Source organism: Leguminivora glycinivorella, chromosome 7 (genome assembly GCF_023078275.1).
Source record: "Leguminivora glycinivorella isolate SPB_JAAS2020 chromosome 7, LegGlyc_1.1, whole genome shotgun sequence".
NCBI lineage: Eukaryota > Metazoa > Arthropoda > Insecta > Lepidoptera > Tortricidae > Leguminivora > Leguminivora glycinivorella.
The window spans coordinates 23,161,369-23,221,119 of record NC_062977.1 but is presented as its reverse complement, the minus strand read 5'-3'; the positions used below and the strand labels follow the sequence as shown (position 1 = coordinate 23,221,119).

At 38.3% G+C, this 59,751-nt stretch overlaps 2 protein-coding genes and 1 long non-coding RNA gene across 4 annotated transcripts; all 3 read left to right on the top strand.

Moving 5' to 3' along the window:
• Positions 1-4,927: 4,927 nt before the first annotated feature.
• On the top strand, positions 4,928-7,144 carry LOC125227735. Its single transcript, XM_048132043.1, has 3 exons — positions 4,928-5,113; positions 5,501-5,747; positions 5,928-7,144. Exons 1-3 carry the CDS (start codon positions 5,065-5,067, stop codon positions 7,024-7,026), a joined length of 1,395 nt encoding a protein of 464 aa, XP_047988000.1. The 5' UTR covers positions 4,928-5,064; the 3' UTR covers positions 7,027-7,144.
• A 3,347-nt stretch (positions 7,145-10,491) lies between these two features.
• Positions 10,492-58,399, top strand: LOC125227734 (beta-1,3-glucosyltransferase). 2 transcript variants are annotated; one of them, XM_048132042.1, is made up of 11 exons: positions 10,492-10,569; positions 25,791-25,838; positions 49,019-49,128; positions 49,745-49,936; positions 50,711-50,859; positions 51,249-51,438; positions 54,893-55,028; positions 55,441-55,594; positions 56,243-56,352; positions 57,377-57,543; positions 58,159-58,399. In XM_048132042.1, the coding sequence occupies exons 1-11, from the start codon at positions 10,560-10,562 to the stop codon at positions 58,312-58,314; spliced, it is 1,422 nt and encodes a 473-aa protein (XP_047987999.1). In that variant the 5' UTR covers positions 10,492-10,559; the 3' UTR covers positions 58,315-58,399. The 2 variants fall into 2 exon arrangements, with proteins under 2 accessions (XP_047987999.1, XP_047987998.1); XM_048132041.1 differs by lacking the exon at positions 10,492-10,569 and adding an exon at positions 25,104-25,150.
• On the top strand, positions 34,492-34,933 carry LOC125227736. The gene is made up of 2 exons (XR_007177216.1): positions 34,492-34,572; positions 34,772-34,933. It is a non-coding gene; the product is annotated as an uncharacterized LOC125227736 (long non-coding RNA).
• Positions 58,400-59,751: the final 1,352 nt, after the last annotated feature.

The window sequence follows — 59,751 nt, the reverse complement described above, 5'->3', positions numbered from 1 at the left end:
TGAGCCATAAAACCGAATGTCTGCATTGGGACCACAGTGGCTAGAATTAGCGTAGATTTATCCTGGTACTACCTCCCTGTGTAGAAACGGACTCCCCGTCATATTTTCAGGTAATCAGCAAGTAATTTCACTACCTTTGTTTATATAAACACATATTTTGCCGGTCACAATATTTACATTTACAATCCTTTAATGTCATATGTCAAAGACAGACGTTCGGAAATCGACTGTTTTTTATGCGTGTTTATCGATCACATCGATTTTTCATTTATGTTTTAAGAACCAATAATTACAGAAAGCAATTATTTGTGTATTAATTTTGTTAATGTTTAACATATTTATTAATTTATAATAAGCATTTGAAAATAAAATGTTGTAAGTACTAACAAACCTCGTAAACTTGAGCTCTACAAACTTCGTAAACTTGTACTTATCAAACTTCGTAAACTTGCACCAATTGTCAACCTCACTTTGTCGAACAACAAATAAACATTCTTTACCAATATTTCTACATATAATTGGTATGAAGGGAAATCACAATAAAATAAGTATACAATTCGTACATTCATGCTTAACCTCCTAAGGCCCAAGGTCCTTCCTATAGTAATAATTAAGTTGGTCATTCAGGCCCAGCTTCTTCAACGACTATATAGTCATTGCGTACCCACGGTCCTACCAGTAGGACTTATTATAAAAGCCGACATTTTGATTTCAAATTTCGCGCCAATCTAAACTGACGTATCCGATTTTCTAGAGGGGTGTTTCAGGTTGAATGTGAACACACTCATAAGCTTGAAAAATAAAAACAAAGTGTCAAACTGACAGGTTACAGACGGCGACATGGGTATTCCGTGAAGGAGAGGTTAGTAAATCCAATTTTATTCATGTAATTTTGAGTACTTTCTTACTAATTTGTAAATAATCTTCTTTTTTATTAGTTATTTTACGAAGTAAAGTAATAATTTCATTGATTTTGCTTATATTTTACAAAATACGGGATGAAAAATATTAAGTCCTATGAGTAGTACCTCGGTTTTATACAACTATAATGTAATAATAATGTTTGTGGTGGTTGCAAAAACTGACACATATTGCTTTTATTGTTGTAGGATTAAATGACAAAGAAACATAATTCGCTCTTAGGGAATCAGAAATAGAAACTGAAGATGAAAAAACAGACTTTTGCCACATAAAACTTATAGAAACAAATTTTGTTCAAACCAGATCCCGGTATGCTTCCTCTAGTTCCTATGTCGATATTTCTCTGTCAGAACTAATTCCAAAGCCTATCCACGGCAGGACCCGATATTTCACCTTGCAGCTTCTGCAGAAGGACGTCGTGGAGCGCCTACAAGAGGATGATCTCACGCTCGCAGTGGAATAACATTCGTCGAAGAAGAGCGTAAAATCTTAATTTTTAAGTGATTTAAAAGTGATTGGTGCATTGTATTATTTTAATAAGACTATTATTTTATCTCATTCTTTCTATAAAACTAAAAAATAAACAAATCTTAAGTGAGTTTTTTCATTTCGTAATATAAATAACGTTTCTTTATAAGCCCATGGACCTTCCTGTAGGACTTTTTTTAATTAAAATCAAATTATCCTAAAAGGCATCGTAAACTGATAATAAATATGCCCCAAAGCTGTTGGTGGCATACAAGTACAATAACATTTAAAAAATGTATTCCTAATGTTTGGGCCTGAACGAGTATAAAACAATAGTACTACTGGTAGGACCGTGGTTCGCAATGACTAGTAGCCGAATTTCGCCTTGGGCCTTAGGAGGTTAAATAAAAGAGCAATATATCTTTATTATAACACACATAACGTAAATGCTATGCTGCCAGTTTCTGTGTCCATCACGTGGCTATCACTTCTACTCGACGCTGTATGACATTAATAGTTTCAAATCAGCTTCTTCTAGTACCTGTTAAACCTATTTTTCATTAAATTGATGAATGTAGAACACAAATAAATAATTTTAAATGATATGAATCACACATCCCATGAACTGACGTCTTTATGCAATTTCTCAGATACTCAAATTGTACTTTTGACTCTACTTCTGTGATTTTAGCAGCGTCTCCCCAGCCACTACCAAATATCCCAGCATCTCCACCAATTTTGTTCCAAACTCTGGGGAATAAGTTTGGAACAAAAAGAATTAAAACAATTGCCTGAATTCATCTCCAAAGGTTTATCACTATAACTGCTATCATTATAACTCAATCTGTACAAACGTCAGTCAAGCAAAGGAATGATTCATACCTTTGGTTAGCAGTGGCTACACTGCATGTATGGAATGACTGTTAGAGCCTTTCTCTAACCGCTGTCCTCGTTGCTTCCACACTGGTCAGCATGACTGGCATCTCAAGATCTGTATTAAAAAGGGGTAACTATGACTTACAAAGTCACTAAATTATCTCTATATAATATCACACATTTAGTTCTATGCAAGTATTATTACAAGGTTAATTTCATGTTATATTCTTTCCATTATAGGTTCTCAAATCTCACTGAAATCATTAATTCCAAGTTGCTTATTAAAGTTATCACAGTTCCAACTATTTCATCATCATCATCATTATCATTATCATGACCATTATCATTATCATGACCATTATCATTATCATGACCATTATCATTATCATGACCATTATCATTATCATGACCATCATCATGTTAGTTCCCTTTGAACTACATAAATGTAGTACTTAAATACATATGTAAAGTATCTCAAAGATACTTTCCAGTCACCATCATGGTGCATCAATATTCATACCAAAGTACTACACAAATAATGCAGTAAATCAGTAAACAAAGTCAATTTCTAACAACATTTGTCTTTCATTATAGTTGCTATTATCTCAACTAATGTATTGAGATATATCAACTTAATTCAGCATATTCAGGATACAAAATTCCATATATAATAGTCAAACTCAATATGAAAGCTTTGTAACCATTCTCTCACAAAGTACACTTCTCAAATATAGAGAATAAATGCAGATGGTATATCACATATACAACATCAGATCAGATCAGTATAATATCATCATAAAAACATTGCAAGTATCAACACCACTCATAAACACAACTATGGCAAGTACATTAACACCACACATAGCTCAACACATTACAGATTATTAGATATATTTCATAAACAACAGAACACCTCTGTAGTACACACATTATCAAAGCCACTTATAGGTACATCATAGATGTTTCATAAGCCACAGAACCTCTCTGTGGTAACCACATTATCAAAGCCACTTTTAGGTAAATCATAGGTGTTTCATAAACCACATTATCATATCAGTAATTACTTTCATAAACATGAATTTAACCAACACATGAAAAACCCATAGGGAAATCAGGTAGTTCTTTCATCTGGCACATTACCAAATCCATCTTTATCAAATCATACATTTTCTTAGACACAATATACAAACTTAAAGCTATACATTTACATGGTATGTCACAACGCTCCACACTAGTGGCCAACGCCTGACAAATATCATTATTAGACCCAAAATGTGTATGAAGGTTCGTCAACCCTCTCAGAGTAGCGCTAGTCTGTACACATGCCCGAGGGCCCTTACAGTGATCACCATCTTGGGGGTCCTCCCAGAGGATGCGTGAACCCATGGCCTTCAGGTGTCAGCGGCCAGGTCTCACAAACTCACTGGCGTTTACCAAGGCCTGGGGCGCGACTCCAACCCCAGCCAAACTCATAACTTTCCTCATATTAAATAGATAGCACAATTACTAAGGCTGGACCGCACCCCCAGCCCCCGGTGGCGGTCATACCAGCATCAGGGCTACCCGATGCCTGGTCCCAAACTCGTTGGGGCCGCGCTGACTTACAGCCACGTTGGCTCTTTCCCGCATTCAACATGCGCCATTTTGTGATGCAATCATGTTAACTACATGATCTTTATATGCATAAACGTGTAACAACTCCCTGCCACACTCATTTCAATATATCATCCATAACGGAAACATCATCATTATCATAAAGCTTGTAATAATGTATAGCAATAATCGTCCATCATGAGAAGTTAAAGTTATAAGTGAAATGAACAAGAAAGTTTGGGAGAACCACTCCTCTTTTAACCTAGAGATATAAAACACCACTTAGCTTTCTTTGGTGACTCAGCTCCCCTTGATGAGCACTGATTCGAATATTAATTTACATAATTAAATTCAACACGCCATAAAGTGACAAACAGGTTTTTACTGGTTTGAATGGAGGTTGTTTCGTTCAGTTGGTAGTGTTGCCAGGTAACTCGCGAAACGTCGCGACAACTTAAGCCTGTGATAATACATATATCTTAAGACGCTCTACAAAACGAGTATATAATTTCAAACATATAATTGATAAATAATAACAAAACAAGATTTCAAAGTTACCTCAGTTTTTTTACGAGACGGATTTCATACCCAATTTTAATACGCTTTTAATATGTAAAATCTCAATGCAAAAGTGTAATTTTATTACCTTTTCTGATGTATATCCATGTATATGTTTGTAAAAAAAGTGTTTTTCTCAAGAGTAGTGCTTTTTTCTGTATTTTTTAGTCTGTTTTATACAAGAATCCGGATTATTTTTCCTTGGCTTAGGTTAAAATGAGGATTTGCTAATTACTTACATATCGACAGCAAATGTTTGTCAGTGTAATTAAAAGCCTATTTTATACACATTATAGCGTCAAACTTTTTATATACAACTTTCATACAAGAATAAGAAACAATCATTAAATTTGTATCTCCCGCCAATATCTCGCTGATCACCGTTCAGACCAACTTCAGACCCTCTGGCACTTGAGCATTTTCGCGCAAAATGGCGCCGCCACCTGACAGCTATTTGACGTATCCGTGCTGCCACCCGAAGGGTTATCCTATCATCAATCATGTCTGACAATCTGACATATGCGAGTCTGATTTTGGGTATGAGATTGTTGTTAATTTTGTCGAAATTTAGGGAAAAATCTAAATAAGACAGCAGAATTATTTATTTATTAAAATTCTCTGAATAGTTTGTCTAAAACTCTCTTAAGAATGCCAGAGACAAATGCAGAGAGTCGAGCCGGCGGCAGCGCTAATACAGGTTAGACTTCATAACTTAATAACATCTTGGAATGTAACTGATCTGTAAGATTAATTAATTGAGATACGGTTGTACTCACGTTATTATATCGCTATTGCTGCGACATGTTTCGGGCCAATCGGAGGCCCCTCTTCAGGCGTATAGGAGTTCACGCGACGGCTAGACTCCGCAAAGCCTCCGATTGGCCCGAAACATGTCGCAGCAATAGCGATATAATAACGTGAGTACAACCGTATCTCAATTAATTATTTGAATATGTCTCACGGAAGTTTAACGTGTATGATCTGTAAGAACTAAAAAATTGCAGTAGGGACTGCTTTGCGTTTGTTTTTGGAATTAATTTAAGTTTTCCCACGATGTACAGAATACCGCTTCTATCATTTACAGAAAAAGATGAACACGAGTCCGACTCTGAACCCGGCGGGTTCGCACTAAGCGTAGACTTAAGTGCCTACATGGGTTCCCAAGCTCGATGCCGCGTGTGGGTGCGCCGGCGAGCTCGTAAAGTGCGCTGGCTAGCGAGTCGGGTGCGGAAAGTGGCTAAGCTCAGAGGGCCATTGTTGCTGCTGGCAGGGGATCATTTGCTGCCGCCGAGCGAGCCAATTAAGGTGCTACGGCCTGACGACACAGTGCGGTTAGTATGTGCTAAATCCGATAACTTTAAAATTGTTTACTTAAAAGAAGTTAAGCATTAAGCATAACAACTAGCTTGTTAGGCTTGAAATAAAATAAAATCTTATCTGGAAGTATACACTAAGTAGCCAGCAACATATGGCCTTAATTAGATTATTACTCATTATATATTTTTTGTCAGGGTCACGCAAGTGGAACATGAATGGCAGCATGCATTCAGTATTGAAGACTCTGATGATGATGCATTAATGCCAATGCAACCTGTGACAATCATACAAAACAGAATAACACAAACCCACACCAAGCATAATGGCTATAATGAAACAAAACAAATAAAAGAAGCGACAAACATTTATGAAGAAGCTGCAGTTGTGCCTGACCCCTCACCAGTGCAACAGCTGTTAGTACAGAAGAAACCCACAACCCAACCGTTCAACAAGCAGGACAGCCTCAAGAAAACTACAAACCTAAGGGAAACCACAACAACAATTGAACAATCTTTAGCTGTGTCTCGTAAACGGAAGTTTACTGTAGGTGACACACTTTTCTTGCTAAAACGGGCCGAAGAAAGCAAAACACAAGCTCTACCAGAAATAGAACCAAAGCAAACAACTCCGTCACCTAAACCTATTGAAAATAATTTAGAATTTGGCCAAATGTCACAACCAAATTTTAACTCCGATGCATTAGATCAAGTCAAGCGAAGAGCGCTAGCATTATTAGAACAAGTGACAGATGATAAAGATACAGATGTTACTGATGCGCCGAAGAAGAAACGACGTCGCGTGCGCCGACGTCGACCTAAGCCTTCTCGAGAAGAATTCATTCAAGAACTTGATGAATCAGGAGCACAAAAGGCATCACAACTTAACGCAAAGCATGCAAACCTCACTAAGGAACAGGATATACAAAATGGATTGAAGCCATCTCTAAATAATCATGTGGATCTGACAAAAGAGCAAGATGATTATGAAGCTAAAGTTAAAATGATTAAAACCATTTCTATAAGCCCTGAAAAAAGTCAGGATTTGTCAAAGGATAATGATAGTGAATCTGATGATTCTGATTTAAATGAACCTGAAAAACAAACCGATTTAACCGCTCAGCCATTACATTCTGTTCAGGCTGTGGCGACTCCAACCATGTTGGTTACCCAATCTTCTCCAGCATGGGTAGTGGATTATGTAGATATGCCCCCGGAGAGTCAAATACCTGTGTTGGTCAGAGATGCAATGCCAAGACCACCGAGGGTAGTTCGCGCGCTTGGGAACACGCTGTGATAGTATAGGTTTAAGAGTTTATTTAAGTCTTAATGCAAATTATAAGTTTTCAATCAGTGTTATACTTAAGTGATGTGTCTATGTCTATGCCTAGTAAAGTAATGATTCATGAAAATTATTACTCTTTTATTTATTTTTTTACCTATAGCATTATTTCCAGTTGCATAAAAGAATAGGAATCTGGAATTGTATAGCTATATGTTGTTAAACACGTAAACTTTCTTGTGTTTGTATACATGTTAGTATATGTTAGGTAGTGTTGTACTAATTATCTCATCCTGACGATCTAGGATTGAAACTTGAAATTGCTGAACAAGACCTGACGTAAACATCCTGATTTGATTGTCTATTATAGTAGTAAAGATTCATCTTAGGTATCTTGTTGGGAGCCTTAGTACTAAGTTTATCATTTATCTATACAATTATGAACTCAATAGGAGACAACAAAATGAAAGGACTATTTATTAATTCATTAACTTTATTAAAGGCAAACTACACACAGTAGAAGTTAACACTAAAAATAAATAAGCACTGTAAAAAACACAACCTTCTTTGCTGACGGTACTCTTATTGCACAGATTTTATACCGCCACCACCATCCCATAGGTCTTACAGCTTAGCGACAAAGAGTACTTTGCTCAGATGCTAGAGAGCCCGCTGGGCGGGTTCTTGCTTATCATACAAGCGGGCGGTTATAAATAACGACCAATTTCTGACTTAGTGCGCCATTTTTTTTGTCTGGAGTACAAAAAAAAAAAAACTTAATTTCTACTCTTTTTTTTATGCCAGGCTGTAACCTGAGCTACAGTCACACGCGGCAGAAAGATTTTCTTACTTTTCCAGATCAATTTCGAGAAAAGAATCTAGTATGAGACATGTAATAGAGATTCATGTTACTTGAGAAATTAAGTATGTAGTAAAACTACACAAATGAGATGGTAACTTTGATTGGATGGTGGTAGCTCTGCACTCTGCAGATTTGTTATTATGATTGATTGATTTTTATTATTATGGTATCTGCCTGATGGAAAACAGTCATCACCACCCATGGACATAAGCTACAATGACAAAATTAAAATACCGTCAACAAAAACTTATAAATAAAAGAAATTACAAACTATTACTAAAATGTGTATATTTTATGTAGGTATGTAAATAATCAAATATAAATAATACCTCCCATAATTCATTACCAACTTGAAATATTATGCATTTCATTATATATGTTATACATTTCATAATATTCTGTTCTCAATCAAATCAAATTGATTGATTTAGAATGAACTTATCCAGTCGAAAATCATATTTCAATGGTTGAGCTGAGCTGAGATCTAATAATAAAAAGATTTTGTTCTATCTGTATCGTACTTGTAAAATATCTTGGTAACACTAGACTTTTTACTGGTGTTAAACCAAAAACCACTGCCAACTAAACCTGGGTATGTAGCCAAATGCACAAACGCTTACTATATTGTTATCATAGCTAGCTAACTATCTATCATTTTTCCATATTGGAACGACAGAGCCAGACTGCATTTGTCTGGCCACTAGTGTCAATGTTGTTATTTCGGCTAGTATCTGTTGTATTTCAAGTGGTATGGTCTTATTATTCACTTTTCACTGTTTTCAAATTTGAGCAGTCTGTATATGAACATGCATTTTTATGTGCCAAACGAGTCCACTTAAAACATGTGAATATGTCAGTAACGGTAAGCATATAAAACCTATTTAATCAGGGCTTTAAAAATTATTCTATTCCATATATATCAAGATTTGTAACTATAAGCTTCTATACAAAGGTCATGTTTTAACCTTTATACCAACCAGCGATCTGTAACCTCTTTAATAATTATATGTATCGGTTTCTTGATTACTTCTGACGAGTTGTGTCTTCGGATAACCACCATATGGTCCATAATCAATGGGTTGGCTTTGCACAGCCTGTATCTTTGGTTGTACTGATTGATATCTCTATAAAGATCGAAGAATCTCATATTGCGTTTGTTCTTGCGGAGATAATCATGTGTGATGGCCTGCCATTCTCTGCTTACTCTTTCAGCTCGTACTAAATCAGGAAACGGTATTTTCTCAAGAATTGCTCGGCAGCAAATGTCGATTCTGAGCACATCAAAAATTGTAGTAGTGCTTTCTTCTGAACCAGGATCTTCTATTGCTTCCATTTCACAATCTGGATGCTCCATTGACAATGTCAGTGCTTTATTGTTATTTATATGGTAATCTGGAATAAAATGCATTTACTTTATTTCTGGTAATTTATTATAAAAAATCTAACAGATTTTTTAGAATTATGTCATTTTTGTTTTACAATTTATATTTATGAAGTTTGTCCATTTTCAGTGCAATGTGTCGTACTTAGTTTATATAAGCGACAGGCAGAATGTGAAAATGTTATTTCAGATAGAAAATTAAATGGGTTAAATACATTATATTGCGCCTTGTTAAATTGTCATATAAAATCATATATGTACTGTACCTGATCCAAACACCTTAGATCTCAACTAAACCTAGTTATTACCTTCTTACGTGTGATCAATGATGCTATATGTTAAGACAAATGAAATAACACTAAAAACTGATATTAACTAAAGTTAAAAATAAAACATACCCAAACGTAATTCTTTTTTTATTTCAAATGAGTTTCCAGATTATTTTCAAAGTAGTTTTAATGAAAACCAACAGCTGTTTGCAGGCAGCAATTACCCGTTTAAGATTACAATAATGTTTCTGTAAAATTCGTATTGGTTTCGTTTGTGTAGTTTTTCTTTTTGGTTTGTGGCATTTATGCCATTTGTGGTATGGTATCGACTGACCTGACGGAAGCTGTCAATGTGACATTGACGATTGACTGTTTGTCTCTGGTTTGTCTGTTTCGTGTCTGTTTCCCTTTTCTAATCGATACTCGGAGGAGAATCGATACAATTTGATATCAAGAAAATCGATTAAAGTAAATAAAAAAAAGCAACAAGATAAAAATGGAGAATAGAAAAGTTATCCTATATAAAAGCTTTTTTGTGCCTTTAAGTAGTAACAAGCTGGGTGTATTATTATAGTATATCATTAAGATAAAATAAACCAATACTTTAAAATTTACTCGTTTTGGAACATACCTTAGTATTTTTTCAGAGACGTTTTAACGGCACTAGTCTACTGAATTCAAGCTTGTGTCGTAAGATCAACATTCAGCACTAAATATATTACCCAAACGGCGAATTAAAATGCCCTCATTTTCATTTCATTCTATACAACAATAAAATGAAACAATTTGTATGATGCAGAAATAGAATACTATAGAAATGATGATACTTGTTTTTGAAAACACGAGACCGCCAACCAACCGCCAACACTGTAGCATTTATACTGCATAAAAATGTCTTAAGTGATATGTCAGTCAATAGTGTCACTGTTTTGTTACAAAAATTACTTCAAAACAAAGTTTTCAGCACTGTTTGATTTGCGTGTGTTAATTAATTCTAAATAATTTGATAGTTTTTCAAAGGCTAATTAAAGTCACAATGAAGACTGGTAAGTATTCTCAATAATTATATTACTCTTTATTGTATTTACAGTTACTCAGTCCAACCTTCTTTTGTGAGATTTTTGAAAAGGTTATTTGTAGCGTTAAACCCACAATAAAATTATGATTAAGATACTCTGCGTGTGACTGTAACCGCTTGCTATTCACACCTTTTGTATTAATTATTAACTTCCAATAAGGAATTTATAAAAAAAAACTGACTACTATAAAAGCAGCTTTTGTTTTGAGCAGTGGTATATTATATATATATCACGTTCGGATTGTGACTGCTCCCAAGTCCCAGCAGAAAGATACGCGACGACTGCAGGGTCGAGAGAGCAAGAAACAAAATGAACAAGTTACTCGGGCACAATTCATGTTCTGTGTTTAGTGAATTTAATAGTGCAAATTTTCATGAGCGGCCTCTTAGGCCCATTGATGATTCAGTTTGCCAAACGACACCTTTTCAGTTTTCAGTAGTCAATATGAAGATGATAAGTGACATGATCAAATAAATAATAGGCCATTGGAGCATTCCATGAAAAACTTTATCAATGTCGCGAATTTTCTCCGAATTGGCTGGGGTAAAAGGGTCTTTTTCTGAGGTAATCTCTCTTCTCCCTCGTTCCCTCAATGCTGAGGATCGCGATCACAAGTAGCGTGTCTCCATTGAACACGGTCATAAGCCATGTGGACTGCACGATATAGGCTGCCGATTCTGTGGTAATGTGATGCATGAAACAGGATGTGTCTGTATGGGACAGCCCATGGAATGGCGTCCGGCGAATTACCATTGGTGTCCGGCCAACAAGATGTCAGTGGTTGTGCTTTAAAGAATTATTTAATATCATACCTAGTTTAACAGCTATGTTTTCCAAAAACATTCAATCGTTCCAAGAAAGTGGATTATATCACAGAATATAAATAATAGTGCAATTACAGAAGGCTCACTCCTTTGATGTTCTCAAAATGCCTCCACTCTAAATTCTTACCTCCATTATTAACAAACGGACAGCATGCGAGCAGCCAACATTGAATTCTATTGCGTCGCGCGTTAGAAGCGTTAGAAGTTCAAGCTGTTTTCAACAAATTTAAAAAATGTAAGCAAAAAAGTTTATTGTTGTGCAGAAAATTAGAATTTTGCACCTGTTTTTAGTGACAGGCTATTGATTCGCAGGCCATATGTTCACAACTGTCCATCTTTATTTCCCAAGAAAATAATGACTATTTCACTAGAAAAACACTTCAATATTTCCAATTAATTAAACCAATAAAAAGATGATTCAACCAATTCCACTTAAGAGCCAATGTGATGCATACTCGATAGTTGCTCCAAGACTGCCAAGAGCTTATTTGAAGTGTCCAGCAGTTGTCAGTCATTCTGGCTATGTGGCCTGCCCATCGCCATTTTAGTTTTTGTGCATAAGGGAGAGCATCGGTAACTTTTGTTTTTTGGCGTATGATAGTACTGCGTATTTTATGTATTACTAGCTTTTTCCCGCGGTTTCGCTCGCGTTAAATACGAAAATTGCGGAATGCTTCATACAAACTTCAATCCCCCCTTTTAGGGAAGTGAGACAAAATGTAGCCTATGTCACTCTTCATCCTTTGAACTATCTCCACTAAAAATATCACATCCATTCGTTGCTCCGTTTTGTCGTGAAAGACGGACAAACAAACAGACACACACACTTTCCCATTTATAATATTAGTATGGATTTAGTACATCATACATTAACCAACTTTAAAATCCAATCAAGGAATGGAACCGTTTAACCCTCTTGCACGTAAACTATAAAAATGGCTGCGTTAAGACGTGTTTAACGGTCAGCTCCGTCTTGACGTGTTTAAACGTCTTCTCCGAGAGTTGATTGAATAGGGTTTGCGGTTACTATTAAAGGGGTGAAACTACGTTTGGAGTGAAATAGGCTTCTTAGAAGTTTTTAAAAGGGTTCAGTCTTTTTATCACCAAATTTAAACTGTCATGAGTCACAGGTACAGTAAAGCCTCCGCCACACATGAGCGTTTTGAGAGCGTGGCGTGATCGGGGCGCCATGAGAGCGTACCGCCAGCGCCGCGCTCCGCTCTCAAAACGCTAATGTGTGGCGGAAGCTTAAGGGGCTGCCACCCAATTGCAGTTTGTATGGGAAACGCATGCTAATTGCAGTCCGTCTTTAGCGACCTTGGGAGTTAAGGGGCTCCCCAAACCCATCGACGCAGAATCGGCTATCGCCGACCAAAATTCGCTCGATAAGTCGATAGTATGAACATCCGCACGCATGCGTTCAGCGACGACGCTTAGACGACGCGTAAGCGTCTTTATCTTTATACTAACGAGCGACTCCAACTCCGCGTCGATATAGGTTTGGGGAAACCCAACTGTTAAGGGGTCGCTTGACGCGCGTCTTTCCTCTCTCTTTCCTATACAACTTGTACTGAGGAGACGTTTTTTTAAATTACATTCGGGCGGCGCGGCGCGGGCGTCCATTCCGCGTCTTACGACTTGCGTCCCTTCTGTGTATTTTACCCCTAAGGGACCGGCCACATCTAAGAGACGCATGTCCTGAGGTGCGGAACGGACGTCCGCGCCACGCCGCCTGAATGTAATTCAAAAAACGTCTCCTCAGTACATTTTGTATAGGAAGGACGTAAGACGCACCCCAGGCGGCGTGGCGGCGGCGTGGCGCGGACGTCCGTTCCGCACCTCAGGACATGCGTCTCTTAGATGTGGCCGGTCCCTAAGGTCGACTGGTCTGGCCTAGTATTCTAGTGATGAAGGCAGTGGTAAAAGCATTTATTTTTGTATAGAACACGAATACCTATCTATTTCTTCATAACGGTTGTTTTCTATGTATTTAAGACGTCTATCTTTCTCGACCGCAGTCTCTTTAAAGTAAATATAACGTTTAATGAAAGCCTTACTAGCCAATCAGTGCAATATGCACGTAGCGGTCGTCTCGATTACTAAGGCTGTGGCCCGATTCGCAGCGAGTAGCGACGTCACCTGATGCTTTACGAACGAAATATGTACTATAACAACAACATAAAATCACGCCTGTTTCCCATATAGGGGTAGGCAGAGCACATGAAACTGCTAAAGTTACAGTGCCACTCTTGGCAAATAAGGGATTGGAAGAAAACGAAACTGTGACATTGCAGTGACAGGTTGCCAGCCTCTCGCCTACGCCACAATTTACCCCATATCCCACAGTCGTCTTCTACGACACCCACGGGAAGAAAGGGGGTGGTGAAATTCTTAACCCGTCACCACACGGGATCATGTGTGATCACGGGATCGGGGATATGTACTATCTACATGAAAAAGAGGTGGTTGCCGTTCAAGGCACAGTGAGTTGCAAAAATGCATGGCGAATTTATCAATGAATTCATTCAAATCATTCATCATTTCTCCATGCAATTTTGCAGCTCAATGTTCATAGCCTTAGCGAATGCACGCTTACGAAATTAACGTTTCAAAGCTAGCTATCTCTATTGCTCTTTCGGATTGGTGCCTGTCAAAACAATCACTGACATATTGAATTTTATGCCTTCATACTTGAAAAGTCAGAAAATGTTGTTTTCGAATAGGATTACTTGATGCACAGATAATAAATCTATAGATTAACATGACTGTGTTGTTTTCGCCTGATTAAAAGTATACTTCAAAATATCATATATTTATATTTAAAATGTCATAATAAAGTATGGCAATATTTAGTAGCCTATAGTCATACTCGTATATTTTTCTGGCTAGGCTTTAATAATGTAAAAACGACCTGAACCTGTACCTTACAGCAAACACAGGTGTTTTTTTTATAATTGGTATTATTTTCTAGATATTACGATGTGCTCGCTGTAGACAGGGCTGCAGCCTTACTCACTTTATTGGCACTGCGAAATTAACTTGTCTCGGTTTTTTATGGTACTGGCTGGAATAGGGTTTCTGTTTTCACAAACACAATATTGGTTGTGGCTCGTGATATATTTAAATATCTAATGAGTATATGCAGTTTACTTTGCATTATTTAATTAAAATGTATGTTTTCTTGTAAAAGTTCTAAAACAATTGTAAAACGAATCTCTGACTTTTGAAAAGCCGAATTTTGATGAAAAACATAAGATTTAGACCGCTTTTGAGAAAGTTAAAAATGTAAATATCTTAAGATACGATATCTGTTACGTCCAGAACAGTGACATTTGGTACAGTGGAACTGCTAATGATGGTCAGAACGGAACTCCTCAAATCTGAACGGCACACTTATAGTGACTTTGGTATTTTTATAAGAACAGCATGCACTTACGTCCAGAACAGTGACATTTGGTGCAGTGGAACTGCTGATGAAGAGTGAGCCGCCCCTGGTTAGAGTTCCGTTCTGATAATCATTCTCATCTGTAAGTACTTCAGAATCATTCAAATTTCAAAATTGGTTCAGAAATGACGGAGATATCGAATAACAAACATTAAAAAATATACAGACGAATTGATAACATAATCCAACATTTGAAAGTATTTATCACCAGAACCCCAAAGGAAGGCGGTTTTTTTTTTCTTAAAAATTATCTTATGCGCACTGCCAAAGAGTGAAATTCCTTGCCAGCGTCTATATTTCCGATCTTATATAACCCGACACCCTTTAAATCTAGGCTGAGTGAATAGGCATCTTCGGGGCGAGCTTACTCCATCGTAGGCCACGACTTTGCCTTTGGTGGTGACCAAGAGTAAGCCCATTTACAATTTAAAAAAAGTTAGCTTTGTGTTCTTCGTCGTTCACGTACCTGTATAGATGTAAATGAATACGACTGTACCCAGACGGCCATACTTCAGAAATAGTGAATTGAAGTGAATTCTGATGGAACTTTATGAATACAATGCTAGGTTAGGTTGTTTAATCCTGTTGATGGCTTCGGCGATGAGCGCGAATAAAATCGGGCTGCCATAGAACATTCGAAAAACGCAGCAATATTTCTTTATTGTGCGTTATTTCTTTCGTAAATAAAATAGGCACAGTTTTACCTACAATCTGCCCCTCCCCCATCCAAGATAGATATAGCGAAAAATAAACATGAAACAAGTATCAAAAAAAGTACTAGTAGATTCTAAAAAAATATTTTCTCGTAAAAATACCTACCTAGTCTAGTGTACCGCAAATTTCTTATCTTGCATTTACCTAGTATTCTTAATGCAAAACTAAAAGAAAAGCACGGAAACAAGACTTTTACTATAAAGCAAGCAGAAAACTCTACTTTAAAACCGGGTGTAAGAGGCAGCGGCATAAAAACTCTAAAGACGTATTCTTCGCCACAGATCGTAAAATATTTCATTTGAGAGCTGACTTTTGTACGAATACGAACTTTTCGGAATATTACTTTTTAGGGTTCCGTAGTCAACTAGGAACCCTTATAGTTTCGCCATGTCTGTCTGTCCGACCGTCCGTCCGTCCGTCCGTCCGTCCGTCCGTCCGTCCGTCCGTCCGTCCGTCCGCGGATAATCTCAGTAACCATTAGCACTAGAAAGCTGAAATTTGGTACCAATATGTATGTCAATCATGCCAACAAAGTGCAAAAATAAAAAATAGAAAAAAATGTTTTATTAGGGTACCCCCCCTACATGTAAAGTGGGGGCTGATATTTTTTTTCATTCCAACCCCAACGTGTGATATATTGTTGGATAGGTATTTGAAAATGAATAAGGGTTTACTAAGATCGTTTTTCGATAATACTAATATTTTCGGAAATAATCGCTCCTAAAGGAAAAAAAAGTGCGTCCCCCCCCCTCTAACTTTTGAACCATATGTTTAAAAAATATGAAAAAAATCACAAAAGTAGAACTTTATAAAGACTTTCTAGGAAAATTGTTTTGAACTTGATAGGTTCAGTAGTTCTGAGAAAAATACGGAAAACTACGGAACCCTACACTGAGCGTGGACCGACACGCTCTTGGCCGGTTTTTTAAATATGAATAAATACAACGCGTAAAAACGAGGTTTTTCGCATTGCTACGAGTAGGTACATAATTATCTACCTATAGTCCTACACGGTTTGTAAATTAAGAAGTATGACGGATTATTACACAAAAAAAAAAATAGAAGCTTCCATGTCTATATTGCCTTTATATTTTTAAACTAAGATGTTAGCATAAAAAAATCTCAATATTTTTTCTGTAAGGCAATAAAAAAAGCTTGGTTTCGGTACGTTCCTTAAATAGCAATATTTAGCCGATTACCCGTATTTTCATAAATCTGAAAAGGCCTTTAATACCATGAAACAAAATGCCTGACGACCATAGAAATATTCGGAATTAATCTTATCAAAGGACGGAAACCTTATTTTTGAACGCACCCGGCGGAATGTTTTCAGGGGTGTTATTATTATTACAAATGCGTGCGCGGAGCGAATCGAACGGCTACGAGAAATAGGAGAACTAGTACCTAAGGGCCCTCTCTGTTTTTTTGAACTTTGACGTTTCTTTATATTGAAGAGTAATAAGGCGCAGTGGATTATCAAGGAATATATTTGATTCACAAAACCAGATGAATGACGGTTGATTGTACAGACATTACAATAACAACGGTTTCATAGCAACCTACCAACACTTCCTCTCAAGCAACCATCCATCATCATGTGAACATCCACAGTATCATCAAGAACTCAAGTCTAAACCTAAACCAGTCACACACCTTTCAAACTTAACACGGGGCAATGGCTTGGTTAAGACATCAGCCAAGTTATCTTCAGTAGGAATGTACTCCAACTGAATCAACCCCTCATTGACGCAGTGACGCACGTAGTGGGGAATCTAATATCCACATGTTTAGTGCGTCGGTGAAAAACGGGATTGTTCGCCAACGCCATAGCGCTCTGGTTGTCTACAAACAACTTGACTTTCTCAGAGCTCCCTCTATTGATTACGTGACTCACTAACCTCTGGAGGTATACAGCTTCCTTGGATGCTTCAGATAATGCGACAAATTCCGATTCCTTTGAGGAAACCGAGACGCAAGTCTGCTTCCTGCATTCCCAAGCTATCAGATTCGGGCCAACTTGAAACACGTATCCCGAATAAGACTTTCTGTCCCTGATGTCGCCTCCCCAGTCAGCATCAACGTAACCTGTAATGAAATTATCGTTACGTTCACCTTTTGACTTCCTAAATATAAGGCCTAAGTGACACGTTCCCTTTAGGTAACGTAGAACCCGCTTAGCCGCCTTCATATGTATTGATCGGCAACATGAATTGTATTGAGCTAAAAAGCTCACGGCCGCCGAGATATCGGGCCTTGTGTTGCATGCCAGGTAATTCAATGCACCAACCAACGACTGGTATCGTAATTGTTCTTGGCGATCCAAGTCCTCACCACCCCCATCTGCCAAAACCTTATGCAGATCCAGTTCCATCGGAGTCTTCACTGGTTTGCATTGATCCATACCATGATCCTTTAGAACGGTCTCGACAAACTTCCTCTGATGTAGGAACAACGTACCTTCTTTTCCTCGTTCTAAACTCATGCCCAAACACTGCCGAGCTTCCTCTAAATCCTTCACTTTGAAGTGATTGCGCAACCCGCTCAACAATTCAATCTTACTATTAATATTCTTAAAGAATATTATAAAATCGTCCACATAAAGACAAATATAAATATCGTCTTTAAAATATAAGCAACAATCGTACTCAGAACGTTTAAATGACATTGACAGCAAAACATCATTGACTTTTTCGTTCCACGACCGACTTGCTTGTTTAAGGCCATATATTGCCTTCTGCAATAAACAAACTCTATGTTTCTGACCTTCGCTGTCAAAACCTTCCGGTAATCGCATAAAAACTTTTTCATGTAAATCACCATTCAGAAATGCAGTATTTACATCGAAATGATGCACCTGTAAATTATTTTCAGCAGCCAACGCCAGCAATAACCTTAGAGTTGATCTTCTTACGACGGGAGAAAACGTTTCAAAATAATCCACACCGTATGACTGCGTAAAACCTTTAGCGACAAGTCTGGCTTTATATGTCAGGTTTCCATCGGCGTCGTACTTGTACTTGTAGACCCACTTGTTTCCCACTACCTTGGCTCCTGGCGGTTTCTCAACAACCTTCCAAACGTCGTGTTCCTTCATGGACTCCAACTCACGTTCCATTGCCGCTTGCCACTCATGACTGTCAGGTCTTTGTAATGCTTCCTTGTATGATCGGGGCTCTTCCTCTATATTGTAGGTACTATTATAGCAATATAGCCCGCTCTGTGCCTTATGTAATCTATTCCGTAAAGGATACCTAGGTTCTGTCTCAATCTGCACAGCTGCACCTGGCTCTTCGTTACGATCTTCAATGACCGATTCTTGTCTAGAAGCTTCATTGAGTGTCTCGGGCTCAGTTGTACGAGTTGTTTCCGCGCAAGCTTCAACGGGTACATCTCCTGTGTCCGTGCTCTCTACCGCATCTTCATAAGAATCCTCAGTCATTGACGTATTCGGAACCATCTGACCGATTTCCCATACAACGACATTGTCTTCGTATTGAACAGTCCTCTGAGACGACGTCAACTCTTTATTTGAACCAGTATCTGACACCTTTAAATCAGATGAACCTTCAATAAATGTCACGTCTCGACCTGTTACTATCTGTCTAGGATTGCTAGGATCCGCAAAGCGATACCCCTTAGTATCTTCGCAATAACCGACGAAAATATATTGCTTTGCCTTAGCGTCCCATTTCTTTCTCTTCTCCTTTGGAATGTGCACATAAGCCGTTGATCCGAATACTCTCAAATGATCCAACTTCTGTACCTTCCCTGTCCACAGTTCTTCCGGAATCTTCCCATTATTGGCACTATGAGGTAGTCTGTTCTTGACGTATACCGCTGTGTTGCAAGCTTCCGCCCAAAACTTCTGATTCAAACCTTTATCCATGAGCATAGTCCGTGCCATCTCCGTAACCGAACGCTGGGACCTTTCCGCAACTCCGTTCTGTTCAGCTGTGTAGGGAACTGTTAACTGGTGCCGTATTCCCTTACTGGAAAGAAATGCATTAAATTCTTTATTTACAAACTCCGTGCCATTGTCCGTTCTCAGTCGCTTGACTGTCAACCCGGTCTCATTCTCCACATGTGTCACAAAATCCTTGAAGCAACTTAAAGCCTGTGACTTTTCCTTAAGAAAATATGCAAACATTTTCCTAGTAAAATCATCCACAATGATAAACATGTAATGAGCACCCCCATAAGAACGTTCCGACATTGGTCCGCACAAATCAGCATGTACTAAGCCGAGTTTGTCATCTGCTCGTCCTGCTTCACCCTTTGGAAAAGGTAATCTATGTGCCTTACCTCTTATACAAGCGACACAAGGTTCCATTGCGTCTTTACCTCCAAGCTCGATCTGTGGAAGCTTCCGTAAATCGCTCAGATTCACGTGCCCAAGCCTCCGATGCCAAAGCGCCAACGAGTCCTCAACTTGAACTGTAGCCAAAGCCCCTTCTACAACAGGAAAACAATCATCCAACCTATAGATACCTGAGACTTCACTAGCAGTCAACACAAGTTTACTCGTAACTTTGCCAATCGACTGGTGAAACATCTTACAACCATCAGAATCAAATAACACCTTCCACCCATTCTTTACCAACTTCGATATCGATAAAAGATTTACTTTCAAGTCGGGTACATAGTAACACTCTTTTATAGGCAACAAAACTCCTTTTAAACTTACCATAATGTCACCCTTACCCTCACTTGACATTTTGTCATCATTCGCACATGTCACAACATTCTTATCAGTTATCATAAAGTCTCTAAACCAATGCTTCTGAAAACTCATGTGGTTCGATGCTCCGCTGTCCAGATAAAACGCCGCGGGGCTGAAGGAATCGTGTACCGATAGTGAACAGTGTAATGCAACTTTCTTCGACTTTGAAGAAACCGTTGATACGCCTTCGCCATCCATTTCCTTTACCAGCTTCGGGCAATCTGACTTCTTGTGACCTTTCTGGCCACACCTGAAGCACCTGAGCTTTGATACTGAATGCTGACCTTGTTTCTTTGCTACTAATGCCGAATTCGCACCCGAGGAAACTTTCGAAGAATTTTGGCCGGAATCCTCTTGTAACAGCTTCTGACGAACATTTTCAGAGGTAAGCTTCATACCTGAGTGTTCTAATGCCATTCGCAATGGTCTATATTCATCAGGTAGACCTCTCAATAGTACTACGGCTATCAAATCGTCGTCAAAGCTCTGATTAATCTCTTTCAGCTTCTGAGCGTGGCTCATCACGGATGCAACATACTCATGCATAGACTTGTGATTTTCTAGCTTTTCATCCAAGAGATTATTCATTAAAGATATCCGCCGGTTAATACCTTTATCTTCAAATAAAGCTGTCAACGCATCCCATACCTCCTTAGCGTTAGAAAGATTTTGCACATACGGATACAGATGCGGCTCCAGGTGAAGACATATCAACGTAAAAGCCTCCTGATCCTTCTCTATTTCATCAGTATCATCTTTCTTCGGTAGCGTTGACGTATACTTGAAACATTTCTCGCGAACTAGTAGCATTTTTATTGCGAATTTCCATGACGTAAAATCTTCTAATCCGTTCAATTTGGTAACAGAAAATTTTGTAAACTGGGACATGACCTATTGAAGAGTAATAAGGCGCAGTGGATTATCAAGGAATATATTTGATTCACAAAACCAGATGAATGACGGTTGATTGTACAGACATTACAATAACAACGGTTTCATAGCAACCTACCAACACTTTAACACAGGGTCGATGCCGCGTTTTTGCAGCGCCGAGCCGACGCGACGAGGTGGCGTTTTTCGAACGCTGACGTCACAATAACAACCGCGCGTATAACAATCGACGTCGCGTTCGCGCTTTGACTAATCGGTAGTTGTAGCGTGATCTGTCCCTCGCCAGGCCTACGTCACTCGCTCGCGGTCGCGCGTTAAGTACCTACCTACACACTAGCCGTTCATTCGAATGAACAAGTGGCCTAGGGGCGTCACTAGGGTTTCTGATTTCTCGACCTATTAGAAGCCCAAAGTCTCGAGTCTTCTCGAGTCTCGAGTCTTTTTTTATAAATGGTACAATTTTGATAAAATAATAAACAACAATATGATTAGTAGTTTTTATTGCACCACACTATTATAAAAAATGCGTAAGAGCAATAAAAATCTTCTTTGAAATAAACATAAATCAAATTTTAACAAGAAAACTACAATTATAGTCTTGAAAATAATACCTAATCCTTTAACTTCCCCGCCTGTGCACGGGTTAAGTAAATTAAAATGTCATGTATTAAATCATAATGTCATTGAAATTAAACGTTTAAAATAACTTCTTCTTCTTCCTCGTTTCCTCATTGCCGAGGATCGCGACCACAAGTAACGTGTCTCCATTGAACTGATTGAACGCGGTCATAAGCCATGTGGACTGCACAGTATACGCTGTCGCCACACGATTTCTTCACACAGTCAGACCATCTCTTACGAGCCCCACCTCAAGAATGTTTACCATTAATTCGCCATATTATGCATTGGTGCTCTCATAATGTGTCCGAAAAATCTGAGGGTCGCTCTTGGCATATTTTGGAGAACCGTGTGGTGATATTCAGTTCTTGCAAAATAGAGATGTTTGTTAGTTCTTCTAACTTTTCAATTTATACTCGTAGCAGTCTTCGCCAGCACCACATCTCAATAGCGTCAATCTTAGCCACATCAAAACTTTTCAGGGTCCAAGTTTCGGCACCATACATAAATATCGAGATTATCGAGAAGACAAGAGATCGAAATAATCGCACTTTATTTTGACGTCGGATTCCTCTGTTCTTCCAAATCTTGTCGAAGTTAGCCTTAGCACTCTTCGCAGGTTATCAATGACCCAAGATACATAAACGCGCTGACTTTTCCGTAATGACGAATTGCTTTTAAATAACACGAGGCTGTCAAAACTTGCCAAAGTCGCTGCCAGCTTACGTTGGAATGAGAGGTTAGATCGCTTTATCTCGTTATAATTTATGGCCGTCGTATGACACCGTCCCCACCGCCTCGCGATGAGACCGGGCAGAAGGTAAAAAGTTGCATTTCACTTCAGGTCGTACTTTACATTCGGGACTCGAGACGTCTCGAGTACCTGTCATTTTTTTCTCGTCTCGAATGAAGCCGAAATTCTCGAGAAGTCTCGAGTTCGAGACTCTCGAGCAGAAACCCTAGGCGTCACGAGCCCGTCTGTGTAGTCGCGTGGCACATACCCACTATTCTTCTGAGTTTTACGTAGTAACTTATTAATATTAGTTAAATAAAGCGTAGGCATTTGTCGCTTTGCGGGCAAGTGAAGGATCTGTTACGTTAGTAACTTATTAATAGTCTGTGCCCTCGCAGTGACGACGTTTCGAGTTTCGACGTTCGACAGTCGCCACTGGTGTCGCAGAGGCGCCGCGCGACGCTTTTGACACTTGGTTTCCTAGGAAGGAGATGCTTTATACGGCACCGCTTACCTATTTAATAAGATACCATAACTTAAGACGTTAAGTACGAAGTATGGAGAGGGCCGCGTACTAGTTACGGAGTATTGAAATGGTCACTATATGACGGCACCGCTTCCCTAGGAAAGCAGAACTTCAAACTGGTACCAAAACGTGCGACTCACAAAGCATTCAGAATACCAAGCGAGGGAACGTTCTGAATAGAACAAGAGTTTTGAATAGCCAATCTTGGTGATTGATTTTCGTTACAGTAAATTAGGCTTTTGTGGAGGTGCTTTTAGCTACAACAATGTGTACTAATTATTAATGTTACTTTGGACTTACAAATGTAACGGTCAAAAGACTTAGAAAATCGTGCCGATGGAGGTCTGTTTACATATTAAGATAAAAGGGATTGATGTAAAGCTCGCCTCTCTTCACAGACGTATGTACTTATATTTAGTTCCCATTTTGATTTGACGTCCGGTCTGGCCTAGAGCGTAGTGACCAGGTTCGAATGCCGATAAAGGCATTTGTGTGATGAACACAGATATTTGTTCCTGATTCATGGATGTTTTCTATGTACTCGTATATATGTATGTATTTATCTATATAAGTATGGATATCGTCGCCCATAGTACAAGCTTTGCTTAGTTTGTGGCTGGGTTGATCTGTGTAAGGTGTCCCCCAATATTTATTATTCATTTTACTGTTTACATTTGGATTTATCCATTGTGCAATATTTATTTAAGTGACTGGTACATAATAAGAGGTATTAAAAAACAAGAGTTTTGTTTTATGAAACGGATCGAAAAGTGAATTTCATAATTTAAGATAAGATAGTGCTTATTAAAAATCAATCTAGCTTAGTCTCAGGTCCTGGGAAAGGCAATTTTTTTGAGATTTTATGCGTTTTTCTCTCGCTCCACTAAACGCAAAATTCGGTATTGTATGGTAACATCTAAAAACACGATATTGTAACAAAATTGTACTCCGAGCGAAACTCGGTCGCGGGTCACCCGCATACTAAGTCTAATATAAATAAGATATTGTTTTTAGGCCAATTTATAAATGATTTTATAAATTTATAAATAAACCTATTAGATAGATAGATAGTGGCATATCTACTTATACACAAGTAAAGAATATAAAACTCCCGTGAGACTCATACATATTTAAAAATATTTTAAGCGGGTTACTCACGTATTAAGTCGATATAGCGTTCGACATGTTAAATAAAAAAAATAAAAAATAAATTGTGAAATATTTTTAAATAAGTAAAGAATAGTGAACTGCTCTCGCATTTTTTTGTACTATAAACATCCAATAGAGAAATTGCAAAACCATTGTTCCCGAATTCGAACAATCCAAATCAAAGCATACTTCGTCATTCGTTCGCTTTGTCATATTTCTCGTTACGATGTTCAAAGCTATGGAGTTCATGCAAATAGGCTTTAGAAAAAATCTTTTCGGAGTGCTGGCTGTTTGTGGAATTCTGTGATTTGTTTTTTTTTTGCCTTTGAGCAGTGTCGATGCAGATGATTCGGGAATATTTAAGAGCTAGGTAAAATGTTAGGTCAACTCTTTGGAAAACTTACGGAATACGGAACAATAATTATTTTAATTTATGTATAGTATATACGTGTTTTCGTGTTTAGTTCGACATACCTGTCTGCCTGAAAACAATAGTCCTGAAAATAAATGAATGTTATTATTAGGTACACATTATTTACATAGTTAAGTTTTTTTAATGTTTTCACCGCTTGAGATTGTATTAAAATACTTGACCTACTTTTACTTTACATACATAAGGCAAGTATTTTTTGTCGTATGATGGATATCTTAATTTATTCACTATCATAGCACCTTTTGCTTGAACCCGTCTTACAAGTAGATATAATTATCTTTTAAGTCATTTAAGAACAATTTAATCGCGTGCACATCTCTTATCATAAACGCTTGTATATGGTTTGACGCCGGCTCTCCGCCTATGAAAACTTTTCAGCCAATCACGTTCGTCAAGTCGTCAGGCTACTTGGAAAATTCACCAGTACCCGATAGACTCCCGAGGGGGCTGCACGCTCGCTCCGCATAAGTTTTCCCGCCAAAATGTTCGCGAGAGGTAGCCGTGTTCTAATTCAAAATTTTACTTTTTAGGGTTCCGTAGTCAACTAGGAACCCTTATAGTTTCGACATGTCTGTCCGTCCGTCCGTCCGTCCATCCGCGGATAATCTCAGTAACCGTTAGCACTAGAAAACTAAAATTTGGTACCAATATGTTTATCAATGACGTCAACAAAGTGCAAAAATAAAAAATGTTTTATTAGGGTACCCCCCGACATGTAAAGTGGGGGGTGATATTTTTTCATTCCAACCCCAACGTGTGATATATTGTTGGATAGGTATTTAAAATTAATAAGGGTTTACTAAGATAATTTTTTGGTAATATTAATATTTTCGGAAATAATCGCTCCTAAAGGAAAAAAAGTGCGTCCCCCCCCCCTCTAACTTTTGAACCATATGTTTAAAAAATTTGAAAAAATCACAAAAGTAGAACTTTATAAAGACTTTCTAGGAATTTTTTTTTAAACTTGATAGGTTCAGTAGTTTTTGAGAAAAATACGGAAAACTACGGAACCCTACACTGAGCGTGGCCCGACACGCTCTTGGCCGGTTTTTAATTTAGTTTTTTTAGAGAGCGAAGAGTAAACAGTAGTAAAGTAAAATTAATGTGTTTTTCAACAGTTTTTCTTTTGTTTCAGTGTTGTTGGTGCTAATATTTGCGTTGGTTAGCTGCGTCCAGAGTTTTGGTAAGTGATTTTTATTTTCCACCTACGTTATTATACTTATTATGTTTTAAGTGAATACATAAAAAAAAGTATCAAGTTATTTAGTAAATACAAGTTAAATTATGTTTTATTCCACGTTTTGGACCAGTATAATAAAATACTAGTTGTCACAACTTATTTAAAAAAAGATATGAATTTTACACAGGGTCAAAAAAAAACGGCTGAAGTACTTTTTCGATACTAATTTTATAGCAGTATGGAAAACAAATATTACATTTCTTTTGTACTTTTTTTCGTTCAAACGTACGTCTCTGTAAAATCAATATGATTAAACTTCAAAGTGCCTCACATAAGTTAATCAAATCCATGATTTCCATCAGACTTGGCTTCTAGCAATAAATGTAGCATCAAAGAGATCAGCGGAGCAAAGACTCGAAGTAATCGAGTGGAAAAACGATCAGAGTTGTCACCCGTGACGTAGGTACATATACAGCGTGTGGATTCCATACGGGCGAATAATGTATAATGTAATGTCTAATCTCTCTCTCTCTTCCAAGCTATTAATCCCACATGGTGGTGGGGTCAGCTTTCCTTGTCATCCGCTTCCACTTCGCCCTATCCTTGACGTCGTCTTCGGACACTCTGCACTCAGCCATATCTTTTAGCACTACGTCCCTCCATCTTGTCTTGTCTTGTCGGGGGATGGAGAATCGTAGTGCTAACGAATTTTATAGTATAATCATTTTGTTAATAACCTAACCACAAAATTAAAATTTTAAAAACACCCCCGACCGCGACATAGTAGACCGATTTTCATGAAACATGGCTAAGAACACTCCCGACTAACTCAGCTTTCAGACAAAAAAAACGAAATCTAAATCGGTTCATCCGTCCGGGAGCTACGATGCCACAAACAGACACACACACAGACAGACAGACACGTCAAACTTATAACACCCCGTCGTTTTGCCGTCGGGGGTTAAAAAGCGTTTTTAAGTAAGAGCAAATTAAGAGTAATTATTTTTTTAATCTGACCAAGCAGCAATGTATGTACGCCGTCCAACTTTATTTGACATGACATAAACGCCATGCCGTATAGTGACGTTTAGTAGGAACGCTAATTGATGTGGAATGGAAGTAATACATTGCGTGCTGAATTATTATGTATGAAAAAAAAAATCTCATCTATTAAAAATAAAAACCATGTAGTTAGGCCCCTTAGGTCCGATACTAATCGTTATTAAGATATTCGCCCGTATGGAACACACACGCTGTATACAGTATGTAAGCCTTATACGGACAAAAAATGTGAATGTAAATTGAAATTAAACAAGACCTACAAAAATATCGAATGTTACGGACGGAGGCAATTTGTATTGATCTAATTAGCCTCCTGGCAAATACTAATAGTTTTTTTTTAATTAGTTTCTTGGCCACAGACTAAAGGCAAAGACGTGGCCTATGATGGAGTGAGCTCGCCCAGAAGATAGTCACCCTAGATTTGAAGGTTGCTGGGTTATATGACTTCGGAAATATAGCCGCCGGCAAGGAATCCACTCCTTGGCAGGTATTAAAAAAAATAAGCTTTCTGTTTTAATTAAAATGGTGCTTAAACCGTCTAATTAACAAAAAAACTTTAACCTACTTTCAATCAACACGGTCACACTAATATTTCTAATTGCTAAACAGAACCCGTGATTTAGGCTAAAGTGGCCCGCCCTGAAACCGCCTGGCCACATAAACGTGGCCTCCATTTTCCCCTGGACTTTAACATTAACACATATAAATCCGTAAAAGACAAATACAGTCTAAGATAAGAACACTCCCGACTAACTCAGCTTTCAGACAAAAAAAACTAAATCAAAATCGGTTCATCCGTTCGGGAGCTACGATGCCACAGACAGACACACACACAGACAGACAGACAAACAGACAGACAGACAGACAGACAGACAGACAGACAGACAGACAGACGGACAGACAGACAGACACGTCAAACTTATAACACCCCTTCGTTTTTGCGTCGGGTGTTAAAAAAGACAAGCACCTTGGAACCATAAGGAAGCATTAATTCTAGTTCAGATGGAGATATTCTAGCCACGCATTTAGTTAACTTTCGGATAGATGGCGCCATTATTAATATTTGTCAATTATAACTTATGTCAAGTAAAGAATATGGGTCAAAACTGAGATTCAAACGTTTTAATCCTGTATCGAAAGATGGCATTGGTAGTCTATAAATATAATATAAATATAAAATATAAATATTGGGGACACCTTACACAGATCAACTTAGCCCCAAACTAAGCAAAGCTTGTACTATGGGTGCTAAGCGACGATATACATACTTAAATAGAGAAATACATACTTATATACATAGAAAACATCCATGACTCAGGAACAAATATCTATGCTCATCACACAAACAAATGCCCTTACCGGGATTCGAACCCAGGACCGCGGCTTAGCAGGCAGGGTCACTACCGACTGAGCCAGACCGGTCGTCAGATTATGCATTAAGACTACACATTTTAGTTTTACAGTCATCCATACTAATATTATAAATGGGAAAGTGTGTGTGTCTGTTTGTTTGTCCGTCTTTCACGGCAAAACGGAGCCACAAATTGACGTGATTTTTTTAGTGGAGATAGTTGAAGGGATGGAGTGTGACATAGGCTGCTTTTTGTCTCTTTCTAACGCGATCGAAGCCATTTGTTTGATTGTGTTACAAAATACAGCATAAAACGAACACATTCGCCTTTTTTATTCCAAATAAACCGAATTTAAATTTAACCTAATTAACCCCCGACGCAAAAACGACGGGGTGTTAATATAAGTTTGACGTGTCTGTCTGTCTGTCTGTAGATTTAGTTTTTTTTGTCTGAAAGCTGAGTTAGTCGGGAGTGTTCTTAGCCATGTTTCATGAAAATCGGTCTACTATGTCGCGGTCGGGGGTTTTTTCAAAATTTTAATTTTGTAAGTTTATTTTAATTCAGAGATTTTGTATGAATAAGGAAAAAAATAAAAAATCGTATCCTCTGAACCATGGCTCCTAGGACCAAGGTTCAAAGGAGGAAAAGGAAGTAAAATTAAAACAACACCACAATCCCCTCAAAAAGTAAAAATTGATTTTCTTTACTTCTAAGGAAGGAAAATGGCAACTTTTTTGTAAAGGAAGCGTTCGTCCTTTTTCCTGTCAAAATTAATAATGCTGCGAGGTGTCTGTTCATTATTTATGTACTTAATTATACGTCAGTAATGTCTCAGTATCGTGGACTGAATTATAATGAGTATTGAATCGAGTTATAAATGTCCCGTCTGTTAGTTTGTGCGTAATTGTGTTTGGAAGTTGCAAATTTATTCTAGTCAGTCAATGACTCAATAGTTAATGGAGTTATACAGAAATTACAAATTAGTCTGACCGAAATTCGAAACTTTCAGACCTTTTGGTCGAAAGTTTTGGACTTTGGCTGGAACATGGTGTTTATGCTGAAATCTGTCAAATCTATCTCTTAAACAGAAAATCTAACACTATTAGAAACCCCCGACGCAAAAACGAAGGGGTGTTATAAGTTTGACGTGTCTGTCTGTGTGTTTGTCTGCCTGTCTGTCTGTCTGTTTGTCTGTCTGTCTGTGGCATCGTAGCTCCGGAACGGATGAACCGATTTAGATTTAGTTTTTTTTTGTCTGAAAGCTGAGTTAGTCGGGAGTGTTCTTAGCCATGTTTCATGAAAATCGGTCTACTATGTCGCGCTCGGGGTTTTTTTTTATTTTGTGGTTAGGTTATCGATTGAGTCTAACCTACTTTGCACGTCTTACTGGTCTACACTGAGTGGTGAGAAATTTAAAAAAAAACTTATGTAGGTTGAGCGTATCTGTGCTAAATATTTTTTCTCCACACTGGTAGTCCAAATTGCAATACTTAGGCCAAAACTTTAACACTGTAAGAAAAGCGTAGAAAGACCTGACAGGGTAGATAGAGCACGTGAAATTTCTCATCTTTCAGTGCCGTTGTATTAAATTACTATAAAGAACCCCGTTTCCGTTGCCACTATTGTCCCAAAGCTGTAAGAACCTCTTTTTGACACATGACAGCGTCCACAATACGAAAACTCGCGCAACCTAATGAAATTTTAAATAAAATTCTGTAATAATATTTAAAAAAATCAAGTACTTAAAAACAATATTTCGCTTACTTTTTTTTTTTTTTTTTTTTTTTAGTATGAATAGGTAGACGTTTGACCACGATCACACCTGACTTTAAACATAATCTAACACATGTTACATTTTTGCGGATCTTCGTTAGTGAGTATTTTACGATAGTAATAACACGCAGGATTTACTTATTATGTCATTTATCATTCATTTTTATTTTTAAACTAGTGCTGTGGCAGTCTGTCATTTCGATTCAAATCACATTTCAGTAAGCTGATAGAAATCGTATATTTGTTTAAGCGCCTCGCCTCCTTGTACATACATAGGGCCTAATTGATTCAACCAATTCGAAATTAATCGTTAGATTTGGCAAACGATACGTCTTAGCCATATCGCAACATACTTCAAAACAAATGTGTCAAAAATGTGAACTTACAAATCCGGGACAATAAGCGTATTTCAGACGATACGATACAGCTAAGATAAGCGTAAGCTGAAGAAGACCCGGGTTCGATTCCCGGCTCGGCCACCAGTGGGCCTTGCCGTTTTTTCTTTCGTGTATGATATCTATTTCAATTTATGATACGATACAGGTCAATTGTCCATACAAACGCTCTCGACTATTTCCTCCCTGGTTTTTGAAGATAGAGCAATGATTTTTTCAACACAGATTATTATTATTTTTATCTGTGTCGAACCGTTTTGATTTTTTTGTTATTTTTATTTGAAAAGACGCTAGAGCTAATCAAAAATTTCTAATAACGGCCTTTTTCAATATGGCTCAAAAAAAGGTGTGATACTCAAAATCGGTAACAATTAGCCAAAAAATCTAAACGGCCCGACACAGATTATTTCATTGTCATTCAGATTCTCAAATTTCGTTCCGTTTAAATAAGTTTTGAAGGAGGAAACAATCGAGAGCGGAACCTCGATTTTAAAGATTTTTTTCGCAATATACTGAGTTGTTCTTAATGGACAGTTTTTTTTTCGATAAATCTAGTTAATAACACTAGTATACCTATATTTAACTGAAATTCCCAAATTGAAAGGGGGACTCCTTTCCAATTTAGCATTTTCGCTCCCGTAGCGTCTTAATCATAAAAAAAAAATCATATAAATACAACAAAGACAAGCAATTGCGAACGCACGTGCATTTTCTCCCACGTCCACGGAAACTTTAAGCAAACTTGAGGAGTTTGTAAAATATCGTGTCTTAAACAGGTACAAAAACACTGTATTTCAACCTTATGTCTTCCGTAACAGTGTTCATTATTGCCACTATAATTTGGCCTTAAGTATAGTAGCCGTTAAATATATCGAAGCAGCTGAGGTTCTCAAATATATCTGCAGGTGAACTTCAACGTCTTTACAATAGAGGTTTTGCATAGATATTTATGGACATCTTGGCCGTTCGGATATATCCGACGGTGACTAGAATGCGATGAGCTGCCTTGTATCTTCACAATAAGGTTCAAAATTGTTAGTTAATAGTTCGGTGCGGATACAAGTACGCAACGTGTGTCGAGAAAAGGGTTCTGCATTTTTTATTCTTTTATTTTATGTGTTGATTTCGTGTTTATCTTTCATTTGACTGCTTCCATTTCTATGCTTCAACGGTTTTTACGATAAATCCTTCATCTTTTTTTTATTTTCTTAGCGTTTTTATTTGTTGCCTATTCTGATTTTAATAAAAGGTTAACAATGTGATCAGGATTTGTTATGAATATGGAATATGATATGTCAATCCCCTAAAATTACGTTTTTTGATGAAAAAGATACACTTTACTATACTATACTGACCGATCCAAGTAAGCTTCCTAATTTCTTTTGAATTTGATTAGCATCATGTTAAGAGCGCACACGGTTGCCTCTATATCACAGCTGAGGGCATTATACTCTTTGTAATCGAGGTAAAATATCTCTTAACACACCTTAGCATAAAATTTTAATGATTCAGTCGAAGTAGGCAGACGATGAACTCTTCCCAAATTTTACAAAAGCTAAATACCTTAGAGCTAGGCCACCAATCAAGCACAGTACTTCATTGGTGTCTTTGTGTCTTATTACGAGACCAAGTCTTCAAAATTGTCCTATCAACTCTCTCAGCGACGCCATTAGCAGCCGGGGGTCTCAAGTCACGCTCCCCAACTTTGAACACGTTATAATATACCGACCAGATATTAGAATTGTCTACTACCGAACCCTAAAACTTTTAAGTCTCTGCATAATTTAGCGTGTGCGCAAGTTGTCAGTTTTCTTTAAACCGGTCAAGTCTGAACTTCGATTTCTAGGAACTATTATGAATGTAGAGGTCTAGTTATTTTGGTTGATTCAACTCGAAGGGAAGATGGTGAGGATCGGAGATCTTAGGAGTTTTGTTACATAGTTTATTAAGTGGACAGGATCGGGAGTTTATAACAAGTGCCGTACCCAGACTGATAAAGTTGTCCTTATTTATCGGAAGGATAGGGGGAATTAAAAAAAAAAGTTTTCCACATCGTATCATGTGTTTTTATGGAGTTAGAAATTGTTACTTAGTCGTATTTCTCGAGTACATTTTTAGAAGATCATGTTCCCGGAACATGATAGGATTGATAGGTACTTTAACGTTCTAGGCGGATTCTCTGTTCGTACTCTTCTCTAAGGAATAGTCGAGCGTTAAATAGATGAAATGAAATTGTTAGATTATAATCCTGATCCTCATAATAATAAATAAATAAATATTGAATATTATATATAGAACATTCTTACACAGATTGACTGAGTCCCACTTTAAGCTCAAGAAGGCTTGTGTTGCAGGTACTCAGACAACGATATATATATAATATACAAATTCGTCAAATATCTGTGCTCATCACACAAATGCCCTTACCGGAATTCGAACCCGTCCTGACCCGTCCCGCCCGTCACTACGCGCTAGGCCAAACCGGCCAGCATAGGCATAACGAATTCGTAGTTACAATCTAAATCTGTAGCTAACATTATCATTTATTTATTACACTTTATACTTAAGTATGGACACTGAGAGAAAATACTACCAGTTTTCATGTTCGTTCAACAAGTTTTTTGGTTAAAATAGCGCCTACGTGCTCTTTGGTTCAAACAACAAGCTACTTGTCATTTGAATCGGCAATATATTAAAAAAAAAAAACAACAAGTCGATTTTATAAAAACAACCTGACACATATTGTTTTAAACATACGTTTGGCTGATTCGAACGGATAAACCGCAACAAGTCGAACTTCTTAAATTCACAATGCATAGAATTAAGAGCTCTATATGACCTAGTGTTTCCAAGTACGTCCAAGTTCTCTGAATCCTTAATAGCTCTAAGTTTAATCCGTGTCGACCCACGTCTAAGACAATAAGTTTATTACACGGTTCAGACAATATGGACTAGCGATCAGTAGGGTTGCCACGTCTTAGATTCCCGTGACATATCATTTTTCTTGACAATTAATTGTTTACCATATATGAATTGCTTAATACGCTTCAACATATCTGATAACAACATACAATATAACCCAGCGACCTTCAAATTAAGGGTGAACAGGCATCTTCTGGGCTAGCTCACTCCATAGTCCACGTTTTTGCCTTTGGCTAGTCTGTGGTCAAGAGTAAGCATAGTAAAAAAAAAGACTTTAAAATTCAAATAAAATTAAAACTGTTACTAAAACCAAAGACTAACTCCGTATATAATTCATTTAATACAGCACATGACAATAAAACAAAAAAGGAGTACACATTAAAAATAAACTAAACCTAACGTAACCTAGACAAGTAGATTAGTAGACAGCGTATAGACAGATAAAGACTATAAAACAACGTATCTCGGAACCATCAAGCGAAATGTACGGTCTCCTAGATGGCGCTACATCTTTCCACCACCTATGAAATCGGAAATATTCGTGGTTTACATTATGACTTATGATTTGCGGTCTAAAACGTATGTTAGTAATAGTGACAACCCTGAGTATGAATATTTGATCGCGTATTGAAAGAAGGGTTATTCGGGTAATAGTGGGCTATTCTCCATAATTACAGGGTTATTGTTACCGCTCTAACAAGCGTTTTGAACATATAATCAGACTATGTTTACTGATAAGTGAGGTAGTAATAAGGTAGTATTACAGCATTGGTTTCAGTAACTGGGCTTAATTTCCGAGTTTCTGAATACTTATATTGATCATTGATTTATTAATGTATCGAAATGATTCAAAGTACTACATGAGGTAAAGTAGTAAACTACTGTATAACTTACATTTAACGTGCATGTATTCTGAGGTGGAGACCCTAGTATAGTTATGGGTGACAACCCTAGCTGTAAGTATATCACTCACTGTATTGAGGGTTTAATTCAGTAATAAATAATCATTTAAACAATTCACTAGTTGTTATACCTATTTCGTACTATGAAACCTCTACGGCCGGTAAAGAGAGTATTGTATGTCATGTCACAATTGTCACACTTGTCATTCAATTAAAATATTATAAACATTAAGTATGTTATTATTTATATAGAAGAATGAATACACAAAACTAGTATTCCTATTTATTTCTTCCCCGCACCTCATGGCGACCTTGCCAGGTGCTTGTCAAGGTTGGTACAGCGCATGAAATTGCTGAGATTAGGCCATTTCGTGGCACTTCATTCCTTTCTGTTTTGTTATTATGTGTATTTTGTATTACCTGTGATCACGAATAAATGTTTATTCTATTATATTCTATTCTAGTCTCAAGTTTCAATGCCGCTCTTGGCAAATTAAAGGGTTGAAAGAAAAATAATCGTTATTTTGCAGTGACAGGTTGCCACGTTGCCAGCCCATCGCCCACACCGCAATGGAATCCATACCCCACAGCCGAAATCTACGACACCAACGAGAGGAAAGGCAGTGGTGAAATTCTTAACCCCTCACCAGACGATGCACTTTACTCTAATAAAACTAACAATAAACCTGCAATCGTAAAATAAAACTTAAATGTCCCAATTCCGGAAACCCGTATAATCTGCGCGTAGCCAGTATGTCAACGCGATTAAACTTCCGACCATATATCCTGTCACGATATTATTATCACTTTGCTGAACGAACCACTATAAGTATAACTACCATACACCGAGTTATTACGACTCTAGAGGTCTCACTTAAATGGTTTTTGAAGCGAATGTACGATAGGAATGAAAACTCTGCAGTGTTTTTAATTTTAAATCTCTTTAATGCAGCACTGTACATTCATAACTGCAGGTATATTTTTAACTTTTGGACGTATCTGATTGGGATATTTTATTGATACTATTTATTATCATTTATGAATAATTCTCTATGGAGCGGTGCTATCCAACCGACTGCGCCAGTGTGATTATTCTTAATTTTAAAGTTTTCCTTGTTTTATCTAAAATTGCTACTTAAAAAAAGAGTTTACAGTAGGTACATATGCGTCTTCTTACCGCACTAGGGCTCAAAGCAGTCCTTTTGCCTATTTTTGTGTTGTCAACTTAAGATGAGATCACAAATTTAATGAGTACTTTAGAAATTATGAGGGAACAGATGAACATACATACATATATACATACATACATACATACCCACATACATACCGGTCAAAATCATAACCCTCCTTTTGCGTTGCCGTAGTCGGGTAAAAATACTAACAACGACTAAATACTGCGTCAAATACTGTCCTAAGACTCAGAGGCAGTGAAGTGCCTGTTTTTTATAAAACTCAACAAGAATTAAAAAACAGAGTAACTTATTTATTAAAGAAATAAGGTATTTCATGTCCTTTAAAACATTATTCAGGCAGTAAATAACAAAGGTGATGGCCATAATAAGTGTTTAACGCTAATGGATCGCCCGCGGGCCTCTCAGATTCAAACGTAAAAAATAAATCACTCGTTTTGCTGAAAATGTCGTACAACACTGGTTTTTCAATATTCAGAATCTTTTGAAATGGTTTTTTTTAATAAAAATGTTAAGGCCTTTTTAAAACTTAATTCAAAATACTTCACAAATCAGAAAGGGAAGAAAATAAATGCAACCATTTGAAAAGAAGTGATTTTCCTGTTCTGTATGACAGAGTGGACTGCTCTAAATCAAGTTGGCTGGCAAAATATATTTTTTGAGCGGCAGAAAGTGATATGTTACACATCTCTTACCCTGGGAGTAAAATCCAGTCCCTCTAGCACAACTTGCCTTGTCGCGCGCGAGTCCATACATCAAGCGCGACTTCAAGTATGGACGTACGCGCGACAAGGCAAGTTGTGCTAGAGGGGCAGGGGCCCATTTTTCAAACTGAAAGTTACAAGTTACAAGCGGAAGTCTCTTTCCAACTTGTCATATTAGACATTGACAACCAGTTGAAAATTGTAACTTGTAGCTTCGAGAAATGGGCCCCTGAAATCCCTGAATGATTAATTTGGAAGTAGGACTTACTTCGTGAATGATATTTAACTCGGGTGATACATATGTATCAGTTTGGTGAATTCGGTATAAGGTACAGCGGGTCAATTTCGACGGGGGCAAATGCAACTCATTCATTTTTTTCCATGTTTTACAATGTTTGCATTATTAATTAGAGTATCCACTGGTTTTATTTGGCACGCATGTTAAGCGGATACCTAGTATACATACTCGTACATGTGGAACTCAACTTAATTAGTGTAATAATGGAAATAAATGATCAGTTACAATTGCCCGCCAGTCGGGATTTGCCCTGCTGTACCTTATTTATTAAATCTAGTACAGTATTACAAAAAAAAGTTTGTCAAAAAGAACCATTTTCTCAGAACCTGTAAGGTACAGCGGGCAAATCTCGACTGGGGGGCAAATGTAACTAGTTAATTTTTCCATGTTTTACAATGTTTGCATCATTAAATAGATTATCCACCGGTTATATTTGATAGGCGTGTTCAGTGGATACGTCATGTTGAACTCAACATCATTGTGTAATAATGGAAAAAATGGATTAGTTACAATTGCCCTCCAGGTGAGATTTGCCCCGCTGTACCTTACATATATTTTTTCAAAATTTGTAAATTCTAATCTTCATAATTTTAAATCGGGGGAAGATTTTCCAAGACCGTCTTCGCGTAGCAGCAAGGGAACTGGTAGCTGCCTTCACTGACCCAATAACAAAACAAAATAAACACCATGTAAGTATGTTGTTTAGTGTATTTTTAGTCGTGTATGCTTTCTACCCTAATTTTAGATAAATACTAGAGACATTTATTCGCGATAATCGCATAAATTAAAACCGAAATAAATTACACATATGAAAGAAAAAGTGACCAAGTCCTCTGGTGCCTGAGGCTGGAATCGAACCAGCGTACTCACGTTGGTCACTTTTTCTTTCATATGTGTAATTTATTTCGGTTTTAATTTAAATACATAGTAGTGTGACTACTTTAAGACAGCACAAGTTGAAATATTTTCAATAGATTATGATTTAACTTGTGTTTATTAGAATTGAATAATCGCATAAGATGAAAAATTATTCATCGAGCAAAGCAGAGAACCAGAAAAATCTTCACAAAATTAATCCAATAAGTGTATAGGTTCATTTTGATTGCGAAGACTATTTTTTTTGCGAATATTCACTAGACACAGACAGTTGACAAGTTTTACACTTATTTACTTTTTCTAGATCAATCACCAAACTCGTGCAATAAATCGATCTGAATAATTTACCAATCGGTGCCAAAAAACCTGGCGTAAGTGGCACATGTGCGTTTGAATGTTTACCGAAGCAGCAAAAAATGCTGGCGCAAAGATAAATCAGGATAAGCCATCAGCGGCTCCATTTGATATTCGCAAAGTTCGATGCGATTCTGAATTCGGTGCTGTAAGTGGTCTAAATGCCTCCAAAAGCACTTAAGTATATAGCTGTTATGTCATACTAGCTTTTGCCCGCGGCTTCGCTTGCATTGGAAAGAGACAAAAAGTAGCCTATGTCACTCTCCAACCCTTCAACTATCGCCACTTAAAAAATCACGTCAATACGTCGCTCCGGTTTGCCGTGAAAGACGGACAAACAAACAGACACACACACTAATCCATTTATAATGTTAAGTATGGATTACTTATGTATAAAACTAAGTTTTATATGAAAACTTGTGATTTTAGTTAAAAAATACATTTGAATCCTTGGACGCTCTTAAAGCTACCAACGTGATGCACCAGCCAAATGATCATAAGGATACGCAAATATCCCTTAGCACTAGATTACTAGTATAGTGCAACCTTTTGAGCCACACTGCGTCAAACATTGTCCAAACTACACCTTTTGAACCTTGGGTTATTGGGTATCTCTTCAGAATCCTATGAATGCCAAGATGGGATGTTACGAAACAACGTCACCTATCTCAGAGTAAAATCTTCAGTTTGACGAATAACCTATGCAGCAGACAGTGCTAAAAGCGCGGCCCGGTCCCTCGGGCCCAGAATTATTGATGCCACTCGGCGACATCGCTTAAATGCGGCTTTTCGGGTTTAAGAATTTATAGGCGTTAAATTGTGTGTACAAGACAAATGGTGGCGGTTTAGTTGGCCTGGGATCTTTGCCAATTTTTGGAGGGTGCTGAAAAGATGTGTATGAATAATCAGACGCTAGTACACTCCTCGGGCCCGGAAAAAAAACAAGAAATATCTCTTGCTTATACCAGACTAAAGAAGGCTCTTTTCTAGTTTTGACTCAAACATCAATGTTTCGAAGTGGCGGGATTATATCACCAACAGTTTCAACTTACGTTCGTTAAAATAATAAACGAACTTACCAAGTCCTTAATACGATTAAATTGGTAACAATCGTAATTGACGACACAGGGTTAATATAATATTAACATCACTACTGATTGGAAACTTGAAAAATATATCAAAGATAGCACAATCCGTCAGCGATGAAAGAGATAGCCTCACACAAGAAAGTAATTTATCCACTTTATATGTATTTTCAACTCAATATAATCCCTTCATATGTGTCAAAGGTTTTAGGTACCTACCTATATACTGATAGCCTGGTAATGTCAAAACTTTTAAGCCCGAAAAGGATTTCGGAGGTTGCCGAACGCTATCAATAATTCTGGGCCCACGGGATCTCCCAGCTGCTTTTAGCCCGCATGGATGTGTCGTACCACACTATAGTCTGATGGAGAAATTAAGAATTTTAGTAAAAAAAAAGTACGGTATATTCCACGTCTTTTTGGCGGATAAGCGCGAGTCATTCTCACCACAGATCTTCAGGTCAGGTTGACAGTCAGTCCTCAACTGTGCATTTCTTTAGAAACTTTTGCGTCTTTCGGAGCATCATCAGCAAACTTTTATCTGCGTATAATGCTGATTTGTATGATACAAATGATGTCGATGTAAGAATACCAAATCTTTTGATTGATATGTAAGAATACCAAATCTTTTGATTGATCGACTGGCTTGCCTCGAGAATTGTTTAGTAACAAAACAAAGCCCTCAATAAAATACGGTCTCAAACCTCTAAAGCACGAATTCTTTAGTTTCAAATAAAGATTCAAATGCATCGACTTTCGACTTTTATCAGAGCGCAGTTCATCCACAATAAACAAAAGAGCGTAAGCTCCAGCACTTTTGCCATCTGAGCTTGTCTAGTAATGTACATTGTTCCAAAGGGCTAAGGTGTAATAATGATTACTAAATTGTCTTTCGATTGTAAGGACATATGACGTTTTGAAGCGGAATGAGTCCCCCAACTTGAAGATAACAGTGTTCTAGAATGTTATTCAAAATGCTTGCTGAGTGCCCGCGAGTCAATCGACAGCAGACCTAAGATCAGTCTTAGTTGTAAGGAAATAAGGTGGCGCCATACTTCACCCCCCCCTCCCACCGAAAATGCAGGGAGGCTCTCGATGCATCCCGGTCTGAATTTACTCAAGGTCACCCAAGAAACGACTGTGCCAAGAGATTGCAGTAGCATGTCTAGTATTATGTCAACAATTACCAATAATGTTTTCAAACTTGCCATATCTAGATGGTATCCTGATCCAGATGTGTACGAGTTATAAAGCGATGGTAATACTGACAGTTATTCTTGATTTGCTGTTCGCAAAGTTATTTCTTTCGTTTGTTTTATTTCACTTTTATGTATCTTGCGGAACAGTTCTATACTAGTGTTGGTTGAGAGCTGAAGACTTGGGGTTTAAAACTAGACTCTGTTTTTCAGACTAATTGTTAAATCGAAGCTTGGGTTACGTTTTTAACATGTTTGAGACCAGAATCTTGGTGGTGAATTATCAATTTATTTATGAAGACGTGATAGAACTATAAGCTGGAAGCGTTGCCTGACGGACATGACAGACCGACAGTCACACCTTAAGGGTTCCTTCTCACACTTTGGCGCAGATTTTAAAACTATATGATAGTATCCTTTTTCCCGCGGCTTCGCACGCGTTAGAAAGAGACAATAACTAGCCTATGTCACTCTCCATCCCTTCAACTATCTCCACTTAAAAAATCACGTCAATTCGTCGCTCCGTTTGACCGTGAAAGACAGACAAACAAACAGATCTGAGCGGCCGGGGCGCGTAAAATATATGAACACGCCTTATTATCTTGACAATAGAGGCGTGTACAGACATTTGTGAGCACCTTGAGCGCTCCAATCACAGATGTCATATAAACCATAGATCAAGCAAACGTATCTACTTAGCGTGTCAAATGAACTCAGTGAAATCCACTGAGTTGTCCGTCTTTAATAGCAGCTTGCAGCTTTCGGGCGTCAATTTTTGTAAGTTGAAGTCAACAAAAACATTAAAAATGCCTCGTTACATGATATTTAATTGCAACAACATAAAACTTATCAACACTCAAGGGCCTGAGACATATTTAAAATCACAGGCAAGTAACAACTTCAGTACAAAATCTGACACGCTCGGCCGCCATACAAATAAATGAACTCGTTTCTTATATCTAAATCTAATTCTGTGGCTCCAATATATCTGATGGTGACTGGACTTGTACGACGCATCGAGTAGTTCTTTAGACTCAAAGACTCGAGTTTTGAACAACACTATTTTCCTAATATGGAACGTCGTCGAGGTTATTGTCTGTCGTTATAGTGGGAAATTACTTGGGAGTACATTTTTTGGACTCAAATCAAAATGAAGACAGCTTTTATAGTTTTGGGCTTTGAAAGTATTCAATATTTTTAAGTAAGTTTAGAATTTTATGCGGATTGTGCGAATTGCTTTGCAACTAGTTTGATGACTTTGATGTGACAAAGTGTGGGATTGTTTGATAAATTGTGTCAATACATAGTGAAATCAAGGGGATTGACGAATAAATAACTAATATTTGTAAAATGATGTTTACTTCAAGGGTGAACCACATTTCTAATTACAATTGAAAGTCCATATACTTACTATTATTTTTAGTGCGAAAATGTGTCTACCTCATCAGCTCATCATGCTTAAACCGCTAAAACAATATAATATACATGAAATTTGATACAAAGTCTGTTTAGTGTTTAAATCCCGAGAAGGATACACTTAGGATAGTTTTTATTCCAGAAATCATACTTTAATAGGGTTAAGACTTATTAAATATCACCCTAAAAGTAAGATAGTCGAGTCAGAGCCTGTTAAATGATGTATCGTTTTGTTCATCTTGAATGATTGCCTTTAGTTTTTATCAGGCGCTTGTGCATGTTGTATTAAGTCTGCGTGATATTCGCAAAAGTTAAATATGTATGTTTAAACTGTAATAGATCATGTAGATATTTAATCCTCAAAACTCAATTGACTAGCCTTTTATATCATCTAGTTTTAATATATTACTCCTGCATTTTGTTAAAACGCCGACACGAATTGGCCAATATAATGGCACTCTTTCGCCACTCCGTACAAATTATTCACGAATTTCACGACAGAGCCGAAGTGCGGATTGTTGTCCATTAATAAATCGTTATTGCCTTTTAAAATATATATCAGTTTATTGAGACTTTACTTTTATAGGTCTTTTTGATGATAATAGTATTGCATACTTACCGTCACAGTGTTTTCAAATACTGTTACTTTGGAAAGTGCATACTGAATTTGATTAATTTAATTTCTCTAAGTGTTTATCATTAGGTACTACGATCGTGTACTTGTTTTTAGACTTATTTACATGAATGAGTTTATGAACCCCTCAAAAGTGGTCCCTATATTTCAAACTCATTTATGTATACCGACTACAGCAACGCAAAAGGGCCCTCCTTTTGTGGGTAGATATAGTATGATATTGAATGATATTTCAAAAAAAATGTCGGGTCATGTGCCAAACACCCTGTATATTTGGGCAATAAATCTCAAAGAAATAAATAAAGTCGCTATCCATTTTATATTTCAGAAACCCATTCCATTTAACATTAACGGATCGTTCGAATCCGTTTACCGTCTTATAAAAATGCAGATCACCCGCCGCTCACACTTGAACTCGAAGAAATCGGGATTTTCCATTAAAATGACTCATAAAAGATGGGCTATCAAGATCTGCTGTATTCCAATTTCTTGGAGTCGATCGTGACGATGAGCCAATGAACTATAAGCTGTTAGGTGTCGCTTGCGCTACGACCAGTAACGCTGTGTCTCTTATCACCAGAGATCGGACGGATTTGCGAAATTCTTTTCTTAGTGACTTACGTCATTTTAATGACTTTTAGTATGAGATGACGCACAAAAATCCGATCTCTGCTTATCACCTTTCATAAATCATTATATTAGTGTGATTACCTCGTTCACAGATCGTATAATAGGCAACTTTACGCAGTTGACAAAGTTATACCAATACGATACGGGTCTAGTGCATCCTCCTTGCGTTATCCCGGCATTTGCCACGACTCATGGGAGCCTGGGGTCCGCTTTTGACAACTGTCGATACGGGACTACACGCTGGTTTGATATTTGAGATTGATAGTTGAGGCTAACACACCGGAGGTTTGCATCGAAATTGAAAATCAACCGAAAATTCCAGTTATTGAAAATATCTAAATCATTAATGTCAACATTGTTAACACTGTCACCGGTATATGATTTGGAATGTACAGGTACGTTAAAAAATCCGATATCGGATGCTTTCATACAATATATTCTATATTTATCAATCCATTTGTTCTATTCCTATTGGTTCCCGTGAGAGTTCGTTTCTGTATTCGCTAATACATGGTATCTACGGGTCCCCGAATCAAACCAATGCCGCGGGGAAGAGGCATGAATAATGTAACTTTGGCGATCACCTCTCTGTCTATTCACAAAACGTTTTCTACCATTTTCTATCTTTTCTCTAGCGTAATGAGAACCCTGGACTCGCTACAGTTGGTGTTTGTTTATTTACTTATTTGGTTGGCGCGATAACCCAAAATGGCTCGGTCCACAGAGAGCGGGGCACGTCGGGAGGCAATTTTATCGCGCGGCAAACGTGCTATGTATACATGCCTCGGCTACACGTCTATATTAGACGTTTGTCGCACGAGCACTTTGCCTCGCGACGTAACTCGCTCTGTGTGGACCTGGGTCCAGACAGAGCGAGCGAGTATGCTGGTATTGAGCATACAGGTTTCGTTGATCGGATTTAGATGAGTTCGACACCTCAGAACTCGCCTGCTTGGGTATCTGGGTATGAAAGTCCACTTAAGCGTCTCCGCTGCGGTGGCTGTGTGGGGTCGCGCTCCCGTAAGGGTGCGGTGATGGGCCATCCTTGTCGTGGATGGCGCGAGTGGGGTGAGTGCCAGTTGCAGACCTACCGTTCATGTTCCAGTCAGCGAGCATGATGACACGACTCGCTGGTCGTTTGCATGTACACAGACAAGGAACTGATGCGCGTGTATTGCGCAATAGTCCAATAGGAGCGTCCATGTACAAGTGTGCGTGGGTTCAAGAGCTTGCGACAGACTTACACATCACACCGCATGTCCGATCTCCTTCCTTCCTCTTTGGTAGGATTGCACGCGTTTACGGTTAAACACTACATGTTGATAGCATAAAACCACCGCGTTTTACTCTAGAATGGAAATAAGACGCTAATAATGAAATGTTTGTCAAGGCTTGCGTAACTCAATAGAGGACTAGACGGATTCCAAGATGTGCGTTCAAGTAAGTAAGTAAACTATTTATTGTACCACCAACATAAATATACAAGACATCAAGTCTCTCCGGAAGCGTATTTTTTTACTTTTTACAAGCTTTTATTCAACTTGCCTTGTTAGTATGTTAGTGTGCGTCAAAGCGTAGAAGCTAAATTTGACCCACTTTCCGGTTTCCGATTGAGCTGAAATTTTGCACACATATGTAAATTACGTGACAATGCAAAATTAGGGTATCATAGAGCTGATCTGATGATGGAGCAGAAAGGTGGTCATAGGAACTCTGTCATGAAACGGCGTATCTCATCGAGTAAGGGGTTTTTAGAAACGTCTCGGAGAGCAGTAGATGACTGTTGAACGAAAGGTACAGAAAGCTTGTGCCGAAAATTAAATTTTTACAAAAAACTTATTCCTTTAATATAAAAGCCCTGTATAGTCCCGCTTATACTGGACCTGTGTCGTTAAACTTCGTGAATTCCCCCATAAGGTGCGACACATTAAAATCGCATTTCGGCCGCTTTACGGTGTCTCCAGCAATATATGGCCCGGAAGATGAATGCCTCCTGATAATTCGGTGCATTTTAAGTAATCGTTAGGCCGTGTTTTGCGATATGGCGTGACATGAGCGTATATTTTGGCTGGAATATTTATTTTACGTATAAATGTCGCGCCTCGCGACGGAGTACAAATCGTTTCGGTGGCAGGTAAAGCAACCATTCGTTGCTTTCTGTTATTACGTAAGAAAGGTGCAGGGGGGCCATATCGACGTTTATTAAAATTATCAATATCCTACTAAAACTAGGTATATTTTTCAGTACGGTACTTTTTGCCCGTACATGTACGCAGATCGAAACTTCAAAGGGCCATCTGTACTGGAAAACGTCGTGAGATACACGTGCGAAAATGAAATTGGTATCTCGCGTCGATTTAAAATCTATACATGAAAACGTCATACGATACACGTGCGAAAAGGAAAGTCGTATCTCCTGTTTATTTAAAAAAACTCCCTTCGGCTGTTTCTGCCACTCGTTTCGAACTTCCGTTTTTCCGCACTTATATCGTATTGTACTATCTGAATATATAAAAGAAGAAACTGACTGACTGACTGACTGACATATCAACGCACAGCCGAAACAGCTGGTCCTAGAGATTCAGAATTTGGCGCGTATTAGGTTCCTTATAACGCGAAGAGGAGCACTAAGAAAGGATTTGTAAAAATTCACCTCCTAAGGGGGTGAAATGGTGTTCCAAAGTTTATATGGGAGAACAAGATTAGATTGGTACGCGGGCGAAGCCGCAGGAAAAGCTAGTTATTCTATACAAAAGACATTTTGGCTAATAGGGTCGTTCAGAGTTCGTCGATACTCGATGCGTCCAAAGGTCTATTCACTTATTGTACGATTGAATTGAAGAAGCATTCCCATATCCTGAAATTGTACTTCAGATTTGTACTCATCGTTTAAAAAGCGATTTTTCTGCATTACAACATGGATAACTTTACCATTGCTGCGGGCGTAGCACACTAGTTGGATAAATTCGCATCGGTGCGTCCCTATCACACTTACAAATAGTGCGAAAAGGACGGCCTGACGTTATATCTTTTATCACGCGACCGTTCTTATCTGCCAGGTTACAGGATGTCGTGTTGCCGACAAAGGAACGTCCCCTTTGTGTCGAGTTAATCTCGCGGGGTATTGTGGTCGCAAACTAGTTGCTAAAGTGGATAAGAAACACTTCACACAATATCGGATGAAATAGAGATATAATATATACTGATGCAAAGCTAGGAAAGTAGTAAGCTGATTAAGACGGTATGAGATTTCGCATGCGAGTTTCACACTACATATAACATATATTGTATGATATTTTCAAATTAAAGGGAAGGGATTCTCAATGTAACTTGAGACTCCAGGGTGGCTAGCCGAATGGCACAATCGCTCACGAAACGCTCACGAAACGAAGCGCTAGTAGATATCTATCTCTATCGCGCTTGCGTATTGGCGCGACAGAGCCAGCGGCGTATCGCTTTCGTTTGGCGTCGGAGAAATGCCATTCGGCTACGGGGCCTGTGCCTGTTAAGATGTATTCTTAAGGGTAAATGTTGCTATTGCTATACGCCACCCTAAGGCGTTTAAGAATTGAGGGCAGACATGGGTAAATTCGCAGTTCGCACACATCCAGCAGGCCTCCGTGGCGCAATTGGGAACGCGATGGCTCCGGCAAAGCCAGATAGATGGATAATGTAACTTGAGACTCCAGTGCCTGTTAAGATGTATTCTTAAGGGTAAATGTTGCTATTGCTATACGCCACCCTAAGGCGTTTAAGAATTGAGGGCAGACATGGGTAAATTCGCAGTTCGCACACATCCAGCAGGCCTCCGTGGCGCAATTGGGAACGCGATGGCTCCGGCAAAGCCAGATAGATGGATAATGTAACTTGAGACTCCAGTGCCTGTTAAGATGTATTCTTAAGGGTAAATGTTGCTATTGCTATACGCCACCCTAAGGCGTTTAAGAATTGAGGGCAGACATGGGTAAATTCGCAGTTCGCACACATCCAGCAGGCCTCCGTGGCGCAATTGGGAACGCGATGGCTCCGGCAAAGCCAGATAGATGGATAATATCGCTATTACAATATTTATTACAATATTTCAATACACTGATTTAAACTTTCACGATTATTACACATCATTATTTTTAAAATCGGGACTTAATCGCGTATAACTACATATTAAACTGACCTCCAACGTTTCAAGGACGGCGTTGTCCCCGTGGTCTCGGAGAAGACTGGCTTGAAATGACATCAACACCTTCTGACAGCCGCGCGAGTTTTTCGAACTACCCGCACTTGGTTTTGATTATCAACTTGAACTGTTTGCGCACTAGGGATGTTACTCTGTCGACATACAACACTGACGATATTTGATAAAGACGGTGTACACGCCATTATCCAAAGTTGCAGGAAGCCTAAGATCACCTAAGGACGTTATACCGTTTCAATCACCTGGCGTTTATAAAATTGATTGCAGTTGTGGTAGCTCCTACATTGGAGAAACTAAGCGCACCATAGAAGAAAGGGTAAAGGAGCACATCGCGGCTGTGAAAAATCGTCAGGTCAACAAGTCTGCCGTGGCTGAACATTTGTTAGAGTCAGGGCCAAACCACTGGATCGAACTACATGACCCTAAAGTCCTTTCCACGGAACGCCATTTCTACAGTAGAAAAGTGCGTGAAGCCATTGAAATCAAAAAACATCGCAATTTCAATCGGGACGAAGGGTTTAGGATCTCATCCACATGGAATCCTGTCATTAATAAGTGTAAGCCGAAAATAATATCGACGGTCGTTAAATCAAATATCGTCAGTGTTGTATGTCGACAGAGTAACATCCCTAGTGCGCAAACAGTTCAAGTTGATAATCAAAACCAAGTGCGGGTAGTTCGAAAAACTCGCGCGGCTGTCAGAAGGTGTTGATGTCATTTCAAGCCAGTCTTCTCCGAGACCACGGGGACAACGCCGTCCTTGAAACGTTGGAGGTCAGTTTAATATGTAGTTATACGCGATTAAGTCCCGATTTTAAAAATAATAATATTTCAATATTACAATATTTATTACAATATTACAATATTTCTGTACTTTGTACAATACATGTACCATGTACCATAGGACCTGTTATAATTTAACGCCATTCTTTTACGAATTAGGTACTTAAATATTCGCACTAGAATGATAATCCTGATTCTTATAGGGAGAGTAGGCAGAACACACGAAACTACTCAAGATTCAGTGCCACGGCAATAATTAATGACATAATTTTAGTAACTAAATCCATACTATAGTGTAAGTTATCGATGAACTAAATATCGAAAGGAACTCACTAGTGTCACTTCGTTCGTGCCAGAAAAATATATAGGTATTCTAGAGATGTCCTATTGTTATTTTCGTTTTGGCGTTGGTTTTCGGGACCTGTATATTCAAAAGCCAGAACTGTCAGTACGTATCTTCATTTATCGCATCAAGTATAGTTCAAACCAGGCCGTATGCCAATTTGCGTGACGTTAGATATTATACCTCAAATGGACTATCCGTGTCAGATTGTCAGATTACGCCGCGTCGGCTCTGACCGATTTATCATAATCTGACGCTAACCTAGGGCTCACGTAAGCACGGGCTTAGGGTTGTCACAAGTAGAGCGCTCCATATTACCATATTACAAACGGGACAGCTGGCTAGAAAGTAGACCAAATGCACGTAGCCAAATGGCACAAACGCTTACGAAACGAAACGTGGATATCTATATCTATCGCTCGTGCGTATTAGCGCGACAGAGCCAGACTAACTTTCGCGGCGTTTCGTTTTCGTTTCGCGTCGCAGAAATCCCATTCGGCTACAGCACCAGGTAATTCCCATGAAGGTACTGCTAATTTCGTTCTTAATATGGTAAGTGATAATGTGGTACATTAGTATACCAATCCAATACCAATGAGAGGCCTTTCTATTTTGTTGGCAACCCTGGCTTAGAAGTTAACTCGATATTGACAAGTGATGTACATGACTGTGCGAGATGGCGATGACTCAGCAATTATCATTGTTGCGCGCCCTTTGTTTGGACATGATTAGATATATTATAGTGCTCATAATACTTCATAAATAAAACACAATTTTTAACAACCGGTTTGGTTTAGTCCTTAGTGACCCGGCTTGCTAAGCAGTAGCTCAGCAGGGCTATTAAGTATTTATGTGATGAGCACAGATCTTTGGTTCCTAATTCATGGAACCATCCCTATAGATTGGCCCATTGGTCGACTATCTCCTAAATAAAGAGAGGAGAAGCCTATCCAATACTCAATAAACCCAGAGCGGCGTTTGCCACAATCTGTCGTTTCTACACCATCCCCCAATATCAAGAATAATACATTTAAAGTAGGTAGGTATGTAACTAAACTATGTATTTATTGTTGCAGATTCAAGAAATGTGGTGTTCATCATAATAAGCCAGCAGGAGCCCTATCTGGCGAGCGTGGCCTCTCGCCTAAAACAGGAGATCGAGAGTCAAGTCTTTCGAATCGAAAGGGTAAGTGAAACAATAATATACTCTGAACAACAATATATACAATACTATGAATACAATATTATGTTTATGTTCTTCACCCATTAGGCAGTGTTAGCATCAGGCGAGTGAAGATCTAGGGCCTCTCCAACAAATGTTGGACTTATTCTTATAGACAGACGTAGCTATGAATAGAATAATCCCTCCTTCAAAGAAATATTTATGCAGGAGGTTCACCTAGAGCCCTGCATCTGACTGTTTTGCGTTCAGCGGGTTATGCCACATATATGCCACAAAACTAACGTTGTGTCGAGGTTCTAGCAAGGCATTCACTGAGATTGCTCTCATACGTTTGCGTATGTTTGATATTAACTCAGCGTTGCGCGTTCCTGTTAGTTGATCGCTCGCGTCAAAGCTACCAGTCATCAATTTAAATTTTATAGGTTGAAGTGTAAGTTTTATGCCCCCACTCTATTACCATTTGTCATAGGTCGCAAGTGCTCTTGATCACATAGTTACTTCTATACTCTTTACATTCTCCAACCAAAGTATGCAGCTCCAATAATATCAAACTTTCGAAGTCTTCAATTCTATTATCATATATTCTACGCTGTTGCTTATCATAATTGTAATTCCACAGCGGAACCCCATAGTCCACCTAACTCACGAGGACTTCCCCGTCCCCGGAGCCTGGAGCATCATACCGCTGCTCAAGCCCCTTGTCACCAAGTACAGAGGGGGTGACGTCAGATGGGTCGTGTTTTTAGAAGAGCATACTGCTGTCCGATGTGAGAAACTTCTAGAAGCTCTGACAGCTGCTGATAGGCAGAAGGTGAGTCAAAAACATCCTCACAGGAAACCCAGAATACTGAGAACTACTCCGAGGAATCTCCAATAGAGTATTCCTAGCTAATTTTTTTACCTTACAAAGGTTACCTCTATCTAGGAGCATGATACCACTGCTCAAGCCCCTTGTCACCACTTGGTGACAAGGGGCATGACGTTAGATGGGTCGTATTTTTAGAAGAGCATAATACTGCTGTGCGATGTGAGAAGCTTCTAGAAGCATTAGAAGCTGCTGATAGGCAGAAGGTGAGTCAAGAGTTAAATTCTACTAACGATATTAATGATGTTGTTCAGAGTTATTAGAAAGAAGGATAGGTCGAAATATGGGTCGTGTTTAAAGAGTCCGGTCTAAAGAAGCAATGAAAAGCAATAAGTAAAAACATCACCGAGTAACTGACAGTCTGGTAAACTCAGGCGAACAGTCAGTGACGACAGTGACCTCATTAAAATTTGAAGGATTGACGTGGTAATGACTCGAGGACCGAAAATAACAGCTATACACAAGTATGTAGACCCTGAAATGAAAATAACCCTGTTGCTATGTTCTCAGTATTCTTTAGGCTGGTTTTAGTGTCACGCGGACCATCCGCGCGGAGCGATCCACGCGACCAATTTGTATGAAATTGATGTTGTCCTGTCCGCGCCACTCTAAAATGCTCCCTGAATGAAGTTAACATATTAGTCCAGTGCGGATCGCTCCGCGCGGTCGGTCCACGTGTCACTAAAACCAGCCTTAATTCGAAAAATTTCTACGAAACAGGATACGAAGTGGATCGGCTATCCCCTCAGCGACGATGAGCCCACCATCATCCACCACTTCGCCATGTACGAGGAGTTGGAGGAGGAAGGTGGATTCGTGTATCCTAACTTCGCTAGCGGTTTCGCTATGCGGATGGAACTTATTGAGACGTGAGTTAATCCTTTTAACAACCTAGCTCCATGAATTTCTTTGAGTTCCTTAGTAAAGCAATGTGTCTTTACGTTGTAGTAAGTGTACCATGCCTTATCCACACACACAGTGAATGTACATTTAATAACAATAAACGTTATACTCTATCCGAAGCAGTTCTAATTTACTCTCCACATCACATGGCGACCGTGCCAGGATTGTAGTGTGTGACGTTAAAGAACACAACCAATTGGTTATAAGTATGCTTTTATTTTGGATATCGTTCCTAAGTGCTATACTAAAGACATGTGAGTGTATGTGTGTGTGTTAGTGCACACTACAATGTTTTTGTTTAGACTCAATGCCTTTATATCAAAGATATTTGTTAACCGCCTTTTTTACCCCACAGCCTCCTACAACAAATAGAGAGCGGCCAGCACAAATTAGAAGCGGACTTTTCCATCGACCCTGGATTCGAGTTGGCCCAACTAGTGTACGGAGACAAACGAAATCCCGGGCCCTTGTTGACAGCCGATCTCAGTTTCTGTATAGTGTCTGGGGACAACTGCGCCACCTACCCGAGGCAGTTTGAAACGTGTGTAAGTGTTTATATTGCGCGTACAGCATGGCGGACCGTGCGGCGTGCATGTCAAATAATTGAAGCTCGTACAAGTGTCCTAAGTCGACGCTGTATAGGATGGACGTTCGCCCGCTCCGCTGCGCGCCCTACGCTACAACGCTACACTCAGGCCTCATAAAACGCTACGCGTGTTGGGTCGAATCAAATTGTAGTATTTTTTCTACTTGTCGACAGTAATCTGTCAATTAGGACACCACAGACTAAACTATAAGTGCTAACTTTTCAGTATTGGATACTCTATGGCAGTTCCGACTCAATTATAATAAGCCCATTATAGTTGACTTTAGTTAACTGTAATAATTTCAAAAATAGAACTTCATACAATTTCTATACTAATTTGCGATACCTGGCAAATTTTCCTGCATCTGAAACACATTTTTTTTTATCTGTCGCGTTATCGGCCAATCAGAGACGGTTATTACAAACAATTGGTTGCAAGGTAATTCGATGTTGATTGTTGATACAACGGTGAACGACTCTATTAACATTAATTTTAACTTGCATGAACGATGATATTTCCGTCCATTGATGATGTAGATGATGACTCGTAGAAAAAGTATTGTATACAATAGTGATATAATTAAGCTTTTCACTCTCGTACCGTACTATTAGGCCACTCGGCAAGCTTCGTGGCTTAAGCATGGTACTCGACTGACAAGCTTTGTATTATATCACGATTGTATAAAATACTATTATGTGTCTGTGACTGTGACCTGAATCACACTATAAAATATGATGCTTATCGTGGCACTAGCATATTTTGTTACACGGTGCTACTAAAGCGATTGTAGTGGCACTGCCATCATACGTTATAATTTAAAAATATGATGTTTATAGTGGACCTGACACATTGTCACTTCAAAATATAATCGTCAATAGATTGGCATGCCATGCACACTTTGTCAATAGTGGCTCGCACACTTTGTTCCTTTCTCAATTTCAAAGTTTCAGAAAAAAGCTGCGTAATGTCCATGTAAATTGTTAAAATCTAACTATTAATAAGCTAAATGCCCTGCAATTAAGCTTTTATATTAAGCTTAACTAATCTTCCCAATTATCGATATTGTGATAATAATAATGCGGATTAGCATCCCACGTACAGATTTGATATCTATTTCGATCGCCGATTATGGCTAATGAACAATAATAATTGGCTACATTGTGCCTAATTACTGTGTACTGTAGTTAGGCATAAACAGAGATGGGCATCAATCGATTGATTTTTTAGTTAACTAATCAATCGACTAAAAATATCAATCGTCATTATTCAATCGCGATTGATTTAGTTGCGATTAAATTAGTTGTGGGAATGTTCGACTAACAACTAAATTAGTTTTAGTTTCAATCGACTAAATTCCACGAATAAATCGTTAAAACTACACAGTCGACCGTTTTTGCATTTATATCTTATTTGTAACTACAAGTAGGTATGTATATATGTATATATCGCTTTTCGGTGAAGGAAAACATCGTGAGGAAACCGGACTAATTCCAATAAGGCCTAGTTTACCCTTTGGGTTGGAAGGTCAGATGGCAGTCGCTTTCGTAAAAACTAGTGCGCCAAATCTTGGGATTAGTTGTCAAAGCGGACCCCAGGCTCCCATGAGCCGTGGCAAATGCCGGGATAACGTATGTAGGATGATGAAGTAGGTATGTATATAACATTGGAGGTACTCGTATGTTGTAACTATGTTGGTTTGGGTGGAATTTTGTGGATTATTTTGAAGTAGATACATTCGACCGATTGAGCTAAAATTACGTATACACGTTTAATTTGTAATGCTTGAATGACAATGCAATATTATAACGATATATCGGTAACGAAAAATAGCGAAAAACTGCAGTGTTCACAAGTAGCAAACAAAACAATTAAGTATGTTATTGCAATGTTAATACTTTGAATTATACGATACTGAGTAAATCTTAGACATAGAAATTACCAGTATTTTGCTGTCCCTGTCGATAGTAAAACTCTTTTTAGTGGCACGTGGTGACAAAACATTGGGCTAAATGACTAATCCTACTTACCTGGAAATAATTTCATTTTGGTGCAAGGGCCGACGCATCTTCTAAAAATAAGACGTTCTATTGAATCAAACATCTGCATATTGTTTATCTATTATCTACGCGCACTATTTTGTTGTCATTAAAATATTTAAACCTCTTTGTAATATAAAGAACTCTCAGCGTTAATTATTGTTCATCTTCCTTGCAGCATTCTACATTAAAATTTATATAATGGCAACAACGAATTTCACGATGTTTTTATTGAATTCCGTTAATTTTAAGGGAAGGTTCCTTAGGTCAAATACAATGAATTGCTCTAAAAAACTAGCGACTTAACTCTTACGGTTGTAGAATTATTCAAAAAATAAATCAAACAATTTTTTTTTGGAAATGTATACCAGTCAACCGGGTACTTTTATTGTGTTTTTTTAATGTTATTTTACTAATGCACAAACAAAGGACCCATTTTTTATTTACCCTTAGATAGAGAAATTTAATCCAATTTCAAAGTGATTGTAGTAGCAAAATAATAGTTAGAACACCGATCTAACTCCTTAGAAATGGTTAAAATATCTTAAGTAGGTAATACATGATGATATGTTTAAACATTCGTTAAGATGTCCTAATCAGTCTGTCAACATTAGTTGCGAGAAATAAGTCTAACTAATTAGTCGATTACAAAATTTAGTTGTCCGAAATCAATCGGCAACTAATTTAGTTGCAACTAAATTAGTCGCGCTCTATACAACTAAGATTGATCATTCGTGGTTTTCAATCGTCAGTCGCAATTAAATCTTGTAATTTTAATCGTTAATCGTTAGTCGATTACATTTTGCCCATCTCTGGGCATAAACTATAACCGGCTTTGCCAGTTAAATTTAACTCTGAAACAACTTAAGACGCTACAGGAGCGAAAATGCTAAAATGGAAAGGGAATCAATTTGGGAATTTTAGTTAAATCTACTAGTGTTATTAACTAGATTTATCGAAAAAAATTGTCCAGTCAGAACTCTGTTAAAAGATATTGCGAAAAAATCTTTAAAATCTAGGTTCCGCTTTCGACTGTTTCCTCCTTCAAAACTTAATCAATCGTAATGAAATTTGATAATCTGAATAACAAGAAATTATCTGTGTCGGACCGATTAGTTTTTTTGGCTAATTGTTACCAATTTTGAATACCACACCTTTTTATGCGCCATAATCAGTAAGGCCGTTTTTGGAAATTTTTGATGGGCTCTAGCGTCTTTAAAAATAAGAATATCAAAAAAATCAAAACGGTCCGACACAGATAAAAATAATAGTAATCTGTGTTAAAGAAAGTCTTCAAAAACCAGCGAGTCGAGAGCGTTTGTATGGAAATTGACCCCTCCTGTATCGTCTTAAGAAAGATATTATTATTTTGACAGGGCAGTCCCATACCTGAAGAGTCAATCTTCTTCGCAGTCAAGACGTGGAGCGGGTTCCACTCCTCACGAGCGAAGGTCGTTAAGCGAACCTGGGGGAGGCATGTCACCAATCTGATGTTCTTCAGTGACCAAGCTGGTATGTCAAAATGGAAAATAAAGTCAATCTATAAAAGTCTTAGGACAGGGTAACGCAGGAGTATTACTTGTTCGCAGTCCCTGTTTTCATTTTTGAGCGAAGGTTGCCCAGAGGGCACGGAGAGGGCATGTTTTTTAATTAAATTCATTAAAATGCCATGATCAAAATCGATACTTTGTTATGTCGGTACATCAGTGGTCGTATCATGGTCGTGTTCTTGTCACTTGTCGTACCATGCGTCACTTTCGCACTTACATACTTGTTAGAACGTGACAGACATCGTGACAAATGATAGGCACCCGTCCATCTTAGTCTTGCAGAGCACTGCCGTAGTGAACTTTACTCAGAACAGTGCTTAGGATAATTGTTTTTTCGTTTATTTAAGGAACACCTTATACCTATTTGTTTACAGACCCATCACTTCCGGCAGTAGACACGGGCGTTCCGAACACAAAAACAGGCCACTGCGCAAAAACGGTAGCCATTTTGAAGGAGGCCGTGAGCCGCGTACGCAACATGCCGCACGTCAAGTGGATATTCCTCGCTGACGATGACACCATTTTGGGGTAAGCATCATTTTATATACAGTGCACATTTGTGATTTGTTTGTGTGTATGTGTGTGTGTGTGTGTGTATATATATATATCTATTTTTATCTATAGAGTAGCTCAAAATACTACTGCAAGTGTAGAGGACTTTGGTCAGTCATTATGATGCACACATATTACTTGCTTACGATTTAAATAAATAAATTATAATAAACATGCGTGGATATACTTTGATCTTTCAGTCAATCGTATTTCATGTGCTGTAGAGCACAGTGAAGCGCACTGAATAGCTTTTCTTATAAAATTCCCCAGGAGGAATTTCTGACTGTGGAACGGATCAGAAGATTCTATTCTAGGCTCGAATTCTGGCAGGGTCGCCATGTGATGTGGGGAACTAAAGGAGAACTCGCTTGTATCGAATATAAGTTTATTTCTGTCTTAAGTTACACAGTGGATTCTTATATAATATAGGGCGAGATGAAACAGTGTGAGAAAGATTATGCACTCACACTATAACAAAATAAAACCGGAATAAAATTTGCTACCTCATATTCCTATCTATCATTGCTGTCGATTCTATAGCTAAGTACTGGGCTGGTAGTAATCCTTTATTTCCCGGCTTCTGCACTTCCATAGTAATATTAATTTACAATTTTATTGCCTTAGTGTGCAGAGGCTATGCGAGATACTGAGCTGCTACCGCGGCGGTACCGACATCACAGTCATAGGCGAACGATATGGCTACGGATACGTGAATAAAGAAACTGCTGCCAAAGGTATGTATATCCATACTCCGTACTATATCCATACTCCATACTTACTTATAATATTATAAATGCATTTCAGTTATCTTTTATTTGTATCAGTTCGTATTTTTTTTCTTCATCATGTATAATTTTTTTAGATGTACTTTGACACTTAGAGACTATACATTTCTAACATCTCTTATTAATCATAGTAGCTTTGTACATACTTTGTATAATTTATTGAAATTAATTTCCATAGAGTACCTAGTCTGTTAATATTTTTTGATGAATACTTTTGCATGTTAAATTGTATCTTGTTTTTTTAATGCATGTTAATTATAAGATGTAATGTTTTGAAAAGTGGCCCGCCGAGTTTCTTGCCGGTCCCATAGTGGAGAAGATTTCAGTCTCCCCTCAGTTGGAGTCCCCCATCTTCTCGAGGCTGAGGCGTAGGGTTAGAGCCAGCGTAGCTTCATTTGACGTTCATATGCGCATTGTAATATGCCTACTTAAAAAAAAAATATTTCATGGGAAAGTGTGTGTGTATGTTTCTTTGTCCGTCTTTCACGGCAAAACGGAGCGACGAATTGACGTGATTTTTTAAGTGAAGATAAGGAAAGGAGGGAGAGTGACATAGGCTACTTTTTGGCTTTTTCTAACCCCCCACTTCCCTAAAATAGGGAGTGGAAGTTTGTATGGAGCTATCCACAATTTTCGAATTTAACGCGAGTGAAGTCGCGGGCAAAAGCTAGTATTTTATACTGTATTCTATCTATATTGTTTTGCTTGTGTAAATACATATAACATTTACCTATACATTTTGAGCAATATATGCCCAATTGCCCATCACTTGTTTTTAATTACCCCCTTGATTTCTTGAAAATTCCATCAGGTGATGAATCGCCATGATACTAGGATAGGGGATATGCAAATCAAAGATATTATCGATAATGTATCAAAGCTTAGTGGTAAACTGTGCCTCGAGGCATTAAGCCTTACATTTGTAATCTTAAATTGTGCAGTATAGTTAAATAATTAAACAATGAAATATTAGGCTACGACTACATTACCGGCGGCGGCGGGACGGCGTTCAGCATCGCAGCCGCTTCGCTCCTCTCCCGCTGTGTGTGCACGGCCTTAACGTCACCCGACGACATGACGTTAGGCGCATGCGCGAAGGAGCGCGCCGTCTCGCTTACACACTATCCGCTGTTTCATCAGGTGAGAAAAAAGTTTACCCAATCGTACGTTAGATGGCGCTGTGCCGAGCGCGCGGATTCCTATATCGCGCTAACGGTGTGTCAACGTAGAATATATAAGTAGTTGGATGAATTATGTACATGTTATGAACATGTGTATGTTATGAATATGTTATGAAGATTGAGATTGTGAAGTATAGGAATCTTTATAATAATCGACTTTGGAGGATAATATGACTGGGCGGCTTGCGCGAAAGAGCGCATCGTCTCCCTCACACACTATCCGCTGTTTCATCAGGTGAGTGTGCTCTTTAGCTGCTGAAAAAGGTTACGAAATTGTACGTTAGATGGCGCTGTGCCGAGCGCACGGATTCCTACATCGCGCTAACGATGTGTCATCGTAGAATATATAAGTAGCTGGATGACTTTTTATTTGGAACGGATTTTTTGACTAGATTGATTGTAATGCATCGTAATGAAAGTTCTCATTAACCCCTGGAACGCCGTTGTCAAATATTTGCTACTGAATACCTTCAATCTGTAAATTACAGTTTAAATCGTCTGGGACAGATCTGGAACAAGGCGGTTGAAGGGCACATTACCCTAGCTGGGACTGATTCGAATACTCTTTTCACAGGCTCGCCCGCAAGACTACCCCCGCGAAGTGTTAAGCCGCGACCGTCCACTCTCATTCCATCGCCATTCCTCACCAGAGCCCTACAAGGTCTACGCGACCTGGTTCCAACACGACGACCTAGCTTTGAAACACCGGTATCCTAAGGACGAACTATAAGTACCAGCTGAACAGTTCCCAAAAACTTTGTACATAGCCACGTCAGCAAATTTTAATTGATGCTATTTTGTTACCAACATTTAGTAATACAGCGCGTAAACGTAATAAGGGCGATAAATGAAACCAGGCGTATAGTTCAATATTGTTATCATTAATTAAGAGGTGTATGTATGTATGTATAAACTCTTTATTGTACAAAACACAAAACACAAATATTTACTCTTGAAACACTGACTGTGTTACACTGAACACAGTCAGTGAACACAGTCACTGAGTGTGTGAGTAACATTTTGGTTATATAATGAAACGTTTTTATTTTATACTTGTATGAGAGATCATATCAATTCAATTATGCGACCGAGTATGTTAAAGGGGTATAATATGCAGCCTTTTGTCTAAAATAATAATCAACGTTTTTACTTCAAGAAAGGTAACTAACTTCCAAGGAACAAATTAGCTTTACTCAAATGTCATATGACCTGTAGTGACTACTAATATGATGAAATAACTAACTTCCAAAGAACAAATTAGCTTTACATTAATTTGACTTGACCGTTATTCGAAGCTTATTAATTGAGAGAGGCACGTCGTTTCCCGCCATTTTATTGCTATCTCTTTCTAACTTATGACTTTATTTCACTCTTTTTTCCCCTACTATTCACCACCTGGCAGTAGGGATGAGTTTGATTTAAAACGAAATCCGAGAATAGTTCGTCATTGGCGTCTCGTTTCCCGCCGCGGTAGGTCGTGCTAACAAGAAGCACGACTCAGATAAGTCCATTAGTGTTTAAAATTGATCTTCTTGCAAACTCATTATAAGTTTAAAAATTTGTTAGTTAATCGATCAAATCGAATATCTAGTGAAAGGTTACCTATTGTGACAACTCATTCACGTAAGTAATCATCGAGTGACTATTTTGTTTTTTGTACGCTACACAAAGGGTTTCGAATCTACCCTCCAAAATTATTTGAAATATTTTAATTATTTAAACGGTTTTTGCCGTTCGATTTTGATTGTTGTTTTGTATTGTAGAATTATGGATGAGGTAGAAGGAAAGCCAGAGGACAAACCAGCCGAGAATGTCCCAAAAACAAGGCGTAAGCGTGTATCTAGTGCAAGTAGCAGTAATAGTACGGACTGCTCCAGTTCCTCGGGCTCGTCGAGATCAGATTCGAAACGCAAGTGCCGGTATCGCAGCAAGAAAAGGGGGGGCCGAAAAAAGTCCCGTCGCAAGCTCCATGAGTTAACTAAACAAGTAAACGAGCTGCGAGCACTTGTTAATCCTAATAACTATTACGCTCATGAGGAGGATTGTGATGCATATTCTGTGGTTTCAGACAATGTCAGTCGAGACCTTTATACCGAAGCGGAACCTCAGCCGGGCCCGGGCCCGTCGAAACCTTTTGTCTTAGGCCTTGGTACTAAATTAAAAGAAC

What these genes read in the sequence shown, in the direction of transcription:
- LOC125227734 (XM_048132041.1), top strand. An exon ending in CAGCTGCTGATAGGCAGAAG is followed by an intron (nt 49,937 to 50,710) that starts GTGAGTCAAAAA and finishes TCTACGAAACAG; the next exon opens with GATACGAAGTGGATCGGCTA. An exon ending in CGGATGGAACTTATTGAGAC is followed by an intron (nt 50,860 to 51,248) that starts GTGAGTTAATCC and finishes TTTACCCCACAG; the next exon opens with CCTCCTACAACAAATAGAGA.
- LOC125227735 (XM_048132043.1), top strand. Translation starts at nt 5,065, where the DNA reads ATGCCAGAGACAAATGCAGAGAGTCGAGCCGGCGGCAGCGCTAATACA. An exon ending in CGGCGGCAGCGCTAATACAG is followed by an intron (nt 5,114 to 5,500) that starts GTTAGACTTCAT and finishes TATCATTTACAG; the next exon opens with AAAAAGATGAACACGAGTCC. An exon ending in CGGCCTGACGACACAGTGCG is followed by an intron (nt 5,748 to 5,927) that starts GTTAGTATGTGC and finishes ATTTTTTGTCAG; the next exon opens with GGTCACGCAAGTGGAACATG.